The 72089-nt window shown below is 34.8% G+C and overlaps 3 protein-coding genes and 1 long non-coding RNA gene across 7 annotated transcripts; 1 reads left to right on the forward strand and 3 right to left on the reverse strand.

Moving 5' to 3' along the window:
• Nucleotides 1-2973: 2973 nt before the first annotated feature.
• On the forward strand, nt 2974-4390 carry LOC18433496 (uncharacterized). Its single transcript, XM_006843584.4, has one exon. The coding sequence runs from the start codon at nt 3093-3095 to the stop codon at nt 4050-4052; it is 960 nt and encodes a 319-aa protein (XP_006843647.3). The 5' UTR covers nt 2974-3092; the 3' UTR covers nt 4053-4390.
• A 26327-nt stretch (nt 4391-30717) lies between these two features.
• On the reverse strand, nt 30718-32721 carry LOC18433497 (transcription factor bHLH30). Its single transcript, XM_006843585.4, has 2 exons — nt 31778-32721; nt 30718-31433 (listed from the first exon to the last, which is right to left on the reverse strand). Exons 1-2 carry the CDS (start codon nt 31997-31999, stop codon nt 30993-30995), a joined length of 663 nt encoding a protein of 220 aa, XP_006843648.1. The 5' UTR covers nt 32000-32721; the 3' UTR covers nt 30718-30992.
• A 9566-nt stretch (nt 32722-42287) lies between these two features.
• Nucleotides 42288-43379, reverse strand: LOC148781089 (uncharacterized). The gene is made up of 2 exons (XR_016061602.1): nt 43136-43379; nt 42288-43031 (listed from the first exon to the last, which is right to left on the reverse strand). It is a non-coding gene; the product is annotated as an uncharacterized LOC148781089 (long non-coding RNA).
• Nucleotides 43380-44224: 845 nt separating this feature from the next.
• KT1 (potassium transporter 1) lies at nt 44225-52722 on the reverse strand. 4 transcript variants are annotated; one of them, XM_006843586.4, is made up of 9 exons: nt 51909-52722; nt 48453-48696; nt 48032-48277; nt 47324-47374; nt 46957-47217; nt 46740-46792; nt 46541-46655; nt 46193-46447; nt 44225-46045 (listed from the first exon to the last, which is right to left on the reverse strand). In XM_006843586.4, exons 1-9 carry the CDS (start codon nt 51951-51953, stop codon nt 44997-44999), a joined length of 2319 nt encoding a protein of 772 aa, XP_006843649.1. In that variant the 5' UTR covers nt 51954-52722; the 3' UTR covers nt 44225-44996. The 4 variants fall into 4 exon arrangements, with proteins under 4 accessions (XP_006843649.1, XP_088731057.1, XP_088731060.1 ...); XM_088874931.1 differs by having other exon boundaries at nt 46193-46655; XM_088874934.1 differs by lacking the exons at nt 48032-48277; nt 48453-48696; nt 51909-52722 and having other exon boundaries at nt 46541-46600.
• Nucleotides 52723-72089: the final 19367 nt, after the last annotated feature.

A 72089-nucleotide genomic window follows, 5' to 3' on the forward strand; every position in this document is an offset into this window, starting at 1 on the left:
AAAATCAACCTTAACTTAGTAGTCAATGAATTAAATTATTGGTTACCATTTTGATCAATAGTTAATTATTCATGCTAGCATTTGGGTTCATAATGTTTACCATAATATAAAATTGAAAGGGACTAGAGTTTACACCCCTAGTGTTTAATACAGTGTTTCAAAATCCACTGATCTGGATTGGTTTACAATAATTTAAGATGGGTTTAATTTGAATCAGTACAAATCAAAGTAAACTCGTATTTTAAGAGACTCAAAATAAACCTTTCCAATACAAACTAGTTAGCAAAACTGAAGAATGCTATGCGAGGTTTAAAAAAGGGATTGTATACATTAAGACTATTTACTTTTGATACAAAGATGTCACAATTATTAATAACCATATGATGTGAAATCTAATAGAATGCGTGCATCACAAAGTTCTAGAAAATTTATTTGAAGTTTGAGCTTGGTCAATAGAATAAATGTAGCCATCTAATTTCACACCCAATGGTGAAGGCTAATTGTGATCACCTTACACCAAATATAAATGGTCTCATTGTATGGTGTTTTTTTTTTGTAAAATAGATCGTTGAGTTGGATTGCCTATCTAAAAACCTAGTTTGGATCGATGGTCCAGATCGGTGATCTGATCTAGTGAACCAATTATTAAAAAATAAAAAACAAAAAGTTTTTTAAAAATAAAATAATAAGTAGAGGCGATTCTGTTAGAGAACTAGCCAAAACCAAGTAGTTCATAGTGGGAACTTGCCACTCCTCATATTTGGTGGAAACCAGGGTTTGAAAACTCGCCGAGTCGAGCTGTACTCGCCCGGTTCGTCTTAGAAATCGTCTGCAACCGAACCGGTTCCACGAAAAAAACCGGGAATCGCCCGTGTCTAGAGAAATCCGGGCCATTCCCAATAGTGAATCGCGAGTCTTACACGTTGCCCCGGACGATTCACTATTGGAATAGCGAGTCTTACACGTGGCACCTAAAAAACCTCCGCACGACGTGGCGGTGTTGGTTGACATCTTCGATTTTAAGGGGGAGGTTTAGAGTTCGAACCCTTAGCGCGCGAGTCCTCGTTTTTTGTTGTCAAAAAAATTTTTGTTATAAAAAAATAAAAAATAAAAGGCTTTTCAATATAATGATAAAAAAAAAAAATACAATTTTTTGTTTTTCTTGTAAAAAAATACAAAGTAATATAACAAGTATTTATTGCAAAAAAATAAAACAAAAGGCATAAAAAAATAAAATGTGCTTTGGCAGCATCATTTTTTTATTTTTCTTGTAAAAAAAAAAAAAAAAAAATACAACAAGCAAAAAAAAATGTAGTACAACATCTTCTTCTTTTGTCAAAAAAAAAGAAGAAGATAATCAACAAGTATCATATTTTTCTTGTAAAAAAAAAAAAAGATAACATAATAAGTATTTCTTGTCAAAAAAATAAAAGGTATTTCTTAATACAACCTAGGAATAAATGGTCTGATTATATATATATTTTTTTATAACATGATGATCTTTAACATAAATTTAGTAATATTAATTTAAAGGTAGGATTCATACAATGAGGCTATTTGAAATCTCTCTTTTTCTACTAAATAGTACTAACAATCTCTTCCACTAATTTATTCTAAAAACCTAAAAAATTAAAGAAAATTGGTACGCATTCTAATAATTTCTACATTGATAACCAAATTTTTTATTTTATTTATTAATTTTTGTATTATAAATCATGTAGTGTACTATTTTTATTACAGTTGTCAATAATACATTTAAATTAGATGATATTATTAAATATTTTGGATTTGTTATTATTTATATAATAAAATAATTATAAAATATTGTTGGTATATAATATTATAGTTAGTTATATTGTAATAATTTGGATTTTTTTAGCGGATTAGGGCTTTCCGCCGATTCGAAATTTTAGTGGCCAATTTTTCATCGATTTAGTCAACTCTTTATTGTAGTCCATATATGATTATATACTTAATCTATGATAATTCTATGATTTCTTTTGTGTGACGTAAATTTAATGGTCAACATAAATTCATATAGGGAAAGAACATTTCAATATTCATAAATTGATGAAAACAATGAAAGTTAATAATGTAGTTCTCTCATTTCTTATTGGATTCCTAAAACAACATTTATAATGAATTTTAATAATTTTTTTGAATTTTTTGAAGGCTTAATCTGAGCAATTCGGCCTGATTTTCGATTCAGATCGGCCATTCACTGATCCGATTCAATTTTTGAAATGTCCGATCTGGATCACCGATCCATTTTTTAAACCACCGGAGGAAACCATCAACATACTAATCCCACTAATTAGCGATCTGGATAGAGGTTCTTTTAAAGTTTAAGAACTAGATGCCCATAAATAATTTACAAATGGGCACACCCGTGAGAGCGGGGCAACAACTGAATCCAAACCGTAAGGGGAGCGATTTACTGAGATACCCGTTGATTTCCCGTATTAGACCGTTAAAACAGATTTCTAGAGAGTGATATGGGCTGAAAAGCCCTTAAATTAAACGAGGATTAGGATCAAGACTGATTAGATTGTAAGAGAGGAACGAAAAACAAACGGAGATGAGGATTGAGGAGACGGAAGCGGAATGGAAAAGCACAAATTGGTTTCAAACTTAGAGAGAGTGAGAGAGAGAGAGGGAAGGGGGATGAGAGAGAAAAGGCAATGGCAACGCCCATCGGCAGCCGTTGGGTGCCACGTGGAAAACGGCCACACGCCGTTGGGGTGACATTATTACCACCTACCAAACGGACGGGCGTGGGCCCGAGGCAGCTCACGTCCGGTGCATGGTAGTCAAACCCCCGAGACCACGCGGTTTAAACAAGAGAGAGAAAATTTTAGAGAGAGAAAGCGGTTTTTTGTTGGTGAGCGGTTTTACGGTTCATGCCACGGAACCACCACCGCCCGGCAGTTCCATTAAACCCTGCATATAAAGGCCCCATTTGGTCCCCATGGAGAGGGGAAAGAGAAAAAAAAAGCCTTTTTTAGATGTAGAGAGAGAGACCCGTGTATTAGGAGAGAGGGAGGTAGAGAGAGAAAGAGACTTTTTTTGATTTGCCTTGAGATAGAGAGCATATGGGTAGAGAGAGAGAGAGACCGGCTGAAGAGCCAGAGGAGAGAGTTATGGAGTTAGAGAACGATCACCAAAGCTCAACCCCTGAAACTTCAAAGCTACGGATGAGAGGGAAAGTCATGGTAGAGAGAGAAAGAACACCATCATCGACGACGATGACGATGACGATGACGAGGGTGAAGGGCTCGTGGAGCCCGGAGGAGGATGCCACACTGAGCCGGCTCGTTGCGCATCACGGGGCTCGTAACTGGTCTGCGATCAGCGCCGGCATTCCGGGTCGGTCTGGCAAGTCGTGTCGGCTGCGGTGGTGCAACCAGCTGAGCCCGAACGTTCACCACCGGCCCTTCTCCCCGGCAGAGGATGCTGCAATCGTTGAAGCCCATGCCCGCCATGGCAACAAGTGGGCCACGATCGCCCGTCTCCTCCCCGGCCGCACTGACAACGCCATCAAGAACCACTGGAACTCGACTCTTCGCCGCTCCGCCGTCAATGCACAAACTCACAACATCCATACACAGCCCCACAGCAACCATACACAACCCTGCTCGCTGCCTCCTCCACACTCTCCTGCACCGTATGTGCGCCATGCACAGGCCGTGCGTGGGGATTCATCAGGGGGGTCAGAATGTGGGAGCGAAGGGAGAAGTAGGAGCGAGGACGAGGAGCCGCCAACGTGCCTGACCCTTTTGCCGCCGGGATCAGAGGCGAAGGGTGTAGGGCCACAAGGGGGATATGTGAGGGTGGAGGAAGCGTCGGCGATGGTGGGCGCCGCGGTGAAGGTGGCTATGGCGGAGGCGCTCCCCATGGTGATGGTGCCCAGGGGCCACGGCGGCGACAGTGGGAATGGGGCGTTTATTGGGCGTGATGGGCGGCTAATGGCGCTGATCCATGGGATGATAGCGGAGGAGGTGAGGAGTTACTTGGGTGGGATGTTGCCCATTTCTCAGCAGAGGAAGGTTTAAGGGGATGGGGTTCTTCAATTAGGAATGGATTGAATAGGAGTTGAAAACAGAGAGAGAGAGAGAGAGAGAGAGAGAGAGAGAGAGAGAGAGAGAGAGAGAGAGAGAGAGAGAGAGAGAGAGAGAGAGAGAGATGCAAATGGCTCTGCGAATCTAGAGAGAGAGAGGGGGTGCAAATGGGCTTTTGCCCTGCGAATCTGGGTTCCCTTGCAAGTGTAAATTTTGGGATGAATGAGGGTTCGAGTGGTCAAGCATTTTGCTTAAAATTCTTGTTTTCAATTTACTCAGTATTTTGTTTGAAATGCTTGCCTTAAATTCACCTAACATTTTAGTAGAGAAAAGAGATTATATCTGTTAACATTGCTAATGCTGATTTTCAGATTCCTCTCTTTCTCTCAAATGCCAATATCTCAAACTGGTCAATTCCAAGTAAATGGCTCGTTCCAACTAACCGGTAAACCGGCCGGTTCGGGTAGATCCTTGCCAGTCCGAAAAGTGTTAAAAAAATGCAAAAAGTTTCATTTTTTTTTTTATAAAAACAGATGAAAAGTATATTTAAAGCATGATTAAACAAAGTATATCCAAATAAAAATTGAAAATTTACTTAAAAAAATAGATTTTAAAAAATATGTGTCGAGCGGTATTTTTTAAATTTTCTTAAAAAGGGAAATATAAAAATAAATATTTTTTACCAACATTCAAAAATTTATTTTTTGAAATTTTATATAATTATTTTAAAATTTTTTCTTTAAATACCCAATCAGACCACCAAAACCAATCGGCCAATGCCTAGTACCGATTTGAGCCAACTCCTAGAGACCGATTTGATCAGTGGGTCAGCCAATGCCTAGTACCGATTTGATCGGTGGCTCAGCCAATGCCTAGTATCGATTTGATCGGCGGGTTTCGAGTTGGATCGGTCAAACTGATTAGGAGAGTTGTTATAGTCTAAGAGTTTCATCATTTACTCTGAATTTTAAAGAGGGCTTTTAAAAATAAAGTTTATAGAAGTATGAGAGGCTCTAAACAATCAAATTAGGGTGCACCTCAAGACGCATGGACATGAGAAGAAATGGAGTGAGTTCATGTTTTGAATATAGCGGGGATAGTCAATTTTCAAGATTTTTAAATTTTTATAAATCTGCTCGATCCACACTATTTTTGAAGATTTAAATTTTATAGCTAGTAGTAAAAAATATATTTTATGGCTATCACAAAGATTTCTAACATCAAAACGATATTTCTTGACACTGTTTGAAGGTGTGTTTTACTTTGATGTTAAACACACACCCCTCTTTTATGTTAAGATGATTTGAGAGTCTGGGTACAACCTTGACAAATTTGGTTCATAAGAATGAGAGAAAAAAGATTCAACAGCTTGTATGAATCTTTAGATTTAATTTTAAATTACCTATAAATGATCCACATTATTTTTTAAGATTTAAAATTTATAGCTAATAAAAGAAAATATATTTTATGGCTATCACAAAGATTTCTAGTATCAAAATGATATTTCTCGACACTATTTGAAGGTGCTTTTTAGTTTGATTGTTTAGAGATTAAGCTCTATGCAAACCACACCCCTCTTTTGATGTTAAGATGATTTGAGAGTCCAAGTACAACCTCGACAACTTTGGTTCAGGGTCAATCTTTAACAAATTACCCGTTTAACAGAATCTTTTGATTTAATTTTAGATTACCTATAAAACATGGGATATGGTATCAAGTTTTGAAAATAGTGGGGATAGTCAATTCTTAAGATTTTTAAGTTTTTATAGATCGGCTCGATCCACACTATTTTTTAAGATTCAAAATGTATAGCCAGTTATAATAGAAAATATATTTTATGGCTATCACAAAGATTTCTAGTATCAAAACGATATTTCTCAACACTATTTGAAAGTGCGTTTTATTTTAATTGTTTAGAGCCTCAGCTTTATTCAAACCACACCCCTCTTTTAATATTAAGATTTGAGAGTCTGTGTACAACCTCTACAAATTTGGTTCAGGATCAATCTTTAACAAATTATCCGTAAGAATGAGAGTAAAAGATTTAACAACGTTAATGAATCTTTCGATTTAATTCTAAATTACCTATAAAACAAGGGATCAAGTTTGAAAATAGTAGGGATAATCAATTTTCAAGATTTTTAACTTTTTATAGATTTGCTTGATCCACACTATTTTTAAAGATTTAAAATTTGTAGCTAGTAATAGAAAATATATTTTATGGCTATCACAAAGAATTCTAGTGTAAAACAACGATATTTATCAATACTATTTAAAGTTGCGTTTTACTTTAATTGTTTAGAGACTCAGCTCCATTCAAACCATACCCCTCTTTTAATGTTAAGATGATTTGAGAGTTTGTGTACAACCTTGATAAATTTGGTTCAGGGTCAATCTTTAACAAATTACCCGTAAGAATGAGAGAAAAAAGATTTAACAGCGCGTATGAATCTTTTGATTTAATTTTAAAATTACCTATAAAACAAGGGATCAAGTTTGAAAATGGAGACAATCAATTTTCAAGATTTTTAAGTTTTTATAGATATGCTTGATCCACATTATTTTTAAAGATTTAAAATTTATAGCTAGTAATAGAAAATATATTTTGTGGCTATCACAAAGAATTCTAGTATAAAAAAACGATATTTCTCGATACTATTTGAATGTGCGTTTTACTTTGATTGTTTAGAGCGTTTGCTCTATGCAAACTTCACCCCTCTTTTAATGTTAAGATGATTTGAAAGTCCGGGTACAACCTCGACAAATTTGGTTCAGGGTCAATCTTTAACAAATTACATGTAAAAATGAGAGAAAAAGATTTAACAGCTTGTACGAATCTTTTGATTTAATTTTAAATTACCTATAAAACAAGGGATCAAGTTTTGAAAATAGTGGGGACAGTCAATTTTCAAGATTTTTAAGTTTTTATAGATCGCCTCCATTCACACTATTTTTTAAGATTTAAAATTTATAGCTAGTAATAGAAAATATATTTTATGGCAATCTCAAAGATTTCTAGTATCAAACGATATTTTTCGACACTATTTGAAAATGCGGTTTACTTTAATTGTTTAGAGCCTCTGCTCTATGCAAACCACACCCCTCTTTTAATGTTAAGATTATTTGAGAGTCCGGGTACAATCTCAACAAATTTGGTTCAAGGTCAATCTTTAACAAATTATCCGTAAGAATGAGAGAAAAAAGATTTAACTGCTAGATTTAATTTGAAATTGCCTATAAAACTAGGGATCAAGTTTTAAAAATAGTGAGGATAGTCAATTTTCAAGATTTTCAAGTCTTCATAAATCGTCTCCATCCACACTACTTTTTAAGATTTACAATTTATAGCTAGTAATAGAAAATATATTTTATGTCTATCACAAATATTTCTAGTATCAAAATGATATTTCTCGGCACTATTCGAAGGTGCGTTTTACTTTGATTGTTTAGAGCCTCAACTCTATCCAAACCACACCCCTCTTTTAATGTTAAGATAATTTGAGAGTTCGGGTACAAGCTCAACAAATTTGGTTTAGGATCAATCATACCCGTAAAAATGAGAGAAAAAATATTTAACAACTTGTACGAATCTTTTGATTTAATTTTAAATTACTTATTAAACAAGGGAAAATAGTGGGGATAGTTAATTTTCAAGATTTTTAAGTCTTTATAGATCTACTCGATTCACACTATTATTTAAAATTTAAAATTTATAACTAATAATAGAAAATATATTTTATGGCTATCACAAAGATTTCTAATATCAAGACGATATTTCTCAACACTATTCGAAGGTGCGTTTTACTTTGATTGTTTAGAGCCTCAGCTCTATGCAAACCACACCCCTCTTTTAATGTTAAGATGATTTGAGAGTCTGGGTACAACTTTGACAAATTTGGTTCAAGATCAATCTTTAACAAATTACCCATAAGAATAAGAGAAAAAAGATTTAATAGCTTGTACAAATCTTTTGATTTAATTTTAGGGAAAAGACCTTATGAGACCCTTTCACACCTATGTGTATAGGACCTCAAGGGATCACCATTAAATTTGACACATATTTCTAAAAAAGTCAAGTCCCACACCGAAGTAATAACTTTTCTAGAGATCTGTACGAAATTTAATAGTGATCATTTGGGGTCCTACACAGATGGGTATGGGAGGGTCTCATAGGATCATTATTCTTAATTTTAAATTACCTATAAAACAAGGGATTGAGTTTTGAAAATAGTGGGGACAATCAGTTTTCAAGATTTTTAAGTTTTTATAGATTGGCTCGATCCACATTATTTTTTAAGAACTAAAATTTATAACTAGTTATAGAAAATATACTTTATGGCTATCACAAAGATTTCTAGTATCAAAACAGTATTTCTCGACCCTATTTGAAGGTGCATTTTACTTTGATTGCTTAAAGCCTTAGCTCTATGCAAACCACACCCCTCTCTTTTAATGTTAAGATCAATGGTTTAAAAAACGGATCGGTGACCCGGATCGGGCTTCCAAAAAACAGATCCGGATCGGCGAATAGGCGATCCGGATAAAAAATCGCGTGAATCGGTCAGAATAAAGCTTAAAAAAAATCCGAAAAAATTATTAAAATTCATTATAAATATTGTTTTTTAAGAATTCAATAAGAAATGAGGGTACTCCATTAAGAATTTTCATGTTTTTGAATGAATATGCGAATATTGATATGTTCTTTCCCTGCATGAACCGCCATTCAGCATTTAATTTACATCACACAAAAGGATAAACATATAATTATCATGGAATAAGTATATCAACATACATGGACTACAATAAAGCATAAAATTAGTAACATATAATCTAAAAATAAAATGATAGACGACGTTATTGTTCTTCTTGGTTTAACAATTCATTGATTCGATCTAAAAACGAATCATCGATATTAGCAGGCGTCTGACTATTCCTAAATCCCTGAGTAATAGTGTTTTGTTGTGTTCCCAATCTAAAATCCCCAAAGATTGTCTATCCTTCATGCTCACCTGCACTGTCGTGCTCATCCCTACACTGTTGCTGTTGGGACTCGATATGTGAATAATATGGCTGGGATAGGGTGGCCTCAGAATCATCATCTCTCTCATTTTCTTTTTGAATAATATGGATTAAAAAAATAAAAATAAATTTTCAAAAAAATCGATCATGGATTGAAAAAAAAAATCACAAATTTTTAAAAAATTCTATCATGGATTACAAAAAAAAATTCGATTATGGATTAAAAAAAAAAAATCACAAATTTTCCAAAAATTCTATCTTGGATTACAAAAAAAAATTCGATCATGGATTAAAAAAAAAAAAATCACAAATTTTCAAAAAATTCAATCATGGATTACAAAAAATTCGATCATGGATTACATAAAATTTGATCATGGATTACATAAAATTCGATCATGGATTACAAAAAAAAACAAACAAAAAAAAACAAAAAATTCAATCGTGGATTACAAAAAAAGAAAAAAACAATTCGATCATGGATTACAAAAAATTCAATCATGGATTACAAAAAACTCTATCATGGGTTACAAAAAAAGCAAAAAACAAAAAATTCAATCATGGATTACAAAAAAAAAAACAAACATTTCGATCATGGATTACAAAAAAAAAACAAACATTGCGATCATGTATTACAAAACATTCGATCATGGATTAAGAAAAATTCTATCATGGGTTACAAAAAAAAAAAAAAAAAACAAAAAATTCGATCATGGATTACAAGAAAAAAAAACAAACATTTCGATCATGGATTACAAAAAATTTGATCACGGATTACAAAAAATTCTATAATGGGTTACAAAAAAACAAAAAATTCGATCATGGATTACAAAAAAACAAAAACAATTCGATCATGGATTACAAAAAATCGATAAAGTATTACAAAAAAACCTATCATGGATTACAAAAAAAAAAAAAAAAAAAAAAAAAAAAAAAAAAAAAACCGTACGGGACTCGCCGATTTACTGTTCGGACTCGCCGATTCTGCACAGTGAATCGGCGAGTCACTGTACAAAATCGTCCGGTTCTCTCTAGAACCGGACGATTTCCGATTTTTTAGCCGATACGATCCACTTTTTACGATTTCCGAGTCGAACCGGACGAGTCCGGTTTGACTCGGCATTTTGTAAAACACTGGTTAAGATGATTTGAAATTCCGGGTATAACCTCGACAAATTTGGTTTAGGTTCAATCTTTAACAAATTACCCATAAGAATGAGGGAATAAAAGATTTAACAGCTTGTACGAATATTTTGATTTAATTTTAAATTACCTATAAAACAAGGGATCACGTTTTGAAAATAGTGGGGACAATCAATTTTCAAGATTTTTAAGTTTTTATAGATCGGCTCGATCCACGTTATTTTTTAACATCTAAAATTTATAACTAGTTATAGAAAATATATTTTATGGCTATCACAAAGATTTCTAGTATCAAAATGATATTTCTCGACACTATTTGAAGGTGTGTTTTACTTTGATTGTTTAAAGCCTTAACTATATGCAAACCACACCCCTCTTTTAATGTTAAGATGATTTGAGATTCCGGGTATAACCTCGACAATTTTGGTTGGTCAATCTTTAACAAATTACCCATAAGAATGAGAGAATAAAAGATTTAATAGCTTGTACGAATATTTTGATTTAATTTTAAATTACCTATAAAACAAGGGATCACGTTTTTAAAATAGTGGGGACAATCAATTTCAAGATTTTTAAGTTTTTATAGATTGACTCGATCCACACTGTCGTGCTCATCCCTACACTGTTGCTGTTGGGACTCGATATGTGAATAATATGGCTGGGATAGGGTGGCCTCAGAATCATCATCTTTCTTATTTTCTCTTTGAATAATATGGATTAAAAAAAAAAAAAAACAAATTTTCAAAAAAAGCGATCATGTATTAAAAAAAAAAAATCACAAATTTTCAAAAAATTCTATCATGGATTACAAAAAAAAATTCGATCATGGATTAAAAAAAAAAAATCATAAATTTTCAAAAAAATCAATCATGGATTACAAAAAATTCGATCATGTATTACATAAAATTCGATCATGGATTACATAAAATTCGATCATGGATTACATAAAATTCGATCATGGATTACAAAAAAAAACAAACAAAAAAAAACAAAAAATTCAATCGTGGATTACAAAAAAAGAAAAAAACAATTCGATCATGGATTACAAAAAATTCAATCATAGATTACAAAAAACTCTATCATGGGTTACAAAAAAAGCAAAAAACAAAAAATTCGATCATGGATTACAAAAAAAAAAACAAACATTTCGATCATGGATTACAAAAAAAAAACAAACATTTCGATCATGTATTACAAAACATTCGATCATGGATTACAAAAAATTCTATCATGGGTTACAAAAACAAAAAAAAAAAACAAAAAATTCGATCATGGATTACAAGAAATAAAAAACAGACATTTCGATCATGGATTACAAAAATTCGATCATGGATTACAAAAAATTCTATCATGGGTTACAAAAAAAAAAAAAAAACAAAAAATTCGATCATAGATTACAAAAAAACAAAAAACAATTCGATCATGGATTACAAAAAAATCTATCAAGTATTAAAAAAAAATCTATCATGGATTACAAAAAAAAAAAAAAAAAAAAAAAAAAAATCCGTACGGGACTTGCCGATTCCGTACAGTGAATCGGCGAAGTCACTGTACAGAATCGTCCCGTTCTCTCTAGAACCGGACGATTCCCTTTTTTTTTCGCCGATTCGATCCATCCATGGCGATTCTCAAGTCGAACCGGGCGAGTCCGGTTCGACTCGACGTTTTTTTAAACACTGGTTAAGATGATTTGAGATTCCAGGTACAACCTCAACAAATTTGGTTCAGGGTCAATCTTTAACATAATACCTGCAAGAATGAGAGAAAAAAGATTTAACAGCTTGTATGAATCCTTTGATTTAATTTTAAATTACCTATAAAACAAGGGAAAGTATATAATGCGACAAATTTTTTTTTTGGGTGAATCAATTGGGAGAGGCCCCCTACCATTGGTAGGAATTGAGCCTTGGACGAAATGTTGTAAATCGTCAAGTGCTAACCAAGTAAGCCTAGGCTCTTTTCCTAATGAGACCATTTACCTTTTGTACAAGGTGGTCATAGTTAATCTTGACTATTGGATGTGAAATTGAGTGACTGCATTTATTTTATTGACTAAGCTCAAAGTTTAAAGAATTTACTTACCCAAAAAAATAAGTTTAAAGAATTTTTCTCGAATTTTGTGACTCACCCAAGCTATCAGATTTCACATTGGATGGTTGTATGCAATTGTGATGTTTTTACACCAAAGGTAAGTTGTAATATACAGTTAGGTATAACAATCCAATGTGAAATATGATACCTTGAGTTAGTCATGAAGTTTGAAAAATTTTTTGTTTGAACTTTAAGCAGGGTCAATAGAATAAATACAGCGACCCAATCTCTCATCTAAGGGTTAAGATCAATTGTGACCTCCATGTAACAAATCAACTAGTTTTATTGTATGCTTTTCGTAGTTGCTACTAGGTATAATGTTAAATACTCCGCCTCCCATGGGCGGTGATATACTTTCCAAAGGTTATACATAAGGGAAAGCTTTCTATGCTTCCCCAACAGCATAAAACTTATATACTTCCCCTTATCCAACGGTCCATTCTGAATGGAGGGCTAAGATTGCCCTAATCACAATGGCATGTCTCTACACTATTTTATTTTTAATTTTTTCAATAAACTATTTTGACACCAAAGTTTAGACGTTCAATCCTCTATTAAACTTGCACAAGTGAAAAATATAAAAACATATTTTTAATAAAATAAAATGACCAAAATACCCCTAAAAGATTTAAAAGGTATTTTCATCATTATATTTTATTGAAAAATTATTTTAAATATTTTTTTATAGGTGTGCCCCAATGAGAAGATGGCACATACCAAATTTCATATTCTTATAATTTTAATAAAAAAACTAAAAATAAAATACTTTAAGACGTTGGATCTAAGATCAAACGGTAAGTGGCTCTCATGATCAAAATTGGATGGCTGGATGGTAGGGAAAGTTGTAGGGGAAGTATAGAAACCTTTCCCTATACTTAAAACCTTTTGGTTTCGTTATTTCTTGATCGTGATCCAACCTGACCAGTTGGTGGGTTAGGTCCAATTGACCTGAACCCAATATAGGTCCAGGTCAAAGTCAGACCAAGTTGGTTTGGGTGTAGCCCATTTACAGCCCTAATGATAAACAAGTCACCCTGTAGAGTCTAGACATTTTTTGGAGTCCTCATAATTCTCTTAGCGGAGGGAGAATAGTACATTTTTTTGGAAGTTAGTCGGTGAAATGAGGCAGAAAAATGTAGTTTCTTTTAAAAAAAAAAAAAAAACTTCGAGGAGTAACAAGTTATAAATGGATAAGAGATCTTTTGTTTTTCTTTAGTGATAAACATCCCTATACATCTAAATTCTCCAAATAAATTTGTCGTTAGAACAAAAAAAAACAAAAGATTGAAGACTATCTTCTATATACAAATGCAAAAGTACAACAAAATCTAAAACGCGAGAGTAACTTTGTTCTAGTGGGAAAAAGTTCTCTTAAGATATAATGAGGTCTGCAATTTGAACTGAAAACTGTGTGAATGTGAACAAAAAGAGAAATTTAAGTCCCATATTTATTGAGAGAAAGTGCCTTTTAACTTCACCCAATGCGACTGTTTAACTCATTGAATGATGAAGAGTTGTGACTGTTGGCACCAGCTTCAATAATGCCACTGAGTTCTACACCTTGGATCGAGGTATTTTTTTGACCCATGAGATAGATTGCCGTTCTCTTATCATTGAGAGTGGCTAGTTGACTCACTCACCTACCACAACTCTTTCCCATGGAAGCTTTACATCCTCTTGTTGAACGGCAGGGTGAAGGAGGGCAAACCTCTCCTCCTTCGTAGATCCCCTTTGATAGATATTGCATGTATTCCTAGAGGCAAATCCGACGACTGATTGCCTAGCTATGCAGGCGGCATTCATGGTTCAAGCCATAGTTTGGCAGGCCCATCTCCCAGATTTTGTTACTCCCCTAATTTCACGAGATAATGCGAATGTCCACCTTGAACATCGAAAGAACCTCTTCTAGTGAATTTTTTAGGTGCATCATAATTTGATTGTTTAGAGCCTCACCCTTATATAAACTTTTTCCTTGATCATTCTTTAATGCAGGGATTGAAAACCCACTACTTCTCTCAAAGTATAAAACAAACTTATACTTTCAAAAGATTAAAATTTATAAAAGGATATTATTTTTTTGGGTCCTCTTGGTTACACTAACATAATGAATGAGGGAATTCCAACATTAAAGCGTGAATATTATTCATTATGCAATGTGGGGATTGAAAATCCACTACTTCTGTATAAAACAAACTTATACTTTCTAAAGATTAAAATTTATAAAAGAATATATATATATACATTGTAACGCCCTGCAACCTAGACTTGAGCCCATTCCTAATATTATTTTTAAATAATGATTACTATTTTTTGAAAGCAAAAATACTAACCAAAAAAAAAAAAAAATGTTAATCTAGCTGAGTAATATGTAGTTTAATGTGTTTTCCACTTAATTTATGTCGACTTCATATTGGTACGAATACTATTTCGCCTCTTAGTATAAGGCCTCTTTTGGTGAATGAAATAAACCTAAGATAGGGCAAATGTAAGTCCCGTGCGATATGGCCACCCTTGTTATGTTGTTATACCAGTTGTCACATTCTAGAAATATTTTTAGTTTGGGACATGTTTTTGGTCTATTGCAATTTACAATTTTATTGTTATCCACAAACATGATATTTTAGAAATTTTTATCATGATAATAACTGAAAAGGTTAAAAATATTCCCATGAGAATATTTGATTAGGAATTATGATTGGTATTAGAAATTATCATGATAAAGTAAAGATAAATTGATTTTATTGATAATTGTTACTAAGATTTGACTCCTAAAGTTTCCTTGAACGATGGAAACGGTTTTGAGATTCCACGGTTCATAATTTTCCTACAAGTGATCATCACCATCATAATTGTTTTCTAATGAATTGGGGTTGGCTAATTTTCCTACAAGTGATTAAGAAGATTAAATTATTGGGATCCTATTTTATTTTTGATATCTTAATATAGTTCAATATATTTTACATTGTATAATGAAATCCCTTTTTTAAAAACATAAAGTGTACTTTAATTTTAATGTTTTCTATACATCAGATTAGCTCAAATTGGCATTCGATACTTTTCATCATCATACACCTATGAAAACATCAAAAAATAATTTATATTAAATTATCAAACTATTTCAATACTATTTAAAGGTTTTTTTATAGTTTTATTTATTCTAAATTATATTTTATTTATTTTTATAGGTGTATAATAGTAAGAAGCATGAACATACCAAATTTGAGCTTAATTCAATGCATCAAGTGATAAAAAGTAAAATACACTTTATGTTATCTGAAAATAGGATTTGAACGTAAAATATAAAATAGATTTTTAATATAAAAATATATGGATTATCTGTAAATTTCTCTAAATTATATGTGATGATATTTATGTTGGAATAAGCCTAATTTGGAGGGAGGTTCAAACCGAAGACATTTCTCATTGCAAACCGGGTATCTCATTGTAAAACCAAAGAAATGTTTGATTATTAGTTAGGATTTCGTTTATTATCAGACCTACCACATAATGTAATCTAAATCATTATCTAATCCCTAGAGAAAAGATAAAATATGAACCATTCCCAAGAGCCCTACTCTTTTAAAGAGTTTTTATAACACGGATCGGCTGCGCCAATGGGGTCACAAGCAAAACCATTCCAGATTAGTAGATTGACAATTTGGATATGTAGGGACATAAAAAACAAAGAAGATAAAATTGTGATTTTTTTTTTATTTTTAAAAATGTTGACTGCTTTTTAGCTTGGGGTAGCAATGGACCTGACCAAACCCGAGATCTGACCTCGGGTTTGGGTATGGCTCCAATTTTTGGACCTAGCGAGTTTGATCAAGGTCCAAAACCTAGACCCGAACACTATTTGGGTCTGGGTCATGCGAGACCCGTACCTGTAAGCCGTTGGAGATAAAATACTTGACTTTAAGTCCTATTCATTTGCGTATATTAAGGATAATATACAATAAGAACTCGTAGTCATCTTTAGTTATTAAACGACAAATCAGTTCAGCTTGAAATCTAATAACGGGTGATTGTGACCTTGTTGTTAATAATATGGGTATATGATGGTAAAAAAAAAAGTAAAAAAAGAAAAGAAAAGAAAATAAGCTCATAGTCATCGGATGACAATGGACCTAACCAGACCTAAGACCCGAAGGGTACGGGAATGGATCCAATTTTTGGACCTGACAAGTCGGATCCGAGTCCAAAACTTGGCCCTGAATAATATTTGGGTCCGGGTCTAGGTCCACCCAAACCCGACCGGTTGCCATCCCTCTTGTTAGCTATCAATGAAGATTCTTGAATTATTAGGGTATATTTCCACTATCTAATTGCCACATATTCATTTCATTTCAGAATTTCATCGAGGATGACGAAAAAACACAAACGACTCCGGATATCTCAACAACAAATGAGCATGGTTTAAGAACTAGTTTTAGCATGACATGTTGAACCTACATAATTACAAATATAAACAGAGAAAAAGGAAATATATACGGTGGCCTAAGGCACTGAGAAAAAAATTTAAAGTTAAAAAATCAACTAAAATTTTCTTTAAAATCAATGAAAAAGTTTTGAAAATTATCAAATAATTTAAGGAGCACTACTAATAACATAAAAGGAAAAACATCACGCAAAGATAAGGTTATTGATAAAAACATCACATAGAGTTATTAATTCATGAAATAAATAAATAATCATGAAATTAGAGCTATAAACAAATATAACAAAAACTGAAAAATTTCAAAATTTCATAAAAACTGATTTATTCCACAATTTCTTAGAGTAAAATCGCATATTTGTAAAGAAATTCATGTATCGATGGCAAAAAACGCACTCTAGCTAAGATAGGCATTAGAATGCTATTACTAAACCAGCCAAGCATTTAGAAAAAATGAGAAAATAATGACGAATAAACAAGAAAAATTGCATAGTAATTTGAAATCAATACGAACAAATAATAAATTAACAAAAAATGATCAAGATCATGCTCAATAGTCTCAAGAGCAAAAATCCCAACTAAATTTAGCACTATATTAACAACAAGAGAAATTATATAAATATCCCATTTTGTTATAAATTTTTACAATACTATGTATATCTTAAGTCCTACTCTTGAAGTTGATGCTTCTCAAATCTCACATTTGTAAAAAAACAATTCAAAAATATTTGTTAAAATAAATAAAATAAAAAAAATAAAAAAAATAAAAAAAATAACTAAAATACCCATAAAATATTTAAATTTATAGGGCCATTTTTAACAATTTTATTTCACCTTAATTATTTTTGAAATATTTTCCAAGTGATCTATGGTGAAAAATATAAATGCCCAAAATTTGAGCTTAATTGGATATATAGAAAAATAATAAAATTAATATAATTGGTGTACAATACTCACCATAAAAATTAGCATTTAAGTGCAAAGTATAAAATAAGGGGTGCGGTTTGTATATAGCCTAGGCTCTAAACAATCAAATTAGAACCTGCCTTCAAATAGTGTCAAGAAATATGGTTTCAATACTAGAAATTTTTGTGATAGCGTTAAAATATATTTTCATCTTTATTATTAAATTGTAAAGTTTCAAAAATAGTGTAGATTGACATATCTATGAAAACTTGAAAATCTTGAAAATTGACGATCCAAAAATGTGTTACACAATATATTATTTTCAAAACTTGAAATCCATTTTTTCTCTCTTGTCTATACATCTTGATGTCGAGATGATCAATTTGAGTATATTTGGACATCAAAACAACATCTTCTAGTGAAATTTTTGTGATTAGCTGCAATTTGATTGTTTAGAGCTTCGGCTCTATATAAACTTTTCCCTAAAATAAAAGCAACTATTTTTAGATTTCCAAAATAAAAAAGTATATTATGTTAATTTCCCTAACAAAAAAAACACCTAAGCCAGAAAATTGTGGTAGATGTCAAAAAATATGCATGAAATTGAGAAATACATGTTTTTGATCAAATTTAAAACCTTGTAGAGTTCAACCCTTGGGCCGAAGTTTGATTTACGAGGTTCCCTAGGGACTCCACAAAAATATTACGGCATTTTGATATTAGATGCCCTAGACATGGGAATTTAGATTTGGAGGTCACTTTGGTCGCAGTATTCACACCTAAAAAGTGGGTTGTTTTACTAAAACAACCCTGGGAAAATGGTGTCCGATCAATTAAAAATGCTCACGAGTAAATTTCTACAGTATTTTGTTCATGGCTCATTAACATTCAAAGTCCATTAAATTGTCATGATTGTTTGATAGTATTTGACTTTAATAATTTTTTTATAAATCAGATCGATCTGAAAATTTATTGATGTGTGCTCCTTAGAGAGGTGAATATAAAAAATAATCCAAATAAAAAATAACCAAGTTACCTATGAATATTTTAGGGGTATTTTTATCAATTTTTTTTTAGAATTACTGTTCTAATATTTCAACTAGGGTTTCTTTATTGGAAAATGGTTTGATAGGGCTACAATCGTATGAAAATAAGTAAATCCTCACTTCATAATTCATTGACAATTGCAAGTCAAGTATTGAAAAACCTTTACCTTGATCATCTCGACTTGAACATTATGGCTGAGCAAAAAAATTAGGATTTCAAGCTTTAAAAATAGTTTACATTAAAACAAATTACTTAGACCGTTTATTTCACCCAAAACATAAGTATTCATAGATCTGCAAGATTTGTACATTTTTTTACTTTCAAAATTTATTGTTGGCATTGGAAATTGATTTTAAAGCTATCATAAAAAATTATGTCACCGAAAGTGCTTTCTGAACGAGGATTTGAGATGAAGCTTTATTTTGTTTTCATAAAGCCTAGGCTTTATAAAAATTTCATCCTTCTTTATTTGATTGGAGATTTCCGGATGAACTTTTCCTTTGAAACGTCGAGTTTCGAATCGGACTTCATTAAAAAATGGCCAAATAAGCTGGTTTGGCATGGTGATGCCATCATTAGCGGGCGACTAAGAAAAAGTTATAGGGCTTTGTTGAGCTAGGGGTATTTTGATTAGGCGACTAAGAGAGTTACACGATGCTTTATTGAGCTTAGTTGTCATGGGGTTATTCGGATTACGGCCCAATCCTATTATTTAATATTTCTCAAACGGACTGTATACATGGAGAATATTTATCTTTGGTATAAGGAGGTCACAATTACTTATACTCATTCGATGTGAAATCTAACAGCTTGGGTGTGTCACAAGGTTCAAGAAATTTTTTTTTGAACTTTAAGCTTAGTCAATGAAACAAATAGAACCACCTAATTTCATATCCAATGGTAAACATTAATTGTGACCACCTTGTACCAAAAGTAAGTAGTTTCATTATATACTTTCCCTCGAAGATGGCGAGAGAATTTCAAGTCTTTGGGAACTGTTGTTGAAGCAAAGGGTCGATCGGGTCTTTGGCAACGTCCAAGTTTGCCTATATTTTTTAATATTAAATAGGATCGAGCAAGAATGGAACACAAGACTTCATATTGTGGTACCCCACCACTCTAATCCCTATTTCGTCGAGTATGTTCCTCTAAACTATGATAAACTATTGAGCTCATTGTGCGAGTGTGCATGTGTGTGTAAGAAGAAAAAAAGAGAGAGGAGAGAACATATTTCTTATCGATAAACTATTTTTATTACAAATAAGCTTTACAGGAATTAGCCGTGTTGTGATATCTCGATCTATACTGTTGCGATATAGACATACAAAACATAGACAAAAAGCTTCCAATAGCGGATTGTTTTTCTCTCTATTATTATTATTATTATCATTCATTAGTTTATAACAGTGTAGGAAAAATCGAACCGGAACAGTTAACTAGATATGGGGCCGAAAGCAGTTCAACAGGTCCAATCGAGGGGCAGTAAAAAAAGTATTAAAAAATACAAAAAAAATCTAATAAAATATGAATAACATATTTAAAGCATGATTAAACAAAGCACATCCAAATGGAGTTGAAAATTAATGAAAACAAAATAGATTTTAAAGAATTAATTTGTGCTTAGAGGTATTTTTGATATTTTTCAAAAATGAGAAAAATGTAAAAATAAGTAATAATGGCCAAAACAATTTTTAATCTTGCCAAAAATGATGAAACATACTAAAAATATATATTACAAACAAAATCTCTTATTTTTAGGGATTTTATACATTGTAGGAAAAATCAGACGGTTCATTTCTAATTGCCTGATTAGATTAGAACTATCCGCTGGCCATTTCCGATTTCAGTCGATTTTGGTGAATCGGCTGGGTATTTAAAAAAATAAAATAAAAGAACTTATATAAAATCCCCAAAAATAAGGGGTTTTGTTTGTAATATTTTTCATCATTTTGAACAAGAATGAAAATTATTTTGGCAATTAATACTTGTTTTACTCCTTATAATTCTTCCTCAGCTAGGCTTGGGCAGAGTATTTTTATATTTTCCTATTTTTTTTAGAAAATTTCAAAAATACCTCAGAGCACTAATCGATTTTTTAAAATCCCATTTTTTCATTAATTTTCAACTTCATTTGGTTGTGCTTTATTTAATCATGCTTTAAATATATTGTTCATATTATTATGCTAGTGTGAAAACATACCCTGTAGTAGACATTCGCTTGTCTAAATCACCAGCATAGTTGAAATCGACATATCCCACCAGTTTTGTACAGCTTCTCTTCCTACTGAACATAATTTCGAGATCTGACGTCCCACTCAGATATTTGAAAATCCACTTCATAGCATTCCAATGCTCACTGCTAGGATACTTATGTATCAACTAACAACACTGACAATATAAGATAAATCCGGCTTGCTACAAACATAGCATATATGATGCTTCCGATTGCACTAGCATAGGGCACTAGAGACATCTGCTCTATCTCCTCATCCGTAGTAGAACACTGCCATTTAGATAACTTGAAATGACTCGGCAATAGAGTGCTAACTGACTTGGCTTTTTTCATGTTGAAACGCTCCAGCATCTTTTCAACATACATTTTCTGAGTTACCCAGAGTTTACCTGCACTTTTATCTTTATGAATCTCCATACCAAAGATCTTATTAGCAGCCCTTAGATCCTTCATATCAAACTCAAAACTTCGCATAGACTTGAGAGAGGTTATGTGATATGCATTCTTGGCAGCGATGAGCATGTCATCAACATAAATCATCAAGAGAATAAGGGAATTATTATCAAGAACTTTAAAATAAACACAACAATCATATTCACTTCTTGAATAGCCAATCTGCACCATGAAAGAGTCGAAGCGCTTGTACCACTGCCTGGGAGATTGCTTAAGACCATAAAGCGATATCTTGAGCAATCAAACTTGATCTTCCTTTCCATGCATTTTGAAGCCTTCAGGTTGCTCCATAAAGTTTTGTTCCTCCATATCATCATGAAGAAATGTTGTCTTCACATCAAGTTGTTCTAGCTCCAAATCAAACATGGCTATTAAAACAAGTAATAGCCTTACTGAAGTGTGCTTGACAACTGGAGAGAATATTTTGTTGTAGTCCAGTTCCTCCATCTGAGCGTATTTCATTATAGTTCACTCCCTCCTTTTGAGCGTATTTTATTGTAGTCCACTCCCTCCTTCTGAGCGTAGCCCTTTGCTACGAGCCTAACCTTGAATCTCTCACATTTCTTTTTTGTTGCTGCATCTTTCTTCCGAAAGATCCATTCCTTCCCTTGGGCCTCTTGACAAGCTCTCAAGTCTTGTTCTTTTTCAGAGACTCCATCTCCTCTATCATGGATGTTATCTATTTATCATTTTGTGCATCACTTAGAGCATATTCGAAAGAGTTGATTTCCCCAGTACCAACTGTTAAAGCAAAAGCTACCATGTCCTCAAAGCCGTATCTCACAGCGGCTTTGTGAACACGTTTTTTTCTTCCTTTTGCCAGATTGTAGGGTTCAACATGTGGTTGCGGCTATTCTGGTATGCTGTTAGATGATTCTTCTTTTTTTGGTATATCAAACTTTTCTAGCTCCACCTGGACTGTCGATATTTCTCCATCACTTTCATCTACTTGCACTCTGTTATCTTGCATGTCGATTGACTTCACCATGTGAGATTCATCAAATACAACATCCTTGCTAAGCACAACCTTATGTAAAATAGGATCCAAAAGCTTGAATCCCTTCACTCCCTTTTCATAACCGAGAAAGATGCACTGCTTAGACTTAGAGTCTAATTTGGAACGTTGCTCACTCTACACATGGACATAGGTTAGACATCCGAAGATCCTCAGCATAAAATAATCTATCGGCTTTCCTATCCACACCTCCTCTGAAATTTTCCAATCAATTGCTGTAGATGGTGACCTGTTAATGATGAAACAAGCCATGTTCATTGCTTACGCTCAAAAAAATTTCTTTAGATCTGAATTCAATCTCATATTGCGAATTTTTTCAGAAGGGTCATGTTCATCATCTCAACCACACCATTTTGTTGAAGAGTTTCTGGTGTGGTAAAGTGATATACAATCCAATTTTCTTTATAAAATTCTTGAAAGTTTTTAGACCCTTACTCCTATTCATTATCTGATCTCAAGCATTTCAGTTTCTTTCGTGCCTTCCTTTCTACCTCTGCTTTCCATTGTTTAAACTTCGTGAATGCTTCACTTTTGTGTTTCATAAAGTAGGTATTTCTTGAGTAATCGTCAATGAAGGTAATGAAGTATTATGCCCTACCCTTGGATTTGATTGGTGAAGGCCCCCAGACATCAGTGTGTATATCGTCTAGTATATCCTTGCTAGTATGATTTGCAGCTCTGAATCTAATATTGCACTGTTTACCAAAAACACAATACTTATAGAAATTCAGTTTCCAGGCTCTGACACCCATCGGCAATTTCCTTTTATGAAGTTTTATCGTTCACTCATATACCCTAAACGCATATGTCACAATTTTGTGTCATCTGTGGTGGACTACATCTGTGGTTACAAAACCTCCACCTGTAACTGTATTCCCTATCAACCTGTATAAGTTTTCAGTTATATGACATTTCATGACAACCATAGATCCCTTACTAAATTTGAGGACTCCACATGTTATTGTATATTTGCAACCATTTGAATCAAGGGCCCCCAAGAATATTAAGTTTTTCTTTAATTGTGGGACATGGCTCTCATCTGATAAGATTTATACTATTTCATCAAACATCTTGATTTTGATAGTTCATATTCTAATGGTCTTGTATACCGCATCATTTCCTATTATAATAGACCCACCACTATATGATTTGTAGGTTTCGAACCAGTTTCTATTTGGATATATATGAAAAGAACATTCAAAATCTAAAATCCAAGAATCAGTAAATTGATTATTACCTGAAGATATAGAGAGAAGATCCCCATCATCTATGTCAGAGCTATCAGTCACGCTAGCTTCATCAGATGTTTTTTCTGTTTCTATTCTCTTTATATCCTCATTTCTTTTCGTGCAGTCTCTCTTCATCTGACCTTCCTTTTTGTAGTAATAGCAAATAAACTTGTCATTCTCCTTCGATTTTGACTGACTTTTGCTTCCAGACCTCTTTTGATTTGATTTGCCGCTCTCATTACTCTCTTTGTGTTTTCCAAAGAAACATTCTCCTTGAGATTTAGTCTTTTTCCTTGTCTCATTTGACATAAGAGTAGAAGTGACGTCATCCGTCTCAAGAGTCTATTTTCCATATAGTAGAATCATAACCAGATGATTGTATGATCCTAGAAGCGAAGCCAACAGAAGTACGGCATTGTCTTCATCCTCGATTTCAACCTCAAGGTTTGCTAACTGGCTTAAGATCTGATTGAACTCGCTGAGATATTCAAGCAGATCTATTCCTTCTTCCATCTGAAGAGAATACAACATCTTTCTTTAAGAACAACTTGTTTGTTAGAGATTTCGTCATATACTCTCGAGTTTTGTCAAAACCTCGGAAGCAGTTTTGAGGTCTACCACATAACGCAAGGGGTCATCGGATAGATTCAGACGAATCGTGCGTACCATTTTTTCCTCCATCTCTTGCCACTCTTCATCGTCTATATTTGCTAGTTTCTTCGATTTCTCTAGCAAAGCCTTAGCCAGACCTTGCTGTATCAGAAGATCCTTCATCTTTTGTCGCCAAAAGTGAAGTTGTTCTTTCCATTAAACTTCTCAATGTCATACTTGACGCTTGATCCCTTCCCTGTCATTGTGGTAGCAAACCCCAGAAAACGGAATAACCTGGTAGGCTCTGATACCAATTTGTAGCAAACCCTAAAAGAAATCCACCAAAACAAGAAAGAAGAAACAAACACAAAAGAAAGAAATAACCAACCACAACGTAAAGATATACGTTGTTTGACAGTGTGCCTATGTCCACGGGAGATGAGAGCTTCTTTACTGGCAATGAAGAATAGGGTTAGAATAGCTCTCTTTCTCACGTTTCTCTGTTCTCTCTGATTACAAAGAAAGTTGTGTATTTCCCTTAACAAAAAAAAAACCCCATTGCTACAATATATAGAGTCCCGTACAAATTACCAAAATACCCCATGTTCAAGTTACAAAAATAACCCTAAAAATATCCCATGTTCAAGTTACCAAAAAAACCTCTTCGCTACAATATATAGAGTCCCGTACAAATTATTAAAATAACCAAAAAAAAAAAAAACCCCATCATCTCATTGACTCCACCTTTGGCAGATATATTTCCTCAGAATACAAGATATCAATCCTCAACACAAAGTTCCAGTGCTAATGAAATGTCATCGTCATCATGGTTTTTTTCTAACTATTTGGAATCGGCTACACGAATCCTGATCCGCCATTCTACTTTATCATTACTTCCAACCATGTTCTTTTGGGCCTATCCTTTGTCCTTTTTAGCTTTCTACTTAAACTAACTCGCACATCCTAACAAGTATCATACTAAGTATACCTTGCACATGGCCAACCCATCTAATCTACTTTATCTCGTCCTATTGCCTGTTGGAGCCACACCTAAATTCTATTGCTTATTGTCTTACGTCGCAACATCCTCATCTCAGCTACACTCATCCTATGGGTATTGTTTCTTGACTGCCCAACATTCTATCTCATAAAGCAAAGCTGGTCTCACAGTTGTCCTATAGAACTTGTCCTTCAACTACATTAGTTTGCAGTAATCATATAAAACTCCAGTTATATATCTCCATAATGTTGAACCAGAAATTCAACATTTTTCTCTCTTATTGGAAAGAAATTTGAACACACACAATATCTATCTTTTTCTTTTGAGAAATATATAGGTTAAATTCGCTATTTTGAGCTTGTTTGCCATTAATTCAAATCTCTGATCTCCCTCATCCAAACAAATACATCCACCATAAAGCTGAAGTACGAAGGATACAATTTTTCCATTGTGCTCTCTTTTATTGACAAAGAAATCTTTGAAATTTGCATAGACAAAAAAGTGAAGAGTTGCACAAAGTGTTTTTTTTTTTTTTGTAAAGAGTTGCACCCCAAGATAATTTTTGGGATCTTAAATTTAGGGGATGAAACCTCTTCAAGCCAATGACCAATATAGAAATGCACAAAAAAAAAAAGAAAAAAAAAAAAGAAATCCAAGATAAATTATATATGCCCCAAAAAAATAACCGAAAAAGTTTATATAGAGCCAAGGTTCTAAACAATAAAATTGGAGCCTACATCAAAAATTTTACTAGAAGAGATTGTTTTGATGCCAAAATATCCTCAAATTGATCATCTTGATGTCAAGATGCATGGACATGATAAAAAAATGGATTTCAAGTTTTGGAAATAGTGTATTTTGTAATGCATCTTTGGATCGTCAATTTTCAATATTTTCAAGTTTTCATATATCTATCGATCTATACTATTTGTGAAGCTTTAAACTTTACAAATAAAGATACAAATATTTTTAGCGCTATCACAATGATTTTCAATATTGAAACCACATTTCTCGACACTATTTGAAGGTAAGCTTTAATTTGATTGTTTAGAGCATAAGCTCTATACAACCCGCACCCAAAAATGAATTACCCAGAATCCATATTTTCTACCGTATTCATTTGGTTATTCTTAAGTGGATACCCGGATTTTAGACACTACAAGTAGATTTCAGACTATAAAATAGCATAAAGAAACAATGTAAATAATGAAGTAGGGGCTCGTTCTCTCCACAACCTTGCTTGAGGTGATTCCATATTTGTAACAATGTTTAGTTTTCTTTCGTACCTGAAAAAGTGAACTAATCCTCTCTCTCTCTCTCTCTCACAGTAAGGCACATGTGGACGAGAGAAAGGGAGGGAGATTAAAGTGTATCTTAAAAATCTTTCGAAAAAAGTTGTTTTGATGTTGAAAAACAATCTAATTGATCATCTCGATATTGAGATGTATAAATATGGAAAAAAAAATACTTCAAATTTTAAAAATAATGCATCTTGCAATACATTATCTAGACCATCCATTTTCTAGTTTTTAACATGTTTATAGATATGCTTGATTTGACCCATTTTTTGAGTTTTACCTTATGAAAACCACACCTGGGGTGGGGCAGAGGGGAGAACCAGGCCGGGACCCATACCATCCCCACATCGATTTTGTCTTGATAAATTCCCATCCAAATCGGCAATCTGGATCGAAAGTTAATGGGTTTTAAAACACTGGTCGAGTGCATTTTTTCTTGCTAAAAAAAACAAAAAATAAAAATAATATATTAATTTTTTTTTGAAAATAATTAAAATGAGGCTTAAGACTTATGAGAAGAAAAGTAAAGTCGCACTTCCAATCTCATAAGAAATTTGTAGCCCCATATCAAAGAACCACAAACAAATCATTTCGATCTTGAATGTTATGGAAAAGAAAAAATAAGGATTTCAAAGCATAAAAACAGTGTATCGTGTTTCACATTTTCTAGATTGTTTATTTTCTAGTATCTGCAAACCCACAAGATCTGTACTCTTTTTTTAGCATCAAATTTCACAATCCATGGTGAATTATGAGCCCTCATAGGGATTTACTAGAAGTACATTTTCCGGTAAGGTTTTAAAACAAGGCTTTCTTTATTTTTCCATAAAGCCTAAGCATTATAGAAACTGTATCCAATAAAATTTGCGACTCTAATAAGGATGAAATTTCTATAAGACCTAGGTTTTATGAAAACAAAATAAAGCCCCACCTCAAATCCCCACCTAGAAAGCATTTTTGGCAATTGCAATCTCCATGATGGATGTAAATCAATTTTCAACACCGACACCGACAATAAAATTTGAAATTAAAAAATGTTACCGATCTTATGGATCTATGAACACTTATTTTTTTGGGAAAAATAAACGATCTAGATAATTTGTTACGATATACACAATTTTAAGAACCTAAATTCCTAATTTTTTCTTACAACTAATATGTTCAAGATGAGATGATCGATGTAAAAGTGTTCCAATACTTGAATTGTAATTTTCAATGAATTATAAGGTGAGGCTTTACTTAGTTTGATATGGCTGCAGCCCTATCAAACCATTTTACATGCAGTAATCCACATCATCTATGTTACCTATATTTCTATGCGCAATGAATTACGACTAGATGGTGTGGGATTAAAATAACACAATGTAACGTGGGTCATGCTTAATTGGATTTGTATGTGAAAAATCGTTGCTTTCAAGAAGGAAAAAGGTTATACAAGGTTGCAACCCTATAATGTAGTGCACGGATGCACCTCAAAAATCCATTGGAAAAGGTAGTTTTAATGTTAAAAAACCTTTGATTGATCATACCAATATCGAGATGTTTGACCATGAAAAATAAAAAGATTTTAAGTATAAAAAATAGTGCATTTTACAACATATTATCTACACCGTCCATTTTCAAGATTTTCATATGTTTATAGATCTACTTGATTTTAACTATTTTTTAAATTTAAAATTTTATAATTACATATAAAAATAGATTTTGAGATAATACTAAGAACATTTTATATCAAAATTATATACCACGATACAATTTGAAGGCGCACCATACCTTTACAGCTACAGACGCATCTGTATGCAAACTGTACCCTTTGAAGAATATATCTTTAAAGGGAAAGTATAGAATGAGACCATTTACCTTTGATACAAAGTGGTCACAATAAACATGACCATTGGATGTGAAATTGAGTGGCTGCAATTATTCCATTGACCATGCTCAAACTTCAAAATTTTTTTTTTCTAACATTGTGACACAATCCAAGTTATCATATTTCACATCAAATGGTTGTAAAGAATTGTGACCACCTTGTATCAAAGGTAAATGGTCTCATTGTATATAATCCCATCTTTAAATTAGTGACTCTTAGAAAAACAAAGTACCCGACAAAGTGATGTCATTGTTTGGTCGAGAGTTTTCTTACCTTCAATTAGTTAAGAGTAGTGTTTTAAAACCCGGATCGGAGGGGTGAACCGGCCATCCAAAAATCTAGTTCCCTGGATTGTCATGTTCCATGATGGAAACTGGCGATTCCTATTTGCTTTTCATATAAGAGGCCACAATTTGTTGGATGTGAAATCAAGTGATTGGAAATGTGTCATTGATTTGGTACAAAGTCCAAAATGAAATTCTCGAATGCTTTAATACCTTTCAATATATTAGATTTCACATTCAATGGCTAAAAATAATCATGATCTCCTTGTAACAAAAGTAAATAGTCTCTCTTAATATACAATCCCAAATTAATAAGTGTTGAATACAGACCATATGATATCCCAATCTCATGAGCACGCCATGTAACTCCCAAAATTTATTCATGTTGGTATAAATGGACAAAAGGGAAAAGGAAGCAATAATCAATAAGCCATGTATAAAAATGTTGCCATAAATATTACATTTGGAACCCAAATCACAAGCTACATGTTATGTTCGTGCAATTTGTTCGTAGGTTGATTAGGTTGGGCCTGTTTTGGCCAGGCCCTTTTTTGGCCAATTTTGTTGGGCAAAATATGCAAAGCATTATCATGAGAGTCATAGCCTTCAGAAGTTGTGGCCCTAATTCAAAAGTGAAATGTTTTAGACATAGAATTATCTATGTTGTCAACTCCAAATAGTTGGAAAAAAACTCTGATGATGATGAGATATAATTATCTATTTCAAAAACAAAATTATTAGTTCATAACCAGAAATTTATTTTGATTAAGAGTAGTTTTAACTAAAATTTAAGATCCATAATATGTTAGGAAAAAAAGAGGGCATGAGGGTTCTTTTTCCATGGTCCTATGCAAGTGCCCTTCGTTTGAAAAAACAAATGATTTTGATCGGGAATTGCCGATTAAGATAAGGAATCAATGGAAAATGACCTGGTCCCCTATCAGAACAAAAAATCGGCCCAATTCCCTAGGAATCTTCGGTTTTCATCATGGAACAGGACAATCCAAGGAACTAAATTTTTGGATGGATGGCCAGTTCACCCAACTGATTCGGGTTTTAAAACACTATTCTCAATTGAAGGTCCGAAAACTCTCGACCAAATAGGACATGACTTTTGTTTCTTACTTTGTTTTTCTACGAATCACTAATTTAAATTTAAAGATAGATGTTTTTTTGAAGGGAAATGTTTCTACGTGACCCTAACAACATACAAATTACATGCAACCCTACTTCTTAGCCGTTCGATCTGAATCAAACGGCTATCATTGTTCATACCATAATGTCACGGCTACGATTGTTCATACCATAATGTCACGTCAAACACTATTTTATTTTTCATTTTTTTCTACTCAACATTTTTTTTATGAAATTTTGGTTGTTCCATCAGAAAAATAGAGTGAACATGGAAAAAATAAAATAAAAATATTTTATATTAAAAATAAATGACAAAATGCCTCTGTAATTTTCAAGGGTATTCTGGTATTTTTTTTATCACCAGAAATATTTTTTTAATATTTTTTTCATGTGCACCTTTGTTAGATCTACGCATGCTCCAAAATTTGCTTCAAAATTATTTGTAGAATAAAAATAAAAAATATAACACTATGAGCCATCTGATCATATCTGATGGTTAAATGCTAGCTTGTGACATTGTGACTCAAGCCATCACAACCAGCTATTCAAATCTAATGGCTGAGGCCAGTGTGGTATATATTATATATGTGGGTGATCTAATGGTTGAAGCCATAATGATATATATTATATATGTGGGTGGGGTCACATAGAAAGTCCTCCCTTTCTTGAAAGTAATTTTCATTAAAATCCGGGGATTGCATGAATAGCAAGAAGTTGAGTTTCCTATATTTTGGTAGCACCCCTCGAGCCGTCTGATGCCGAGAACTGTCGGTCGATGTGTTTATTTTCTCTGCTCAAATTCCATTAAAAAAATTTGTAAAATTTCAAACAGAGGAACGACTCCGCTCCCCACTGTCCCTTGTCGACATTGGACGATTGGGGCGATGTTAGCACACTGTAAGAAATCCAAGTGCTAGCATGAACGGTTTTCCCTTAAAAATGACAATAGTTCACAAAAAGAGAAAGTCCACGACACGTAACCTGTTTACTGTATAAGGTCCGCACTATGGTATCAGCTGTTGATTCTTAACAACTTTCATGGAGATTAATCATACCCACGTGACACATAACAATGAGAAGATAGTATAATCTCCATCATCCGTTGTCGAGAATCGACGATGGATACCCGAGCTCTGAACCATACACATACATGGGCTGTGTCTTGTAGCAAATAATTGAGGGAGGAGAGCTAGAACAGGCCATGAACAAAGCTTAGAATCCTCTTTTGCCTCTTGTTGCAGGCATCCAATGTGGATTCACCATTGCTGCCCCTTATCAGAACAGCCCTCAAAGCTTCCTGAATTGTGGTAACACTAACCCTCTCTCTAGCCATGAATATGAAGTCATTTCTCACTCTACCACCTAAGGTGGAGATGTTGGCCTTGACAGTCCTTAGCCTTAAGCTCTGGAGTGCTCGGATTAGATCGGCCACGAGTTGGGGTCGATCTTCGCAGCAAAAAGAGGCCTTGATGAGAGGGAAAGCACTGTTGGGGGATCCTGAATTGCACAATTCGACTCTCAATTCGTCGGTGTCAGTTGGGCAAGAGAGGTCCTTGCTGATTTCTGATGCCTTCCTCTTCAGCTCCTTCAGGCTGTCGACCACTTCTCTGAGCAGCGAGGCCTTGTCCATCTGCAATTGCACTGAAAGCTCAATTCCAGTTGTCTCTGAATATTGGTTCCTTCCTTTGTGTTTCTCTTTTTACAATTTTGGGTTCCTAACCGATCTCTCTTTAAATGATTTGATTCTGAACATTTTTTTATCAAATCGAGTTTTTCATATAATGTGAAGACCAAAATTGAGTTTACAGATGATGTGCTTTCTTTGATGCAAATCAGTGGTATATTTAAATCAATGAAATGTCTCAATCTTTCTAAAGAAATATTAAACAAAAATCTCTATTCTTAATGCTGAAATATGAGGAAAGCAGATGTATGAGAGAGAGAGAGAGAGAGAGAGAGAGAGAGAGAGAGTACCTTGCTGGTGCATGGGAGGAGCTGCCGGAGAGTGGAGAGGTGCCCATTGATTCTCTCTCTGCGTCTCCTTTCCGCCTCGCTGTGGCTCTTCTGTGAGGCTACCGCTTGAGCATCATCGGAAGGGGTTTTCGTCCCAAGTGCCCGTGGAGATGGAACAGGCCCTCTCTGCAACGATGGAGAGATAAAAGCAGGTGAGTGAGAGCCATCTGCCTGTTGATGCATTTCTCTCTGTGTTTGAATCCTTGGTCCTCTGTATTAAAGCTCTCAAACCAGGTAATAATGGCAGAAATGACCCTGTTGAGGATAATTGTAGAGGACACAGAGAGCAAATGAATGAAAAGGTTGCTTGGGTCTCTTTCTCTTCAGCTGCTAAATAGTTGTGTGCAACAGCAATTCACTGCTCTGTAAAAAGTAAATCTCTCTCTCTCTATCTCTCATAACTTTTTGAGATGGGAAACGAGTGGAAGGAGAAATCTGAATTGGCTGATCCTGTCTGAGGTTTCCCTGAATGGACGCTGAGGTTTTAGGGAACAATGGATTTGCAAAGAGAACAGTTTGGTTTGGCCCACCCACAGAGAGAGAGAGAGAGAGAGAGAGAGAGAGAGAGAGAGTATTTTCAAGTTGGTTGCCTGAGTGAGAGAGAGAGAGAGAGAGAGAGAGAGAGAGAGCACTTTCAGGTTGTCGCATGAGAGAGATGTTTTAAAATGATATAATTATAGATACCCCAAATTATCTTTCTAGATATCTTAACCAATGTGTTTTTTTTCTCACACCGTAAATCCTAACTTTTTTTTTTTTTTTCTATTTATCCTCACTTAAGAGATCAATAAGTTTAAAACGAAAATGCCTTTATCTCTCTCACTCTACAAACTAAAATTTGAGGTACGTTATCTTTTTAAACTCTCTTTCTCTCTACATGCCATCTCTCTTTCTCTTTTTATTTGCTCTCTCTCAGTTTCTCTCTCTATTTATACCCTCTCTTGCTCTTTCTCTCACTCTCTCCGCACGCAAAATATTAGATATCATATCACCTTAGAGAGAAAGGTTTCTTTGGACAAATACACGGTCCGACACTAGGTGTTGGACCACAAAAAAATTTCGATCCAGCATTTAACGTGCCAGACCACTTTAAAGGAACAAAAGATAAAAGTTTTACGGTCTTAGTGCAAAAAAACATTTGGTCCGACATCCAACGTGTTAAACGGCCTTAGAGTGACAAAAGGGAAGGTAGACAGAAAAAGTTAAGAGAGGGCAAGTAGAGAGAAAGAAAGAGAGAGAAGGCTAGAGAAGGCTGGGCGAGAGAGAGAGAGGAGAGAGATGGCATATAAAGAGAGTAGAGAGAGAATGAAAGTTTAAAAAACTGTGTAGGGAGAGGGTAAGAGCGTTTTTATCTTAAACTTTAACTTGAGGTAAATAAAATGAAAAAATCAGTGTTAAGGTTTTGGGTGTGAGAAAAAAAGTAGTGGACGGTAAGATGACTATAAAGTTGATTTTGGGAATATTTATTATTTTTCCTTTTAAAATTTGATGACACGTGCTTAATAGCCGAGATAAATTGTCAACCGTTACTTGAAGAAGCTAACGAAGTAGTGTAGTGTCCCGCAGGAGTGTTCTATACATATACTCCCATACTCCCTCGGAGAGAAAACCTACTTGGGAGCAGGGGCGGGAGTTTATTCGAACCCGACTCGGGACCAATGGGATAGACATGACATGGGTCTGGGTTTGGGACCGACTTTTGGACCCAATGGGCCGGGTGCGGGTAAGGCTCAGAATGGGTCAGATCGTCTATCGGGCCCGATCGTATCCAAAAAATTATTTTATATCTACAAAATAAGATATAATAAAATTATATCCGGATCCGATGAATATTTACAACTCATTCCATCATTAACTTTTGCCATTTGAAGGGTTGTGAATTGTATATTAACTTATATCATAACAAAAACTATTATAAAACATAACTTTTTTTAAAAAAAAAAAACCACACAATTAGTAAATCTACAATTTACAACACATCATATCATTAACTTTTGTAATTTGAAGGGTGGTGAATTGTAGATTGTTATTATATTTATATATTTTAAGGTTAATATATAAAGGTTACATATAATTATATAAGGGAAAATTTCGTATAGAACCCTAATTCCTCATATTATTTCATGGTAGATCTCTTTCCTTTTTTCTTTCAAACGGCATAAGGAAACTCTTAAAGATTTTACCATACACCCTCATCTCTTATCTCTCTTTTTTATTGACTTTTGATCATAAAAATTAACCCCAAAAAATCTTTTTATATCATTTCAACCCAATAACGTTTTTAATGGGTGGAAAGAAAAAAAGATGGTTAAAAAAGTTTTGGGTTGAAATAGTATAAAAAGATTTGTTGGGGCTAATTTTTACGGTCAAAAGTCAATAAAAGACGGAGATAAGAGATGAGCTGGTGCGGTGAAATCTTTAGGGGTTTTTTTATGTCATTTGAAAGAAAAACAGAATGAGGGTCTACCATGAAATAATATGAGGAATTAGGGTTCTACATGAAATTATTTGTTTATACAAACATATATTTTTTATATTTTTATATTTTTTCTTTGATAATTTGCTTATTAGTTTTAAAATGAGAAAATTGATGAAATATTGCCCAAATCTTCTTATTATGTATTTATATGTTTTTTGTAATTCTTAGTATTTTTTGGTAATTTATAGGCACACATTTTTTGTGTAATTTTGAAATTTTTAGTTTTTTTTTTTAGAAAAACATCTCTATACTTTCTATTTTTAAGTTTCATTTCACAATCGATCCAAGGTTTTAAAAGATATCTTGAGGCATAAAAATTGTGGATTTTATTTCTTCTAACCCCCAAACGTATTTTAAACATGTTTTTCTAGGCCAAACAAAACTAAAAAGACATGCCTTTTCTAAAAGCCAGCATCCCAAACTTCTAGAGATAGAGAGCTTCATGGAGGTGAGAGGTTATCGGAGAGAGAGAGAGAGAGAGAGAGAGAGAGGTGTTTTGAGAACACGGGAGGAGAGAGAGAGTGAGAGACACAAGAAGAAAGAAAAAAAGAGAAGTTTGGGGTATATAAGTGAAGAAAGAGAAATGATTGGGTTTAGAAAGAGCATGTTTTTCTCACATTTGTTTAGGTTAAAAAATAAATATAAAGATGTCAGGGGGTTAGAAGATATCTTTTGAAACCTTGGGTTTATCAAGATATGAAATCTAAAAATATGGGATATGGAGATGTTTTCCTTCTTTTTTTTTCTATGTATAATCTGTCGTGTCCAGATCCGAGTACAAGTCCTCCAAATAAATTTTGGGTTTGGGTCTAATTTTGGGTCCAGATATTTTGGACCTGATCGGGTTGGGTATGGGTATGGGTCCCATGTATGGATTTTTGGATCCGAATGGACTTGGACCCTATCCAACCCATTCCCAGCCCTACTTGGGAGGACATTTTTAAATCTAAAATTTTAGAAACCACCTCAAAATCACTAGATAAATTATTTCTAGAAGAGAAAATTTGAGTTTGAAGTTTCCTAATGTGCAGATCTTACCTTCAAAAAATTGGACAGTCATTTTTTGAAGACCTTTTTCTTTTTAAGTTCATGAATAGTGCGATTTAGAATTTTTCTTTGTTGAGTTAGTCTAGGTTGAATAAGTATATCCCAAAATTTGGGATCAGAAAATTTCTGCTAGACTGGATTTATAGATAATATGCTACAACAAAAGTACAAGAAATTAGATAGGGACCCGAAAACAAATTCGAAACTATGGCATGGTTCATGCTTTTCCAAGTATTATAATCGATCTACTTCTTATTTTGCCCCCGGCTTGAAGTTGGCAGGATGTTCTTTTTTTTTTTTTCATAATTTTTGTGACCTCTAGGGCATCATTATACCCTAGAAATCGAACTACCCATATCTTGGACTTGGCCCAAGTATGGACATCGTTGTTGTTGACATCAAACCACTACCTATGTTATAATTTGTTTTTAGCATATGGAGTGGTTTGATGTCAACAATATTGAACTGGCCTATATATGGCTTGGTTGATACGTAGATCGCTTCAGTGTTTTTAATGTCGAAGTGCCCAAATATAGGGCTGTTTTATTTTTAGGGTATTGCTCAGCCCTTAGATGTTCGAAAAGATATAGGGAATTATAACCTCATTTGACGATATGGCTTTTAATGGAGTAGAATAGAGAATCAGGATTCATATAAATGACCCCAATTAATTGGAAAAATGCTAAAATGATGATGATGATGTACAGCCTTTAGATGTAAAAAAAAAAAAAAAGTTGATGTCAAAATTTACCCTTCGATGTTGTAAACATCGAATTGGGGACAAAATCAAAATAAAAATATCAAAAAATAATTTTAATGTAAAATTACCAATGAGGGAGATAAACCAGACTAGAAGCATTTCTCACAAGGAAAAATTGAGAAGTATATAAAGATCTCTCTCTACTTTCATAATTAATAAATAGAAAAAATATCTCTATACCCATTATTTTTAAGTTTCATAGCTCAATAGACTAAAAAATTAAAAAGATATCTTGTAGAATAGAAATCTTAACTTTTATATCTTCAAACCCCTACACTAATTTTACCCACTTTATTTATTTTCTTTTAACCCAAACAATTTGTTTAAATACAGCTCTTTGTAAACCACATCCTTTCTCTTTCTTCACATGATATTCTTTATTTCTCTCTTTTCCTCTTTTCATAGTGACTCTCCCCAATCCCTTTTCTCTTTCTCTCACTGTATTACCCATCTCTCTCTCCATAATGGCTCTCCTTGATTTCTCTCTTTTTTTCTCTCTCATATCCTAGTTTCACTCTCTCTCCATAGTGACTCTCTCTAATTCCTCTCTCTTTTTCTCTCTTCACCATGACTCTTCCTAATTTTTTTCTCTCCACCATGACTCTCCCTAATTTTTCTCTCTCTACCTTCTCTCTCCATGAATCTCTGCAATTCCAATTTCTCCCTCTTCATCCATCTCTCTCCCCAAACCTATATTTTGCAACTGTGAAGTAGTCATCCCAATACTCAAATAAATCTCCCTTAACCATCTGAAGTGCTTTACATGCATGCTTATGTGACAGGATGTAATACAGTCATATAAATCTTTCTTAACCATCTGACATTTGAAGGGCTTTACATGCATAGCAGGATGTAATATTCATATAAATCTCTCTTAACCATCTGAAGGGCTTTACATGCATGCTTACACGATAGGATATAATACGGATGAAGAGAGAGAGTTGGGATGAAAAGAGACCCCATACTCATATAAATCTCTCTTAACCATTTGAAAGGGCTTTACATGCATATAAACATGTCAGGCATGTAATACGGATGCAGACAGAGAGACAGATCACATGTAATACAGATGAAGAGAGAGACGGATGAAGAGAGAGTTGGGGTAATATGGAGAGAGAAGGGGTTTGGGGAGAGTTACGGTGGAGAGAGAAAGAGAAATTAAGATGAGAGAGAAGGAAGGCATGGAGGGGGATAGAAAATGTGGGAATCACGATGAGAGAGAGAGAGTGGAATTGGGGAGATTCATAGAGATAGAGGGTGGAAAGAAAAAAATTAGGGAGAGTCATAGTAGAGAGAGAAAATAAGAGAGATATTAAAGAGAGTCACTATGGAAGGAGAGAGAGAGTAGGATATGAGAGAAAAAGAGAGAAGAATTAGGAGTCACTATGGGGAGAGAGGGAGAGAGAGAGAGATTAGGACGTGAGAAAAAAAGGGTCGGGAAGAGTCACCGTGGAAACAGAAGGAGAGAAAAATAAAGAGAATATCATGTGAAGAGAGAGAAATGATATGATTTAAAGAGAGCTGACTTTAAACAAATTGTTTGGGTGGGTAAAATTAATCTAGGGGGTTAGAAGATATAAAAGTTAAGATTTCTATGCTACAAGATATCATTTGAATTCTTGGAGCTATTGAGATATGAAACTTAAAATAAAGGGTATGGAGATATTTTCCCTAATAAATATACTTTAGTTGCCGACACCGAATTAATCGGTCCCACTTAGTCTCGCTCACTCCCTCTCTCTCCGTAGTTAATATTGGGAAACCACTAAGAATTATTTTTGAAAAGAAAAAAAATTTGAATATAAGGTTTTTTAATACTTCGATTTCACTCTCCAAAAATTGGATGGTCTTTAGTTTTCCAATACTTCGTCCTCACTCTCCAAAATTTGGATGTCGGTTCAATCTTGAGACATTATTTTTTTAAGCATATAGAGAGCCCAATTTGGAAATAGGTTTTACTTAGGCTAGTCAACAGCTTGAAGAGTTTACATCCCAACAATACGGGGGTTCTTCAAATTACTCCTAAAGTGAGTTGTAATACCCGAGAGCAATTGGACATGGGTGGTGCAAACATAGTACATCACTTGTTAAGCGATGTGAGTTAGTTAAAATGGAAGACTCAAAAAGAGTAAAGGTAGGCACAAAAGGACATAGTTGGAAGTAATCCAAAAGGATATGGGGACTTATGACGTCACTGAGGGTGTGGCCCTTAATAAAGCAAAACGATGAACCAGGATTTCTGTACCCATCCCCAATTAATTGAAAAATAATTATTATGATGATGATAATTATGACTCCGATCGAAACATGAAATGTTTCGTCGTCAATAAATTTCCTTTCTTCCCCACAACTCAATGGATTTCCTTTTGTCCTACTTTCAAATTGCCCCTCCTCCCAAGAAGATTTCCGGTTGATGGGTGGATAAGTTGAAGCATTTGAGTGGCTCTCTTCAGCCATTAATCCAAAAGAGTACCGGACGACTTATCTTTATACCAAACAGAGAAGGTACCAAGTTAAAAGCAATCACTCACGCTCACACACTCACTCAAGCAATCACTCACGCTCACACACTCACTCAATCTCTCTTTCTCTCTTTCTCTTGATCTTATCAGCTAAGGTGTCATGAATGTAAAGGCTATCTACTATCGCAATAATCTTATCACTCTAGGTAAATGTCATTTATCATCATCATCATTTTTTTCTAATTAATTGGGGTCGGCTACATGAATTTTGGTCCGTCATTCTGCATGTAAAATTCATATATAATCTTATTCAAAATTATATACAATGAGATCATTTAGCTTTGATACAAGATGGTGATAATTTCTTACAACCATTTGATGTGAAATTTGATGTGTCACAAAGTTCAAGTAAATTTATTTGAAGTTTGAGCTTGGTCAATGGAATAATTGCAGCCACGCAATTTCACATCCAATGATCAAAATTAATGTGACCACTTTGTATGAAAGATATATAGTCTCATTCTATACTTTCCCCTCATTTGGTCAGAGCATCTTGCCTTAAAACCTCCAAATTCATGCATTTTACCAAACAAAAGAATGTAGTCTTTGGATGTTTGGAAAATTATAAGGCTTCATAATGGTTGTGGTTGAAGCCAACCTCCTAATTCATGCATCTATTTATCTATAGACAATAGTACCTTAGTTTTTGTTTTTTGGAAGAGCATGTATACTGTGGTCCCCAGGGACCTCACTGTGTCCTTAGTACTTATACTCTCCCTATGGTAGAAGACCTGCTTAGGAGTATTTTTCCCTATCAAAGATCCTGGAGTCTACTTTAAATACCCAGATGATTATAGTCACCAGATTATGATTTTGGGTACTCAAGCACTTGGATCTGACCTTCCAAAATTCAAAGTTCTTCATTTTATCTTAGGACCTTACTTTTTTCAACCACATGTAGAAAGATGCATGAATTTTTATTAGAGCTTGCAATGGGCCAAGCGGCCTAGCCTGCCTGGCCCTAAAAACTAGGGCTTGGGCTGCAAAATATGGTCCGAGGGTCTGGCCAAAGCAAGAATACCATGTTCTGAAGGCCAAGCCTGGCCAAGGCACGGCATGCTTGGCCCTACCCAGCCCAGCTCACTTTCTATTTATTATTTCAGTCTACTAGACCCGGCCCCGCTCAGACATGGTTAGGACCGAGTGTGGGCCTAGGCGGCCCAGGCCACCAAGGTTGGCCGACCTGTTGCAAGCCTTAATTTTTTAATGAGATTGGTCCAAGGCGTTATATCCCATAAATTTATGGTCCTAGGAAACCCTACCCAAGGGAGCATGTACCTGCGGGGGCATGTTAAATTTTTGCATTTGGGAAATTTGTATAGGCTCATAGATGCTTGAGGATGAGTTGCAATCCTATTTGATTTCTTCAAAACCAGCATGGAAGCGACAAGATAATGTGCTACGGCCCCTAAACCCTATCTCATGAAACACCACTGTTTGGTCGTCCATTTGTGGCCAGAAGTTTGTTACCTAACATCAAATTAAATGAAAGTGGAAACTGACAAAACCATGGTCTTTTTCACTCTGATTGCTGATATGACATGGAACCAACCCATAACCCTATTTCACCATTACTTCAACTTGGTCCTCCTTTCACTTATGGGCCTTATGTGCTTCCTATTTGTAATCCATGTCAGATATTTTCTTGGGCATTTTTAGTTACACCAATGTTTTGCTATACATGGGTGGAAATCCTGCTATATGTGGTTCTATGCTATTTTCACACATGTTTTGGGTGGAAATAGCAAAAAAACGGATCCACATTCCAGTTCTCCTTCCATTTATTGTTTTGCTATACAGTTTGAGGAACCTTGCTATGGTGGCCACCACTTACCTTGTCATGAGAAATGTTTCCGCATGTGGGATGGCGCAGATTGCGTTGTCCACCTATCTAACGGTGAGCGTGGTGCTATTGCATTGTACCGATGGTGCGAATCATGCTCTCCGAGGCGTATCCAACACTAATGCATTGCCTCATGGTGAGTGGATCCCCCCTTGTAAAGCAACCTCACTGTTTGGGCCCGAGGAAAACTGATATTTGTAGATTTTCAAATTATATAGTTTTGAAAATTCCTCACTTGGATTCCTGTTTCTAGAATTAAGACTTTTTTTAAAAAAAAAGTCTGTATGTCTCCTAAGAGACAGAATTAAGACAACTTCTTTGTGAACTTTCTTCATTAAGTTTTCTTCCAAATATCCTGTCCTCATGTTTTGTGATATATATGGTCATCTAGTATTTTGCTATAGAATACTTCCCAGTACAGGATAGAATGGCGCATCAAAAAGGGTATGAATGCATCATATACAATACAAGAGGTTTTTAGCTCATATCTACAAGACCTATTCTCTATAATGTTCCAAACTTGAATCAAACTCTAATAAGCATCTTGCTCTTAATGGTCAAACAAATCAAATTGGGGTCGGCTACACGAATCATGGTCTGTCATTCTATAAATAAAAACCATTTACAATCTCAGTAATCTTATCAAGCGTTGTGGCCAGAGCAACTTGTTGTCAAACCTCCAAATTCATGCATCTTACCGTGCGAAAGAATGTAGTCTTCGGATTTTTGGAAAAATATAAGGCCTCATAATGGTTGAGGTTGAAGCCAATCTCCTAATTCATGGGGAGTTACCATGCGGACTGCAGCCAATCTCCTAATTCATGGAGAGTTACCATGCAGACATGATAACCGCATCCTTTAGCCATAGACAATAATACCATAGTTTTTGCTTTTTGGACAGTGAAGCTGGGGAGTTTACATCCGCACACTAACCGCGTCCTTTATCCATTGACAATAATGCCATAGTTTTTTATTTTTGGAAGAGTATGTATAATGTGGCCCCAGGGATCTCAGTGTGTAATTAGTACTTATGCTCCCTACGGTAGAAGAGGAGTATTTTTTCCTATAAAAAATCTTGGAATCTACTTTAAATACTCAAATGATTATGGTCAAAAGATTATGATTTTGGGTCCTCAAGCGCTTAGATCTGACCTTCCAAAATTGGAGGATCGTCATTTAATCTTGGGACCTGATTTTTTTAAAGCACATGTAAAAGATGCATGAATTTTTGTTAGGGCTAGCCTGTCCGGCCCTAAAAAACCTGGGGCTTGAGTTGCAAAATATGGCCTGAGGGTCTGGCCAAGGCAGGACTACCATGGTCTGAAGGCCAAACCTGGGCCAAGGCATGACATGCTTGGCCCTGCCGAGCCCAGCCCAGCCCAGCTCCCTTTCTTTTTATTATTTGAGTGTACTAGGCCCGGTCCCACTCAAACAAGGTAGGGACCCGGCACAAACAAGCTTGGACAGTGCAGATTGCGTTCTCCACCTAACTAACGGTGAACGCGGTGCAATGCATTTGGGTACAGTCTGATGGTGCGAATCACGCACTCTGACACGAATCCAACGCTAATGCATATCCTCATGGTGAGTGGATCCCCCTTGTAAAGCAACCTCACCATTTGGGTCCGAGGAAAACTGATATTTGTAGATTTTCAAATTCTATGGTTTTGAAAATTCATTACTTGGATTTCTGTTTCTAGAACTTTAAGACAACTACTTTTTTGTGAACATTCTTCATTAAGTTTTCTTCCAAATACCTTGTCCTCAGGTTATGTGATATATGGTCATCTGGTATTTGGCTATAGAATATTTCCAAGTACAGGAATTGAATGACTCATCAAAAAGGGTATGAATGCATCAATACAAGCGCTTTTAAGCTCATATCTACGCCATCGATTCATTGTAGTTTCCCAATCTTGAATCAAACTCCAAGGAAGTATCCTGCTCTTAATGGTCAAACAAATCAATCCTGAATCATGCTTTGAGAAGGTTTTTCAGACTTGGGTGACTGTAGGAACCAATCCTGCCTATTCATGTAGCATCATAACACAGAAGGATTGGGTATGGAAATCGGCCATATCGAACTCCATTCCCAAAATAAGTTGCAAATCATCCATTGGAATGAGTAAGAGGCTAGTGGAGCCTATCCATTTTTGCTCCATTCAAATGACTTGCTGTGGTTTTTCTTCTATCCTCCCAACTTTTTCCTAGCAATAGGGCAGCGCATCTGAACTTAAAGAAGTCTCACTCTTTCCTCACACATTGGTAGGTCTTTGGTCTTTGTCTGCAGCATGTCGAAGACCCCATGGCTTCGGCGCTCATGGTCAATCATGTTTCAGATATATCCATAAAGAAGAACAGTATATTCTTTCAGCATTTTCGCTGTGCCGAGCTCAAGGGTAGTGAAATGGCACACATGACAGAATTGATACCCTATAATTAGTCTAGAGAATTTTCCATACTAAATGCTATGCATTTCCAGATGAAATTGGAACTTACAGTTCCTTCTTAAGGTCTTCCTGAGTTTGGTTGGTGCAAAGCTATCCATGATATCACCATTCCTCCTAAACCATGAGAACATGGCAATGGCATTAGTGGCAAGAGATACATGGGGCGGTGTATAACAAGGATTCATCTTTATGAGATCAAGTTAGCTTGAAATACTAACCCATCCACCGAAACATAGTCTATAGCTCATTGAAATTTGTCAAACCACTGATGCTTCAAAGTTAAAGGAGTCCGTCGCTATTGCATTCTCCAATGGAACAAGGGCTTTGTGCTCAATCTGTCTCCCAAATTCTTGGTCTGCTAAGCAATTGGGTCTTGGGTTCCTTGGTCTCTTTACACCATAAGCGGGAAGAGTTGAGAATGGGGTCAGAGCCACAGTGGTAGTACCACCTGAACCCCGATTAAAGTCACGGCCTCCATTCTCTAACATTTTAAAAAAAACAAAATAACAAAAAAGAATTTACCCTTTCCAAAATAAAGGGCTTGTGTTCCCACTGATCTACCCAAAAAAAAAAAAGAAAGAAAAGTGGAGACAGTAATGATGAGTAAAAAAAAAAAAAAGAAAGAAAAGTGGAGACAGTAATGATGAGTAAAAAAAAAAAAGAAAGAAAAGTGGAGACAGTAATGATGAGTAAGGTTGATAACTACAACATCTCAACCAGATACGTGAGATATTAACCTGGACGTTAATATACATAAATAAAGCCAGTTTTAACACAACAAGCCGAGTCAAGTATGAGTTATATGGCATTTCTGATTCAATTTGAAAATGCATGCACAAATCTTGATTTATAGAACCCTATCACAGAAAAAGATGAATTGGACGTCAGCAGAAAGAGATAAGGATGCCGCAGACATGAATGTAATTGTCCCCGCCTCCCATATCTGTACAGGGTAGAATCCGTTCAAGAGCAGGACCCACTGGTGAAAACTTAATGGACTCTTAATGACTTCACAAAAGTGAGCTTATTTCTATCTTAAAGCACGAAGATAAATATTTGTTTCAGTTTTGAAGCTCTCCTAGAACGCAAAGTCGGCATTGGAGTTTGTCTACAATTTTTGCAGGTTCACGGGGCATTTTATCACAAAATTGCAGCCACCAGCAGCAAAATTACATAAAAGAAACTGGCCCAAAAATCGGGCCTTGCATTTTTCTCTTTTATGTTTATTAGACAAAGAAACCAACATTCAGGAATCAGGAATGTTATTGCTCAACTCTATACGCCAAACAATTCATAAGTCGTGTTACTATCATAATTTTACTTTCACTAACATTTATTGCATGATCATTTAAAATTAGACATCCTCCATCATTTGACCATTTAGAGTTCTAATTAAATACAAAGGGAATAACAGGAAAACAAACAATGTTCGTTTTTCTTACCATTTCAAAAAATACTCACGTTTCCTACCAGTACAGAACAAGATAATTTTTGGACGACCAAGAGACATACTTCTGCCAGCTGAGGCTTTCAAAAGGCACTATAAGGAGCACACAAATGCACATGGAGAAAAATCGGTATGGTAAATTAATCACTTTTGAAGTTTACAACCATTCCATTTGTATCCGATATATCAAACTCGCGGAACAGCAAGTCTCCTGAATGTGAGTATACTACAACCTCATATGTTGGCTTTCTTGAATAAACATCAGCTTCCTCTTCATGCATTCAAGCAAGTGTAACTTTGTGTGACATTCAACAAAGTCGGAACTTGAATTGCTCACACCGATCCAGTCAGTGTTCAACTCAGGTCCAGAGAATATCGATAACTATAATCACTGGATGAAAGTTAAGCTCATGATATCCTCGGCCTACTCTTTGTTGTGCAACGACTAACTGCACAAAAAAATTTGTCTTGTAGGTTTTGCCCCTCCACTTAGACAATAAATCAGAGAAAACCCCACTATATCAATGCCTCCATCTCCATTAACAAACAAAAATGAAAAAGATAGTAGTGGCTGGTCATTCAGTGACAGTGGTCGTATTTTAAAGGCCAGAACAAAAAATTCCATTGAAGAGCTATACATAGTAGATCATCCCCACTTCCAACAGGGATACATGAGGAACATTTAGTGCAACATCAGGCCCTCTGCAATTCTTGCTGAAAAAAGCATACACAACATCTATCGCCAATTTCTTGAGTAAAGATGATGATTTCTTCGCCTTGGCATATGAGTGCCCTAAAATATATGCCACCCCAGCCTCCCTTGCTTTCATAATCTCCAAGCACTCCTGTCCAATAACGGGCTCCTTTCCAAGCTCATCAAGGCCATCCCATATTTCAGAATTACCCATCTCAGGCATCATTACTTGAATATCCATTGAGCAAGAAGACTGCATGTTCTCTTCTTGGTTTGGGTGGGTTAACCTTTGCATATGCATATTGAGGCTATCGCTACCCGGTGATATTCTCATCTGAGATGACGTCTCAGGCTTGAGTATAGGTCCAAGTTCTCTCTCTTCCATTTGAACCAACTTAAAGATAGCAGAAACCAGCCTGTTCTCAAAATCATAATTCTCTTGCTGGAGATCCTTGTATCCATACCTCACAGTACACCTGAACATTTGGAACTCCTTGGGGCCAATTCGGCTCACAAGGAAACGCTCCTTTTCGAGGACATGTGGAACATGAACAGATTTGATGCATACAAAAACCAGCACTTGATGAAACGCGGGCAAATTTGTCACAAAGTGCCCAAAAACTGCAGGTACCCCAGTGACCAGATCGGTGTACAGCAGGCCAATGCCAGGCACTCGAACCATGCCAAGGCTAGGACCTAAGCTCAATAGCCTCTTCATTGACACCTTGTTTTCAAGGTCAAACTCATGCTTCTTTATGGTGCCATAGTGCCAAACGTACATGATTCCCATGAAGATGAGAGAAAGAGACAACGGGATCCATCCACCTTCATGGACTTTTATAAGAGAGGCCGATAGGTATAATAGCTCGATAAAGCCAAAGAAACTCAAAAAGAGAAGGGCAACAATAACCTTTTGCTTCCAAACTACCACAATCACCAGTGACATCAAGCAAGTAGTGACAAACATGACTGTCACAACTGCAAGACCTGAAATCAAACAGGCAAAAATGGTGCACTTCAATAAAGAAGATTTAGAAAGAGAACAGTAAAACATGTTTCCAAGTGATGTTAACATCAAGCTGGGAAAAACTTTAGAAAGACAAATGTGACAATAAAGAGAGCATGTAATAGTACCATAAGCATGACCGATCGTGTTTGTATCCCTTATTCCAACTGTAATAGCCAGACAGAGACACATTAGAATCCAATTGATTTCGGGAATGTAAATCTGCCCATATATTTCACTTGAGGTATGGACAATCTTCACGCGAGGGAAACAACTCAGTGCACAGCATTGGCTTATCATAGAGAATGTTGCAGATATGACAGCCTGACTTCCCACGACAGCTGCCAGGGTGGCAACTATAAAGACTGGCCAAAATACAGCTTCTGCAAGGACATGCATGATGGGGTGAGATCGAAACATATATGATACTCGAATACGAGGACAGGAAATGCAAGGGAAAGAGAGGAGTAGCTTACCTGGTATGGCCTTATAGAAGCTTCTTTGAATATCTTCATGGTGTTTTGAGAGATAAGCCGCTTCACCCATATAAGCAAGAATCAAACATGGATACACCAACAATGTGAAAGCAACCTGTCATTACTAAAAAGCAGTAAGAATGGAAGAATCAAAATGTAAAGGTAAACGCCAAGTGAGCCCGTAAAACCAAGAATTTACCTTGATTGAGAGCTGGGAGAAATGACCCAAGTTAGCAAACATTGCCTCCGCCCCTACAACCAAGAAACCAGAAGTGGTGAGGAAAGAAGTCATCTATCTTCTTTTTAAAAGAGTGCCATATCACACACGCATGAGTGCAAACACATGCACACCTGCGCGGGCACATACGAGCGCGATGTGCGCACACACACACATGCAGAGAGAGAGAGAGAAAGACCTGTAATGCACAGGATCACCCCGCCTAGTGACACCCAGCCCTCTTTACCAGTGGCTTTAAGGAACTTGAACATGTAGGATGGAGAGAGGGCATGGAAAACACTGGTATTCCAGCGAAAAATGTTGTATATACCAATCCCACTAATGCATAGAAGCCAAGCTGTAACAATGGGTGCAAACATAAAAGCCACCCTGTGTGTTCCATGATGTTGTAGAGAAAATAGCCCCACTAAAATGAGACATGATATTGCTACAATATAATCTGCATAGCCAGGAAGCATCTTAATGTTAAGATGGATATCTAATATATGAGGCGATCAAAACAACAAACAAATTTGTGCATTAAGTGCAAATACGATTGGACTCACTCTCATGAAGCTCAGTAATCTTCACTTTCACCCCTGAAACTGCCGAAAGAACTGCAGGATGAAGCAAAACTTAGCAAGTTGTCAATTTGGCCCAAACCAAACACGAATGAGATATAATAAACCAAATTATTTCTTGTTTATTTCTTTCAGGAAGTAAAAGAAGCATGGTATATAAATTATTATGTTATGTTGAGTGGAAGAAACTTTCAAGTTTCTAAATTGTGAAGGACAGGTTAAGAAACCGCAACCATGCTAGATACATTTCATAATCAATTTATCTGAATAGAAAGAACCCATTTTAATTTAATAGCCATTGCCCAGTACAAGAGACATCATTGCCTTCTTGTATGAAAATTATTAACATCTGCAAACTGATAATTGGCCAGATATTCCCAACATTAAGAGTTATTTTCAGCCTACAAAAGCACTCAAGTTACGCAAATACTTTCTTTTGCAGTTCTAAATTTAGCGTTTTTTCAGCAAATTTTGTGCTTACACAAAAAAAAACACATTCAACTCAAAAAAATGAAAAACTAAGGCAACCAAAAGTGACCAAACTCAACTGCATTAATGAATAACTTCCTGCTGGAAGATATCCATTTCCATGTCAATTCCAAAAGAGAGAAAAAACTATATATAAAAAATTACAACTGCATAGATGCAATAACTCAAGGCCTCAAAGTTTTTCTGATAGAATACTATCATCACCTGAGATTGTTGGAGTTAGTATCCCATCACCAATCACCATGCAAGTTCCCAACAGCACAATCATCAAGAGTCCAAGTCGAAATCTTGGGTGTTTTTCAAAGAAAGATTTCAGCATGGAACTCTCCCATGTCTCCACTCCATCTTGCATTTTATAGGCAGACAACTTCTCATCTGCGGCTTGTTTATTGGGCAGTATACAAAGCCGAGCATGTCTACAAAGAAGAGAATACAAGGCAAAAGTACCGCCTAAAAAAAGAAGGAATAACAGCAGACAGAAGGGGTAGAATTAGTGTATAAATAATTTCTTTGTATTTTAATCCAGATAGCACCATGAAAACAGTAGGGTTTCTCATTCTCATTGTTAAACAAGAAAACAACTTTTCAGCTACATTTTTTAACAGCTCAGTTTCTCATGTGGTACCTTCGCCATTGTCATCGGCTGACAAAACAATGAAGATGTATTTAAATAGTGGAATAAGTGTGAAAGTCCAAAAGATGAAAGAAAGAACACCGAGTATTTCTTCATCATCCTCACGGAGGCTCAACTTCCCAGAAAAGGTGCTCTTATACACATAGAGAGGTGAGGTACTTAGGTCACCATAAACTACTCCCAAGCTCTGATAAGCGAGCATTAAGATGGCCTTACATGAAGTCCCTTTCCGGTTCTGATCCACAATGAAATGTTCCAAAATCAATAACGGAAGAAATCTCAATAGCATCTCACTTTCAGCATTACGAAACTACGCAGATTGTCCATGGAATAACAAAAAGGAAAAATATACTGACATTCAAAGGACAATGGTTTTTCATAGTCCCTTGAATAATAGCATACTTTGATATCTTACCTATTAAAAAAAAAAAAACAGAAGAGAAACTTAAAGATGGGTATATCTATGTTCAATCGAAACTACCGAGAATTCAAAACATTACAAAAAATGGGGAATAAATGAAACTACAAAAATATGAAGGGGAGTTTAGTGAGAGCCAGAAATGGACAAAACAGTCCCTGAATGTAGAAGGAAACATAAAGTAAAAATTTAGACTTTGGAATAGAGTAACTAATAGGTCATTCACCATATCATACAGCATACACTTGCTAGTAATCATCATGTGCAATACATCTCACTGCCCTCCTAGACACTTTTAAATAATTAGTCACTCTTCCGACACATCTATTGCACATATGCATGACCATTCTAAAACTTTAGGATCTGTATCTTCTAGAGTTCATCACTCGTTTAAATATAAAAAGCTTTGTATCCAAAGAACATGCAGTCTGGTGGTTAAAAAAGTCTCCGTTTGTGCCAATTCTCAGTCACTTGTTTAAAAGAGAGCTATATAGCCATATTCTACACAAACCATAGGAACATTAAGCATATATTAGTGATAGATTTTCATAAGTATATACTAAATTTAAATTTTGAAATTTGGTTTTGATTTTAGAAATAAGAAAAAAGCAACTCTTCTCCTCTTAGTTTTTCACTTTGACGAACCTTTTCTTTACACCATATATGTGCCTTTTATGGCATCACCATGAATTTTCTATAATGAGAGCAAATTTACAATCTCAGACATGAGTATATATATATATATATATATATATATATATATATAAGGATTATATACTATGTGACCATTTACCATTATTACTAGGAGGTCAGAATCATTCCTAGCCATTAGATGTCAAATTGGATGGCTGTGTGTAACGAAGTCCAAGAAATTTTACTTTTCGAATTTTATGTCCAGTCAATGACACATTATAACCACCTGATTTAAAATTAGACAGACAAGAGTGATCCTTACCTCCTAGTATTAAAAGTAAATGGTTCCTATGTACACTTTTTCATATATATAAACTGACATAATTGAAGCTTCTTCCTCCCAGATCCAACACCTACTGATAGGAATCAATTTTTTTTAATTTGAGAGAAGGTTAATTTTTATAAATATGTAGTAAAGCTATGCTTGGAATCAAAGTTGAAAATCTCCCCAACCTTTTGTATGGAGGACAGAATATTTATAATAAAAAAGACTCTTTAAACCTAAATACATAGTAGCTATATATTGTAAGAAGAAGACTTGGATAAGTGATTTTCCAAGGAAGCCCTTTGCCAAACCATGCTTACCACTCCCAAAAGAACAGGATATATTAGGCCTCAAATTTTGAGGATGTTACCTACTGAACCTAGCAACCAACCGCAAGGGACAAATGAACTTCAGTATGAACCCTGGAACTGTATGAAACAGAATCACTCCCCAGGATTGCATATTGACTCTTCAATTTTGGACAGTCAGATGACTCAGATCTAGGTATACTCAAGAATCTTTTTTATTTTGTTCTTTATTTTTTTAATATAGTCATCTGATTATCCTAAAGTGGATACCAAAATTTCAGATCAAGAATATCCTCCTCACTAAGTCATTTTCTTGAGGAAATAACTTTCTTGAGGAGGTAAATGTAAATTTTGCTCCAGTAGGAGCATAGCATACACCCTCATATTTTATAATAAAATTGTTCTCAACTCTCGAGTTTTTCATAGAATTTTCAACATTTATATCATATAGTGTTTTAAATATATGTATAACATTGAACACAACACCGAGTGAAAAATTAGGAATTTAATTCCTTTTTGAAACAATTAGATTTATATTTCATTTCTTCATACTTCCATCATTCCATAGATCACATCAACAACATGCATGTTCTCTACACTTCAGTTACAAACTCTATACTTCACATCTGTTTTAATATCCTTGGTGCCGATTGTCACCAGTATGTCTGTGTTAGAAAAGTGCAGTAAATCAAAGATCATGCCAATACGAATCAGCAAACGAAAATTACATAACCACATAAGGCAAACGAGGAACTTGGATGAAGAAGGCAAAGGGCAATCAGAGAAAAGTATAAATACTAAATTTAATACAAACATCCCATATAAAATAGTCATCTCTCCCATAGTTTCACCGCCAATCTGAAAACGTTGATAGTTGTAGAACAAATAAATGGAACGATTGGATGTCAAGAAAAAAACACTCGTGGTCACCAGAAATCTTTTGCGAAGTTGTGCGGTCAAATTGAATAAAAAACTAATCAATTATCAATATATTGGCAAATTCTAACAATTAGCACTCAATAATGTAGACAACAACCAAAATAGCAGACATTCGAGGCGAGTTTGTTTGTTTGCATTTTTTATCGACTTTTTGTGCACTTTTGCAGATAATTTCAACAACAAAATAGCCTCATTGGGTTGGTTAATTTCTCCTAAATTATACTCCACCTAGTGGAATATGCCTTAAACAAGCAAACAGGTTCCTCTTCTTCTTTTTTTAACAGTTTCCAACTTGATTGGAGTAGTCTCTTTGCAAGACAGGGGTAACTAAAACCATTTAATATGAAAAGAAAAAAATCCATTTTTTCCATTTAGTGAGTTATTAATAATATTAATTGCAAACAATAGAAAGAAGCATTTTTTTTTCAAAAAAAAAAGAGAGGCAAAAGTCATTCTAAATGCCAAAATATATAGTTTCCTGCGCAAAATGTTTAATTGCTCGCCTCATTAAGCACATAAGAACCGGGAACCACAAAAATACACTGCAAGTATAGTGTGAGAAAAAAAAAAAACAGAAAAATACAGTGCAGGCCAGTTTAGTTTGAGAAAAAACACAGTAAATGAGGAAAGCAATCAAACGGAGAAAGCAGCCATCAAAGAATCTCCAGAAAACTGCAACAGAGAGAGAGAGAGAGTGAGGCACTAAGAGAGTGAAACCATAGAAGCTCTACAGTACCAACCCAGAGAAGAGTTTCTCTGCAAAACTCACCAGAGAAAACCCAAATAGTACAATGGAAAAAAAAAAAAAACAAAGAAATGGGTACCTGTAGAGCGAGGCCCCCATCTATAACTGGTGTTTCAGGGTCCATGGCATCAGAGAGCAACCATCAGAAAACCTCTGTATCTGTTAATTGGGGAGTCACCAAAAAATAAATAAAAGTCTATTTTCCATTGACGAGAAGAAAGTGAGTAAAAGTTGGCCCACTCCCACTGCAGAGTGTTGAGACCGTCGAAACGATGACGGTTTCTTTCTCTTGCTCTGTCTACGACAACACGACACGGGAAGTGAGGGTTTTTCCTCTTTGTAAGAATATGTGATTTGAATGCGGGTGATGAATCTTCTATATATGAAATGTCGATTTTCTCTCTCTAAAATTGCAGAAAGCGGGTGCCTTTTGCGTGACTTGTGTATCGAGCTTCTCACTCTCTCTAAGTCTAAACAAGACTTCTTGCCCTCTCTCCAGAATACGAGGATTCAAACTCAACTCGGTTGTGTACTTTCTTTTCGTCTACAGTCTCTCGCTCAGCATATCAGGAGCTCGGTTTCTCTCTCTAAATCATATGCGCCAAGTATATTTTTTCCCTTAACTTTCTCTCTCTAGGTAAGAGACGGCATCACTTTCTCTCTCTAGGTAAGAAACGGCATCACTTTCTCTCTCTAGGTAAGAACCGGCGTAACTTTCTATCTCTAGGTAAGAAACAGCGTAACTTTCTCTCTCTAGGTAAGAAACAGCATGACTTTCTCTCTCCAAAGTGTATTAAGAGAAGGGGGAGGCTTTTCTCTCTCTAAGTAAGAAACAGCATGATTTTCTCTCTCTAAAGAGTCAGAGAGAGGAGAGGGTTGGTTAATTTTTGGTTAGAGAGAGAGAAATCACGAAGGATGCATTTAATGCCACGCCCCACCCACCGTGCAACCGCACCCACCCACGTCCGCGCCCTCCCATTGCAATTGTATGACCCAACCATCCCTCGAAATTTCGATTTTACCTCTGTGTCCGGGAAAACACACCTGTTTTTATCGGAAATATCGTTTACAGCCTCTGGTGGTCCTTACTCTAGGTAAAATATTCCTAGGATTATATGATCCCGTGTGAGCATGCTCCCTATTTACTCCCCCTTGGGGTATGTTTGTTTGATGGTTGGAAGAAATGTAATTTTTTGTGTTTGTTTAGGAAGCTGCGCTAATTACGGGGTAATACGGAAGTCGCTACTTTTTTATTTGAACCCATTTTAATGCTTTTTCATTTTAAGTATGTTGTTTTGGAAGCCATCATAAGCCAAAGCTTTCAATACATTGTAGTGTGCTTCGTCTAACTAACAATCATAGGAAGTGCTACAATAACTGGAAGCTATAACTTTTGAAAGTCGTGGCTTCATTTATCAAACATGCTCTAACAATATTTTTAGGCTCAAAATTTGAGATGTAATCTCCTCAAACTTGTGATTAACTTCTAAAAAAATGTATGGTTTATATAGAGAGGTGGCCTTAAACGATCAAAGTATCACACACTTCTGAATGGTATCGAAAGATGTTGCTTCGGTCCTAGAAATCCTCGTAATGACTTGAAAATTTGTTTTCATAGCTAATTATATAATTGAAAGCATTGAAAATAATAGATTGAGCAAATCTATGAACACTTGAAACTCTAAAAAATAGACAATTCAGATATTTTATTACAAGATGCACTATTAACTTGAAATCCTTTTTTTTTTTCTACATCTATTCATCTTTAATTCAAGATGATTAATTGAAAGGTTTCCAGGGTAAAAAACCTCTTCTATTAAGTTTTTGAGGTGCCCCGTGTATAGTATAATGTTGACCATGTATATAATTTTTGAAAAAATATATAAAGCAACTCTTTATTCTTAGCACAAGGATGTCATAATCACTCTTATCTTTTGGATTTCAAATTGAGTAGTTGTGAGCATGTCATTAACTAGACTCAAAGTTCAAAATAAAATTTATTGAACTTTGTAATACAATTCAAACCATCCAATTTGACAACTAATGGTTAAGAGTAATTGTGATCTCCTTGTAAGAAAGATTAATGATCTTATAAAATACAAACCCATAATTTTTTTCTTTAGAAAGTAATGTTATAATATTGAATACAAATCATCCAAGTTTCCAGTAGTCAAATCTAAGTATTCAAGAATTTAAAATCTAATTATTTTTAATAAAAAAAAAACTAAACATAATTTCAAAATATATCTTAAATTTTACACTAAAAATATCCTCCCAAGCATGCCGATTTAGAATTAGAAAAAGTATACAAAGATACCATTTACTTTTAATACAAGGAAATTATAATCACTTTTTTTTTTTTTTAGCATCAAGTTTCATTAAAAGGAGTAAAGGCTTAAAGTTAGAGGTCACAATCACTTTTGTTCATCAAATTTCAAATATTATAAATATGTCAATTATTAGATCCAAACTTTTAAAAAAAAAATTCTCGAACTTTGTGATATACTTTAAGATATCCAATTTGACATCTCATGGTTAGTACCAATTATGACCTCCTTGTGCCAAAGATAAATGGCCTCATAATATCCGATCCCGTAAGAATTAAATGTGCTCGAGCACTATTCGTGCTAGAAAGAAAAGAAAATTGTTTCATGCAAGCTAGACCGCATTTCTACCTATGCAGTCCAGAAAGTATAAAGCATCAATCTTAAAAATGGATACCAGTAGGGTCCCATTTAAAAGCAATGGAAACTAATAGTCCAAATATTTTCTTACTAGAATTATTATTTTTAATTTTAAAAATTTATTTATATTCATGATCTCCATACTAGAGATGGGAAAATATGGGATTAGCCCACTAGCTCATATGAACATATGAGCCTAATGGGCCAGATTGAACCTGGATCGATCTGACGATCACATATGTCTGGCAGTGCTTAAATTTATATATATATATATATATATATATATATATATATATATATATATATATATATATATATATATATATATCCAAACCACTTGAAATTTTATGTATGTGTTCTTCTCATCAAGGTGAACCTAATAAAAATATAAAAAAAATTATGTAAAAAATAAAATGATCAAAATACCCCTAAAATTTTTCAAAGGTATTTTGGTTAATTTATTTTATGTAAAATATTTTTTTGATATTTTTTGAAGATTTATTTATTTTTGATAAACACACATTTAAAATTTCAAATGATTTGAATTTGTAGAAAATAAAATAAAATTCAAATACTACTAGATATCCGTGATCATCAGATCTGAGACTTTGAGCTTATATGTTCATATGAGCTAGTGGGCTAATCCTATCTTTTTCCATTAGAGATGAGGTGTCGTTACGAATTAAGTCTTAAAAATCCATCTAAGAGACCGGCATTTCTACATATGCTGGCTTGCCCACATAGAAACCGGGTCCAAAAAGAAATACTTGCATAGAAGGTAGATTTTTAATGACTTTTTACTCAAATCTATGATTTCGAGAAAATATTTCTCCCTCAAGCGCCTATACTATGCTCCCACAGGAGCACACTGTCTATATATTTCCTCAACAAAAGACTTACTCCCGAGGATGCTTTTCAATCTGAAAATTTGGAATTTGGAATCACCTAGACTCACTAGATGATTGTTTTCAAAATTAAATAATAATAATAATAATAAAAGATTGTTAGTTCCATAATGCTAAGTTCTCACTCTTTGAAAATTGAACAGTCTCTATTCAATACAAAGATAATTTTTCTTTTAAGTGTATAAAGAGTGTAATTTTGCTTCTTCTTCTGTTTTTTTCTGCAAATGGAATGTTCCAGTAGTTTGGATAGTATTTAAATACAAATATATTTTTTAAAAAAATTATTATAAAATAATAAAATATTTTAATAATTAGATTGAGATTTTGGAGGGGGCCAAATCAACCTGATTCCTAATCCAAAACTCACCTGGTCAACCTTTTTCTACGTAGAATCAGCTAAATCAACATTTTTCTTATTTGAGTGTTTGGAAGCAAGTTCATATTTGTCATGTAGCTATTCGCTTTCACTCAAAACTCACGTGGTCATGGGTCTACCTGATCTCTCCTATTTGGATGAAAGAGTTTTCTTTTTCTTTTGAAATAAAGTTTGATTAAGGGGAGTACCAATTCATAAGTACCACGTGTAATTATATGAACTTTACAAATGGTTTGTAACTTAAAATAAATTATTGTTTAAACTTCTTGGAATTGTGTCATGATGGCAGCGGGTCGGATCAGGTCTGGTTGGACCTGAATTCACCATACCCGAACCCAGACCCTACTAGAAAATATAGTGTGCCACTGTAATAATCCTAAACTTTCAACAAGAAAAAAAAAAAAAAAGAAATTATATATATATATATATATATATATATATATATATAATATAAATAAATAAATAATTCTTATAGTGTGCTGGTCCATATAACTATTATGGTCCTTAGGGACCATCATCACTTTGTTAACTTTTTTCCTTCATTACCACGTCTTTTAAGAAATTGAACCCACCTTCTTCTAAGGATGCTGTAAACCCACTGGAAGCCGATGGATGGATTATGCAATTGGAGAAAATATTCGAGGCAATGGAATGTCCTGATGATAGGAAGGTGGCCTTCGGCAATTTTTATGTTAGAAGGAGAAGCACAACATCGGTGGCGAATGGAAAAATGAGTATTGGTCAAAGAAAATAAACCCTTGACTTGGGAAGTATTTCTAAAGGCATTTAATAAAATATATTTTCCAGATTTTATTCGAGACTAAAAAGAAATGGAATTTCTGGAATTAATCCAAAGAAACCGAACAGTTGCATAGTACGAGGCCAAGTTTACTGAATTGGTTAGGTTTGCACCACATATGATTAACAATAAGGTAAGAAAGGTGAAAAAATTTGAAAGGGGTCTCAGACCAGCTATTAGAAGCAAAATATCAGTCTTAAAATTGAGAACTTATGCTGAAATAGTGGATCGAGCCCAAATTGTCGAAAAAGATTTCAAAGATTACCAAAAGATGAAAAATCAGAAAAGTCAGGTTAGACCCACACCATCTAATTGACAACAGTTTGAAAGGGCAAACAAGAAGCCAAGGCCCTTGCCATTTCAAAGCCCAATAGAAGCATGTAAAAAATATGGGAAAAAGCATGGATCGAGCCTTTGTTATTAGAATACTGGAGCCTGTTTTAAATGTCAAAAATTGAGGCACCAGATTAGAGAATGTCCTAGCTTATAGATCTAACAGCTTCCAAAGCAGAGAGAGATAGCTCAAAAGCCTCAGATGAAGGAAAGAGTATTTGCGATCACCAAGCAAGACGCTCAGGCCTCAAAATTTGTGATCCAAGGTATTCTTATTATCTTCCAAAAACTAGCTCATGTTTTGATTGATCCTATATCTACTCATTCATTTGTGTCGCCACACTTTGCATGCCATGTAAAGGTAGAACCAAAACAATTAGAATACATTATAGAGGTAGCCACACCGATGGGAAATTCAAGTGACACCAATATAGTGTACAAATCCTGTGTAATAAAGATAGAAAAAAAAGAACTGTTGGTTGATTTAAAACTATTAAAAATTCAAGATTTTGATGTAATCTTAGGCATGGATTGGCTTTCTGCATACCATGCAAGTATTGATTGTTACAAGAAAATGGTTACCTTTAGTATTCTGAATCAACCAGTATTTTACTTCAATGGTATCAAAGAAGACTCCCCATCATATTTAATCTCCTGTATTCGAGCTAATCGCCTCCTTCGAAAAGGATGTCAAGGCTTTCTTGCCTATATCAAAGAAGATAGGAATGAAGAGATAAAATTTGGATACCACTCCAGTTATCCGAGAATTTCCCGTCGTTTTCCCTGAAGAATTGCTAGGATTACCGCCTGACAGGGAAATTGAATTTTCTATTGAATTATTGCCAGGGGTAGCCCCAATTTTTAAGGCACATTACAGAATGGTACCTACAGAACTTAAACAACAATTGGAAGAATTATTAGATAAAGGTTTTATCAGGCCCAATGTGTCACCTTGGGGTGCTCCGGTATTGTTTGTTAAAAAGAAAGATGAGACCAAGAGATTGTATATAAATTATAGACAATTGAACCAAGTGACAGTGAAAAATAAGTATCCATTACCTAGAATTGATGATTTATTTAATCAATTACAAGGATCACAAGTGTTTTAAAAAATTGATCTTAAATCTGGATACCATCAGCTTAAGATTAAAAGTGAAGATGCCCCCAAGACAGCTTTCAGAATAAGGTATGGCCATTATGATTTTTTAGTCATGCCTTTTGGATTACTAATGGACCTGCTGCATTTATGGATTTGATGAATCCGGTCTTTAAGCCCTTTTTAGATAAATTTATTGTAGTATTCATCGATGATATTTTAATTTATTCCAAGAGTCAGAAGGAACATGAGCAGCATGTAAGAATGGTATTGCAAATATTAAGAGAAAAGAGATTGTATGCAAAATTTAGTAAATCTGAATTTTGGCTTGAATAAGTGAAATTTTTAAGACATGTCATATCAAAGGAAGGTCTATCAGTTGATCCTTCAAAGGTTGAAGTCGTTGTTAATTGAAAACAACCAAGTAATGTGACTGAAGTTCGAAGCTTTTTGGGATTAGCAGGATATTACAGAAAATTTGTAGAAGGATTTTATCGAATCGCAACCCTATTGACTCGATTGACACAGAAAAGTGTGAAATTTGAGTAGACAAGTGAAAGTGAGGAGAGTTTTCAAGAACTAAAAGTTCGATTAACTTCAGCACCTATTTTAACAATTCCTGAGGGGAGTGGGGGATTTGTGATTTATAGTGATGCTTCACATAAAGGCTTGGGCTGTGTATTAATTCAATATGGGAAAATAGTAGCATATGCATCCAGACAATTGAAAGAATATGAGAAAAAATATCCAATTCATAACTTAGAGCTGGTTGCAATAGTATTCATAACTTGGAGCTGGTTGCAATAGTATTCGCTTTGAAAATGTGGCGGCATTATCTATATGAAGAAAACCTTTTGGTGAAATAATATGAAAAAAGAGGTAGCACTATTTGTGTCTAAGTGCCTAACAAGCCGCAAGTAAAAGCTGAGCATCAAAGGCCCGTTGGGTTGTGGCAGCCTTTACCCGTGCCAGAGTGAAAGTGGGAGCACATCTCTATGGATTTTGTCTCCGACTTGCCTAGAACAAATTCAAGACATGATAACATTTGGGTCATTGTGGACCAGTTGGCCAAAGCTACCCATTTTCTGCCAATTCGCATGACGTACACTTTGGATCGACTGACCCAGTTATACATTAAGGAAATAGTGCGTTGCATGGAGTTCCGGTCAATATTGTATCGGACAAGGATACTCGGTTTACTTCTAAATTTTGGACTAGGCTACAGTTAGCCATGTGGACGAGACTCACCTTTAGCACTGCCTTGCACCCCCAAACTGATGGACAATCGAAGAGGACCATCCAAACCTTGGAAGATATGTCGAGGGCTTGTGTCATTGATTTTACAGGAAGCTGGGATGACCATAATAGCTTCCAAGCCAGTATTCAGATGTCACCATATGAAGCCCTGTATGGAAGGAAATGCAGGTCACCCATTTGTTGGGACGAGGTTGGTGAAAGAAAGCTTTTGGGGCCAGAAATTGTCCAGGTAACCACAAATAAGATAGCATTAAATCGAGAAAGGCTCAGGATAGCTCAGATTCGGCAAAAGAGTTATGCCGATAGCCGAAGGAGAGATCTTGAATTTGAGGAAGGTGATCAAGTTTTCTTAAAAATCTCACCAATAAAAGGCATTATGAGATTCGGCAAGAAAGGAAAGCTGAGCCCACGTTATCATCACTACGAAAATATCAACCCGACCCATCCCATATCTTGAAATATGAACCTTTACCGATCAGGAAGGACCTATCCTTCATTGAGCAGCCAATTTTGATACTGGATAAAATGGTACAAGTGTTGCGCAACAAGGAGATTCCTTTGGTCCGTATATTATAACAGTACCATTCAAGAGAGGAGTCGACTTGAGAACGAGAAGACGATATCAAAGAAAAATATCCCTATCTTTTTCAGTAATCAGCTACACAAATTTAAATGACTAAATTTCTTTAAGGGGGGGAAAATGTAACAATCCTAAACTTTAAAAAAAATTATATATATATATATATATATATATAATTCTTATAGTGTGATGGTCCATATAAGTATTATGGTCCTTAGGGACCATTACTACTTTATTAACTTTTTTCCTTTCATTACCATGTCCTTTAGTGGACGTGGGCTTTAAACATTTCATGTGTAATATAATTGTTACACGTCATGTATGAGGTGTAACTTAATAAAACAATATAATAAAATATCTTAAGAATTTAAATAAGAGAGACGAGGACTTCCACCTTAGAAAATTTTCGAGATATTTCTCTCTCTAGTCGAAACGCAATGAGCTCTTTCTTTCTTTAGCCGAATTTTTTTTATCGGAAGCTCCCTCTCAAATATTTTAGGAAAGTGACTTCATTATCTTGAAAAATAATCCGTTCTTTTTAAAAAATGAAATAAAATAAGTACTTCTGCTTATTATCATGAATTTTAGGCGCGATAAATTTTATGCGCAAGCGACTTTATTATTTTGAAAAATAATCTTTTTAATAAAACTGTGATATTTTATCTATGTTAGAAATTTTAAATGTTGTAAATTCTTAGAAATATATTTATTTATTTTTCTTGTATATTGTTAAAAAAATTTAGATACTGTAAAATTATTAGAAATAAATGTGATATTTCTGCTTTTAGTAAAATTGTGATATTTCTTTCTACTGTTTTTGAAGATTTAGACATTGTAAATTTCATGTGCAAATGACTGTCTTATTATTTGAAAACTGATAGTTTTGCAATTGATTATAGCATTGTCTGTGAAATGTTTATTTGCGAATTGACATCCCATAAATTGTGATAATTCCATATTCTTGAATTTCTATAAGAGTTTTTCTATACATATTAGATTGACAATTATGTTATAATGTCTTTACGAACTGCTACCTTTCTAAATCTGAGCCCAAAATATTTGACTGGTTATTTTTGAAATGTTATTGACAGTGACTGTTATTAATGGTTTCAGTGAAATTCATATTAATAATTTCAGTGATATGTTGAGTACATGATATTGCTATTGTCGAATGTTTAAAGAAATTTAGAAATACTTTAAGTTTGCAAGTGGACTCATCTGATTCGTCAGTGAGGTATAAATAGACCTATCCAGTACGTCGGTAGGGATTAAGTGGATTCATCCGGTACTCCGATGAGGTATAAGTGGACCTGCAGGGATTAAGTTGACCTATCTGGGACGTCGATAGGGATTAAGTGGACCCAGCAGAACGCTGATGGGGTATATAGGTGACCTACTTGGGAAGCCAGTAGGGTAATTTGTGAAATCCTTTGAATTATACACTGCCATTAAAATGTTATATGCATTTTCAATTATTCGGATTATACTTAATTATACATTTTTTAAAGTGAAATTGTTAATGCATTTATGTTAATAGATCTCCTTTTTTAAAATATTGATATCTTTCAACTATGATTATTTTTAGGATTATGATGATCACTTACTGAGTAGCCAAACTCATCAAATTATGGTAAATATTTTTTTCAGGATAACTGCGGTTTTATTTTGAGTGCTCGTCAGGATCAACTCTGGAAGATATTGTAGTTGTGCTTAAACTTTCTTTTGTTACTTTGTTATAATTCGCCACTGTAAATTTGTCCTATCAAGAGATGTATATATGTTTTGACTGTCACATCTCAGGAATATCAGTATTGCAAATTCCTGGGGCGTGACACGTACCAAGACTTGGACCTAGACTCAACCGGATTGGGATCTAGACCTGATTCATATATCCAAATAATGTATGGGTCGAAGATTTGAACTCAGACCTAACCCGCCGGATTTAATTTTTGAACCTATACCCAGATTTAGATTAGATCGAGCCCTGCGTCGGGTCTGTTGCCACCTCTTGAGTGTTGAGGAAGCTTCGTTTGTCACCTTCCATGAAACAACGACACACAAGCAGCCATCTTACTCTCACTTCAATACACATTACATAAGTTTTAAAACGACGAGGAGTATAATCATAAAAAAATATCATTCAAGGGGTCACCTCTTGCAAAATCATATAAAATTATTCAAGGGGGTTAAACTATCACAATTGACGCTAGAGGATTGATTTTTAATTTTTATTTTACTCAAGCATATCCTAAAAATATTCTCAAGGATATCTAAGGAGTCTTGAACAAGCAAGAGCATTCAGTTTCATTAAGAGACCCCAACTGTTTCATCAAGAGACCCAAACCGAATGATGAGTTTATTTAGACATATTTAACAATATTTTAAAATGAGGTACCTAAATGACATGAAAATTAAAAAAATAAATCCGGTTTTTTTTATCCCTCAATAATTCTATGACTAAAAAAGCTTATATAAAGTGGTGTCCACCTTATACTGTAGAAGTAAGTTAGACCTCAAAAGCTTACTAGAAATGGTTGTTCTGAGGCCGGAAAACCTCCAATCGATCATGTCAACCTAAACATGTATAGATAGGAAAAATAAAAGATTTCAAAGTCTTAGAAATAATCCATTGTGTAACACATTATCTCGACCATCCATTTTTACAATTTTTAAGTACTTATATATATAATCTAAACCAAAACATGACTTTTTGAGCTGCATTCCTACTGGGAACCTATTTCCCACTAATCTACCAAAAAACAATGTGCCTTATACAAACCGCACCTTTATGTTAAAAGTTTTGACCCCATAGATAATATCTTCTCATATCATATCATGTAACGAAGGCTCCAAAGAGAAGTTCTACCTCCACAGTGTTCCTTTCATACGGGTGATTTTTCTCTTTTTTGATTTTTTTGGTAGATCGGTGGGGAATACCGACCCCTGTCCATTTTAACAAGAATTAGTAATTTTTGAATACATCAATGAGAATGAAAACCTAGACCGGTAGTTGAAGCTTATGGCCCCTGTTGTTGCTTCTACGATAAAGAGTTCCAAAAAGAGAAAAAATTCAAATATCTCCCTTTATGTGGTTCAGAGAGAGAAAATTCTGTATTCGTCGTGGCTTAGGGCCATGCCTTTTGACTATCTGAGAGAGAAGTCCCGAGTAAGAAGTTGCAGCGTTGTTTTTGTAATGTATTTTTTTACTGTCAATTTTTAAGATTTTCAAGTTTTCATGAATATACTCAATCTATATTATTTTTTAAGATTTAAATTTTATAATTAAACATAAAAATACATTTTAAAGCTACCACAAATATTTCTAACACTGAAACTACAAATCTGGATACTATTTGAGGGAATGCTTTACCGATTGTTTAGGGCCTGGGCTGTACAGAAACCGCACACGTTCAGAAAAGGAGGGAAGGGGCTTTCAGTTTTAGAGAGAGAGAGAGAGAATTTTAGAGAGAGAAAGCAATGTATGTGGGTGGTCTCCCTTTGTGGATTTATGAGGATAGGCGGTGAAGAAATGGACGGAAGAGGGTGTCGTTGTCAAATCTTTGGTTGCGGGCCACCCATATAACTCTCTTCCGAACACGCCACCCCCACACCGTCGCTTTCTCTCTCCATCGCTTTTCCCTCCCTCTCCCATTCCAATATATTATTTATGGCCAGGGCCGGGCCGGGCCGACGTAATAGGACTGGTCGAATCCTGATCCAGCCTTAGCCCTAGCCCGACCCAGCCGTACCTCGAGTCGAAGTTCCCTAGCTCAGCCTGGCTATATTTTGTAGCTCAAGCCCTGGTTCGTTAGGGCTCCGAGCAGTAGACCACTAGCCTATTGCCACCCTTAATTTATATGCTTCACTTACCCTCCTCTCTCTAAGATTCCAATATCAAAGTTTGTTTCAAAAAACATACCACTATCAAGGTCCCCTTTAGCGGCATTAATACAAAGCTTCTCTCTCTAAAAGGCATTGCTACAGGCTTGCCTCAACTTTTCTCCACTTTTAAAGTAGTAGTAATGGACGCGACTCGACCCTCGGTCCGACTATAGACACGACTTTGGGTCCAGGTATGTGTCCAAATCTGTCTGGGTCCAACCTTACTTTACCCATACCTGTATTTGTAGAGCATATGATGACAATCATGTGTCTTTAAGCGTGTTCATATTGTTACAATTTTTACAATATTTATCGTATTAGCTCATAGTCATAGAGTATATGATACTAAAAAAAATGGCAAAAAAAAAACCATAAACATAGGGTGGCGATAGACATAACCAAACTCGAGACCCAATGAATAGACCCAAGACTCACCCGATGAGTCTGATATAAATCTAAATTTTAAACTCAAATACTATTCAGATATGAGTCAGCATACCCGACCCGTCGCCACTCCTGGGGCAATAGCTTATCGATATATGACGGAGAGATGATGTAACCAAGCGAGTATGTCTCTCTTCTCTTCTATAATTGTGAACTCTCTCTTTTTCTACGTTCTCTCTCAATTATGTATTTTATCATTGTCTGCTTTCTCTCTCTAAATGGAATGGAGTGCACGGAAATGTTGAAAATAGGCCAACCCTATCTCTATTTGGCGTACTTTTCTTCCTTTTACCCTTTTGAGTTCTTCTAGTTTTACCTCTTCATTTTAAATGTCGTTCATTTTTATATCAGAATAAGGATGACTTCAGCCACCCATGGGTTTGGTAATCCACCCCAAGCAACTTTACGGAGCATTTGCGTTTGGTGAAAAAATCAGAAGCAATTCAGTCGATTAGGAAGAAGAGTGCGGATTTTTTAAAATTTAATATAAATAAATTAGATATTTATAGATAAAATGTATACAAACAATGAAACAAATTAAAATAAAAAAATTTAAAAATACATTTATATAGCTATTTCTTTGTTGGCCAAAGCCCGAAGCGGTTTGAATTTGACCGAAGGAGCCCAAAGTGATCTGAATCTGACCGACGTGGCAATACTAGGCTTCGCTTTTCTCCACTTTATCCCTAAAATCCAAAAGCTTCAGCCTCTTCAGTTGAAACTAAGCGAATTTGATAACATTGACGGAGACACGGAATCGCCCTATCAAGATTGGCAGATTTGGTAGTTACTGGTCTTGGTCTCTATTAGAATTAGTGTTTTATAGGTTTATGTAAGGTGATCATAAACCTACATTTTGTTGCAAGATGTAGTTTGTATGTCAAAAACTATATGTCGGCTTGAAAATCCATATTTAACTCATGAAATTTAAATTTTTAAAATTCGTGCAGATCGAGCAGATCTATGAATACTTGAAAGTCTTTATAATATGCATAATTTTTAGGATTTGAAATTCTTTTTTAACTTTATATCTATATATCTTAAGGTCGAGATTATTAATTGGAAGTTTCCCAACTACAAAAACTATTTTATAGTAGATTTTTTGTGTGCATCTTATTCCTTTAGTATAAAGTTGCAATCTTATCTAATTTTTCTTTTATTTTTTATGTATAAGATTGCAACCTTTTGCATATGTACATCTTGAGGTCGAGATGATAAGGCTTTTCACCATCAAAATAACAATTTTCAAAGGATTTATGAAGCGTGCCCTTTTCTACCGTTTAAGATTGCAACCATATCTAAACTTTTTTTTATTATTAAATAATCCAAATTAGCATTGAAATATCTTTTTTCTTATTAAATAGAGTTTTTCTACAGTTTGAGGTGTACCCTTTTTCTACAGTTTATGGGGGAACCAGTCCGGTAACCATAACATTCTGGAATCGGTTCGGCCCGATCGATTCCACATCCAGATCGACAATATCGATTGAAAATCGCCGGGTTTTAAAACGTTGTATATTATAGTGTTTAAAAATGCAGATTGGTGGAACGGATCGTTCACGCATAAATTTGTGACAAATTACTTTATCAGAAATACGGATCGGGTCTAGATCGGTTTGAATACGTAATCCAATAAATATTAAAAAAATAAATAACATAAAATTAAAAATAAGAATGGGGTTTTTTATGGGGTGAGGTTTAAATGGGACCTCATAAAGTATTAGACCCTCTTAAATAAATAAAAAAAAAAAACAACAACGATATTTACAAGTGTAGAAGTTTATAGGGAACCAAGAACTATATCATGCTAGAACCAGTTTTAGTCACGACCAAATCGGAAATCATCCGGTGTTAAATCAGCGGTATATCATATAAAGTCAGGGTCAGGTGTGGTTACCAAACAGGCAGCTTAGATGAGAATCCAAATCCACAATTTCAAATTTCCTCTTTCAGGCCTTGATGGGGGATTTCACAGATAGAGTTGAGAGAGAGAGAGAGAGGGAGAGAGTGAGGGATTTTAAAATTTGAATATCCCATTTCTCCAAGTCTTTGATGTGAAGGTTGGAGGACCACTTGGGCATTAATTGATGTAACTGCCATTTAAATCTTTTGTGTCAATAAGTCAAAGTCTCATATATGAAACACCAAATTTCTTCCTCCTAAAAGTCTTTGGCTGGCAAATTAGGTTTAAAGATTTGTGGGTTGCAGGAAGGTTGTTGGGATTCTTATGCCATCTCTCTTCAACATGACAAAAATCTGGCATTGTTGTCCAACTTGCTTACCTCAAACTAATAAAATTAATGATTTTCTAAGGATCAATGTCCTAAATGTAGATATCAATGACCAAAATTTTCCAATACTATGTTACTTCATTATATGTAGAATGTGTATTTGAATGTGCTTCTTACCCTAACTTTCCCTTAACCGGTTCCCATATAGCAATTGTACCATGTGTTTTTTCAGCTTTTAACTAAGATTGAATAGAAAGCAAAAGAGTTGAAGTTTTGGTTGATATTTAATCCCTCTATCCAAGTTTGAATTAAGAGATTCTCAAACATCTATCTCCACCTAATTTTATATGTGAGAGAGAGAGTCGATCTCCACTTGTGAGTTTAGAGGTTCTCAATATCTCTTTTCACCTTTTTTTATCGTCGGATGCAGTTTTTTTTAGAAAAAAACAATAAAGCCTCACTTCGAAATCTGTCAAGAAAATGCTTCGGGCATTGGAAAACTCTATGATGGTTCTAAAATAAATTTTTACCACCGATTATAAAATTTGTAGCTCAAAAAATGGTGAAGATCTTACGGATCTGTAAACACTTGAAAATAGACAGTCTACATAACATGTTATAATATAGACTATTTTTAGGGTTTAACATCTTAATATTTTTTTCACAACCATAACGGTCAAGCTTGAAATGATTGATTTGTAAGTTTTAGGACGCCATAACTACAATTCTTCGTGAGTAAGAGAGAGAGGGGGAGAGAATTTGGTCTAATTCCATATTTTTCAATTGCCTAATATTATTTTCATCATTTTTATGAAATGAACTATACTTCAATAATTTTGCATACCCTACTTTCTCATTATTGATACGGAAATTTCAAAGTATAGGACTGTGGACTTTTTCATTCTCTCTGTGGGAACTCTCTTTCTCAAGTCTACTTCTATCTCTCAAATTCCTCACCTCTCTCTCTCTCTCTCTTTTGTATCACGGGATGCTGATAGGGGAAATTTTTCAGATTTTAGAATTTGAGTCTCATGTCGGCAAAATAATTTGGTTTTCACTAGAATTTGAATTTCATGGTGTAATAAACATAGGATTTGAGACTTGACTTGATTGTTTGAGGTGGTGATATTTGTAACACTATGTCCCGAGTTGGAATTTATGCAAATGAACCATCCAAACTTAATTTCTGTGCAAATTTTTTTCATTCAATATCTTCCAAGGTTGATCTTGACAATCACTCAAAATGAATCCGCAGTTATCCTGAAAAATGTTTACCATAGTTTGATGAGTTTGGCTACTCAGTAAGTGATCATCATAATCCTAAAAATAATCATGATTGAAAGATATCAATATTTTCCAAAATGAGATCTATTAACAGAAATGCATCAACAGTTTCACTTTCAATAAATGCATAATTAAGTCTAATCCGAGTAATTGAAATGCTTATAACACTTTTAACGACAGTACATAACTCAAAGGATTTCACAAAATACCCTACTGGCGTCCCAAGTAGGTCACCTATATACCCCATCAGCATCCTGATGGGTCCACTTAATCCCTATCGGCGTCCCAGATAGGTCCACTTAATCCCTGCAGGTCCACTTATACCTCACCGGCATACCGGATGAGTCCACTTAAACCCTACCGGCGTCCCAGATAGGTCCACTTATACCTCACCGGCGAACCGAATGAGTCCACTTGCATACTTAAATTATTTCTAAATCTCTTTAAACATTCGAAAGCAGCAATATCATGTACTCAACATATCACTGAAACCATTAATATGAATTTCACTTAAACCATTAATAACAGTCACTCTCTATAACATTTCAAAAATAACCAATCAAATATTTTGGGCTCAAATTTAGAAAGGTAGCAGTTTGTAAAGGCATTCTAGCATAATTGCCAATTTAATATGTATAGAAAAACTCTTATAAAAATTCAAGAATACGGAATTATCACAATTTATGGAATATTAATTCACAAATAAACATTTCACAACAATACTATAATCAATTGCAAAAATGTCAATTTTTAAATAATAAGGCAGTCATTTGCACATGAATTTTACAATGTCTAAATATTCAAAACAGTAGAAAGAAATATCACAATTTTACTAAAAGCAGAAATGTCACATTTATTTCTAACAATAGACAAGAAAAATAAATAAATTTAATTTTCTAATTTACAGCATTCAAAATTTCTAACATAGATAAAATATCACAATTTTTATTAAAAAGATTATTTTTCAAGATAATGAGGTCACGTGCGCATAAAATTTATAGCGCCTAAAATTCATGATAATAAGCAGAAATAATTATTTCATTTTATTTTTAAAAAGAATGGATTATTTTTTGAGACAATGAGGTCACTTACACACAAAACTGATAAAATAAAGATCCTAGGCGGAAATATCACTATTTATTAAAAATAGACTATTTTTCAGAAAGACGATGTCACTTACCCACAATTATTTGAGAGGGAGCTTCCGATAAAAAAATTCGGTTCGAGAGAGAAGTTCACTGTGTTTCGACCAGAGAGAGAGATCTCAAAATTTTGTTTTAGGGTGGGAGTGCTCACATCCCCTAGTTAAATTCTTATAACGTATTATTATATTATTTTCTTACGCTCTACCTCATACCTGAGGTGTCGCGTTAAAAGCAGACTTTTATCGTACGAAAACCACGTCCGCTAAAGGACGTTGCCAGCTGCAAGCAGCCGGAGGCAAAAGCAGGCAAGCAAAACAGGCAAGCAAAAGTTAAACGAAGTAAAAGTTTTTGAAAATAGTGATGGTCCCCAAGGACCATCATACTCAAACAGAACATCACCTATTTATAAGCATATTTTCTCCTCTTTTTTTTTTTGAAATTGTTACCGCCTTAATATTAGCAATCATACTTACCACACCATTAATGGACGGAGTTGGATGCCAATCCACTATTTCCTCTAACAATCGCATTTCTTGGATCATTAGATGAGCTAAGACTCCCGTAGATTTTCTACTTAGAGCGTCGGCCACAACGTTAGCTTTTCCTGAAAATCTCACCAATAATGGGCATTATGAGATTCGGCAAGAAAGGAAAGTTGAGCCCACGTTACATCGGACCATTTGAAATCCTGGAAAGAATCGGAGGTGTCGCTTATAGACTTGCCTTACCACCCGAATTGGCAAATGTCCATAATGTCTTTCATGTATCTTCACTACGAAAATATAAGCCCGATCCATCCCATATCTTAAAATATGAACCTTTACCGATCAGGAAGGACCTATCCTTCATTGAGCAGCCAATTTTGATACTGGATAGAAGGGAGCAAGTGTTGCGTAACAAGGAGATTCCTTTAGTCCGTGTATTATGGCAGTACCATTCAAGAGAAGAGTCGACTTGGGAACGAGAAGACGAAATCAGAGAAAAAAACCCCTATCTTTTTCAGTAATCAGATACACAAATTTAGAGGACTAAATTTCTTTAAGGGGGGAAGAATGTAACAATTTCAAAAAAAAAAAAAAAAGAAGGAGAAAATATGCTTATAAATAGGTGATGTTCTGTTTGAGTATGATGGTCCTTGGGGACCATCACTATTTTCAAAAACTTTTACTTCGTTTAACTTTTGCTTGCCTGTTTTGCTTGCCTGCTTTTGCCTCCTGCTGCTTGCAGCTGGCAACGTCCTTTAGCGGATGTGGTTTTCGTACGATAAAAGTCTGCTTTTAACGCGACACCTCAGGTATGAGGTAGAGCGTAAGAAAATAATATAATAATACGTTATAAGCATTTAAATAGGGGATGTGAGCACTCCCACCCTAAAACAAAATTTTGAGATCTCTCTCTCTGGTCGAAACACAGTGAACTTCTCTCTCGAACCGAATTTTTTTATCGGAAGCTCCCTCTCAAATAATTGTAGGTAAGTGACATCGTCTTTCTGAAAAATAGTCTATTTTTAATAAATAGTGATATTTCCGTCTAGGATCTTTATTTTATCAGTTTTGTGTGTAAGTGACCTCATTGTCTCGAAAAATAATCCATTCTTTTTAAAAATAAAATGAAATAATTATTTCTGCTTATTATCATGAATTTTAGGCGCGATAAATTTTATGCGCACGTGACCTCATTATCTTGAAAAATAATCTTTTTAATAAAAATTGTGATATTTTATCTATGTTAGAAATTTTGAATACTGTAAATTAGAAAAATAAATTTATTTATTTTTCTTGTCTATTGTTAGAAATAAATGTGACATTTCTGCTTTTAGCAAAATTGTGATATTTCTTTCTACTGTTTTGAATATTTAGACATTGTAAAATTCATGAGCAAATGGCTGCCTTATTATTTAAAAATTGACATTTTTGCAATTGATTATAGTATTGTTGTGAAATGTTTATTTGTGAATTAATATTCCATAAATTGTGATAATTCCGTATTCTTGAATTTTTATAAGAGTTTTTCTATACATATTAAATTGGCAATTATGCTAGAATGCCTTTACAAACTGCTACCTTTCTAAATTTGAGCCCAAAATATTTGATTGGTTATTTTTGAAATGTTATAGAGAGTGACTGTTATTAATGGTTTAAGTGAAATTCATATTAATGGTTTCAGTGATATGTTGAGTACATGATATTGCTGCTTTCGAATGTTTAAAGAGATTTAGAAATAATTTAAGTATGCAAGTGGACTCATCCGGTTCGCCGGTGAGGTATAAGTGGACCTATCTGGGATGCCGGTAGGGTTTAAGTGGACTCATCCGGTATGCCGGTGAGGTATAAGTGGACCTGCAGGGATTAAGTGGACCTATCTGGGACGCCGATAGGGATTAAGTGGACCCAGCAGGACGCTGATGGGGTATATAGGTGACCTACTTGGGACGCCAGTAGAGTACTTTGTGAAATCCTTTGAATTATGTACTGCCGTTAAAAATGTTATAAGCATTTCAATTACTCGGATTAGACTTAATTATGCATTTATTGAAAGTGAAACTGTTGATGCATTTCTGTTAATAGATCTCATTTTGGAAAATATCGATATCTTTCAATCATGATTATTTTTAGGATTATGATGATCACTTACTGAGTAGCCAAACTCATCAAACTATGGTAAATATTTTTCAGGATAACTGCGGATTCATTTTGAGTGATAGTCAAGATCAACCTTGGAAGATACTGTTGTTGTACTAGCTTTCTTTATTTACTTTGTAAGACCTCGCCACTGTAAATTTATCCTATCAATAGATGTATATATGTTTTGTCTGTCACATCTCAGGAATAACAGTATTGTAAATTCTTGGGGTGTGACAGTCCCATAAGAGGTCACATTCTTCTACCCTTTCCCAGGATCGGGGATCGATGGGACTTGACTAGCATATGAGGGTCTTGCTGTTGGAGGTGGGGCATGGATTGGTGAGGGTCTTGCTGTTGGAGGTGGGGCATGGATTGGTGGCATCATTAGTTGCCATTAGTAGCTTGCTTTTAGTAGTAAACGACTCCTAAGGCACACTCTTAGTAATCCATTCTGTGTTCTTAAATCTATGGGTAAGCAATCGGCTCTGCTACTAGTGCACATGCCCTTGCTTATGATGCTTGTACTCTTGCCCTTGCTCGCAGATCAAGGGCCAGGACTATACTATACTATACTGCACTATCCTACAGAGCTAGAAGCAACCTGGAATTTATTCCCGCAT

This window comes from Amborella trichopoda, chromosome 8 (genome assembly GCF_054954075.1).
Source record: "Amborella trichopoda isolate Santa Cruz 75 chromosome 8, AtrichopodaSantaCruz75HAP2 v2.0, whole genome shotgun sequence".
NCBI lineage: Eukaryota > Viridiplantae > Streptophyta > Magnoliopsida > Amborellales > Amborellaceae > Amborella > Amborella trichopoda.

What these genes read in the sequence shown, in the direction of transcription:
- LOC18433496 (XM_006843584.4), top strand. Translation starts at nt 3,093, where the DNA reads ATGGGTAGAGAGAGAGAGAGACCGGCTGAAGAGCCAGAGGAGAGAGTT.
- LOC18433497 (XM_006843585.4), bottom strand. Translation starts at nt 31,999, where the DNA reads ATGCATCAACAGGCAGATGGCTCTCACTCACCTGCTTTTATCTCTCCA. An exon ending in TCCTCCCATGCACCAGCAAG is followed by an intron (nt 31,434 to 31,777) that starts GTACTCTCTCTC and finishes GTGCAATTGCAG; the next exon opens with ATGGACAAGGCCTCGCTGCT.
- KT1 (XM_088874931.1), bottom strand. Translation starts at nt 51,953, where the DNA reads ATGGACCCTGAAACACCAGTTATAGATGGGGGCCTCGCTCTACAG. An exon ending in AGCCGATGACAATGGCGAAG is followed by an intron (nt 48,278 to 48,452) that starts GTACCACATGAG and finishes TTCTTTTTTTAG; the next exon opens with GCGGTACTTTTGCCTTGTAT. An exon ending in GGTGATCCTGTGCATTACAG is followed by an intron (nt 46,793 to 46,956) that starts GTCTTTCTCTCT and finishes TCTTGGTTGTAG; the next exon opens with GGGCGGAGGCAATGTTTGCT.